At 42.5% G+C, this 60,195-nt stretch overlaps 3 protein-coding genes across 8 annotated transcripts; all 3 read left to right on the forward strand.

Annotated features, from left to right (window-relative positions):
- The first annotated feature begins 2,926 nt into the window (after positions 1–2,926).
- rmp24 (ribonuclease MRP subunit p24) lies at positions 2,927–10,504 on the forward strand. The gene is made up of 5 exons (XM_086062011.1): positions 2,927–3,174; positions 5,493–5,506; positions 5,882–6,093; positions 9,212–9,402; positions 9,480–10,504. The coding sequence occupies exons 1-5, from the start codon at positions 3,086–3,088 to the stop codon at positions 9,655–9,657; spliced, it is 684 nt and encodes a 227-aa protein (XP_085918137.1). The 5' UTR covers positions 2,927–3,085; the 3' UTR covers positions 9,658–10,504.
- A 233-nt stretch (positions 10,505–10,737) lies between these two features.
- On the forward strand, positions 10,738–18,865 carry rp9 (RP9 pre-mRNA splicing factor). Of its 2 annotated transcripts, XM_086062242.1 has the most exons (7): positions 10,738–11,011; positions 11,408–11,438; positions 11,522–11,651; positions 12,991–13,082; positions 13,376–13,437; positions 15,638–15,855; positions 18,729–18,865. In XM_086062242.1, the coding sequence occupies exons 1-6, from the start codon at positions 10,860–10,862 to the stop codon at positions 15,810–15,812; spliced, it is 642 nt and encodes a 213-aa protein (XP_085918368.1). In that variant the 5' UTR covers positions 10,738–10,859; the 3' UTR covers positions 15,813–15,855; positions 18,729–18,865. The 2 variants fall into 2 exon arrangements, with proteins under 2 accessions (XP_085918368.1, XP_085918367.1); XM_086062241.1 differs by lacking the exon at positions 18,729–18,865 and having other exon boundaries at positions 15,638–18,088.
- elmo1 (engulfment and cell motility 1 (ced-12 homolog, C. elegans)) lies at positions 18,779–59,672 on the forward strand. 5 transcript variants are annotated; one of them, XM_086062236.1, is made up of 23 exons: positions 18,779–18,918; positions 40,629–40,763; positions 42,096–42,136; positions 42,225–42,297; positions 42,367–42,417; positions 42,544–42,713; positions 44,744–44,779; positions 46,299–46,398; positions 46,482–46,633; positions 47,344–47,422; positions 47,781–47,822; positions 48,589–48,639; positions 48,705–48,827; positions 49,599–49,727; positions 49,948–50,052; positions 50,123–50,231; positions 52,565–52,701; positions 55,879–56,042; positions 56,849–56,961; positions 57,432–57,539; positions 57,613–57,695; positions 57,772–57,849; positions 58,614–59,672. In XM_086062236.1, the coding sequence occupies exons 2-23, from the start codon at positions 40,686–40,688 to the stop codon at positions 58,812–58,814; spliced, it is 2,223 nt and encodes a 740-aa protein (XP_085918362.1). In that variant the 5' UTR covers positions 18,779–18,918; positions 40,629–40,685; the 3' UTR covers positions 58,815–59,672. The 5 variants fall into 5 exon arrangements, with proteins under 5 accessions (XP_085918362.1, XP_085918364.1, XP_085918365.1 ...); XM_086062237.1 differs by lacking the exon at positions 18,779–18,918 and adding an exon at positions 35,984–36,122; XM_086062238.1 differs by lacking the exon at positions 44,744–44,779.
- Positions 59,673–60,195: the final 523 nt, after the last annotated feature.

Raw genomic sequence — 60,195 nt, forward strand, 5'->3', positions numbered from 1 at the left:
TAGAGCCAATGGCGCCCCCAACAGTCTGCTCCGTGCTATTGCAGCTCGCTAAAGTAGGTCTGACCTACATTGAGGACCAACTCAGAAGACATCAAAGGAGGTGAAGGACAAAGCAAGCAGGAGATGAATAATTATAGACCGACGAGCCAGAGGGACGCATTTAATTGAACTCCTCTGAGCTTTGTCGAATGGAAGGAAAAAAAAAAGATTGAAACATTCCCTGCTTATTCGATAGAAGATCCCGTCTGAGTCTGCTGAACAAGCCTCTCTGTTCTCCGGTGTTGTGGATGCTGTCGCCGTCGTCCTGAAGTAAACACAAAAGTACGTAAAGCGTCCTTGCGATTATTTCGGGCTGGAGCGTGCGAAGAAATCACCATTTTCAAGTTCATCCTCGGGAAAATAGTACGGTAGCAGCGGAGGAGGTGGTAGAGCTAAAAAATGGGCTCGCGTGCGCACCCCAGAATTTTGGGGAAATCGCTGAGCAACATCAAATTTGGTAAGCATGCCTACCATGTGCAAATCTACCCAAAAGAGCCATACCTGAAAAACTTCAGATTCCAAACAATTTGGCTTTACATCATTGAGTGTGACGACAAAGAAACAACAAGAAACTCCACTTTTTTTTTTTTTGAAAATTCAGCCCCCAAAGCTGATTTGATAAGCATGTAATTTGGTAGACATGTCCATCATGAGTAGACCCACAAAAATATCTGAAAAAAAACATGCCAAAAAAGACGCAGTCAGGAAGTCTGCCATTTTGGCTCCAAGCGGCCATTTTAGAATCATTTTGGCCATTTCCAGGATCCTTCATATACAAATTCATCCCTACAGAGATTTAATCTGATTGCTAGGAAGATAGATGAGGCAAATTTGCAAAGGATTTGAGTTTGTCAAAGTGTGTGGAAAAATGGCGGCAAAGTTTGATGACTTTAACACATAACTCATTTTACAAATATAATTGTACCCACATTGAATGGTAGAAGAAATACTTTGTGAAAAAAAAAATATATACCCAAAAACAGTTTAAAGGAAGTGGCACACACACACACACACAAATTCAGATCAATAACAATCTTAACTTTCAACAACTATGACCTTGAGAGATGTCCTCCATCACAACATGCACAGAATGTTCGGATTTACCTTCAAATCATTCAAACAATCTTCTCCCGGTCATGTCGTAGAACGGCCATCCTGCACAATGTTTTGCTCACTTCACTAACACCAACGTGACCTTGCCTTTCCAATTCCAATAAGGCACTTCTATAACCAAGGAAACAAACGTATCCACGACCTTCCTTGTGAATCATCGATCCACGCGGGGCGATCACCCATCCCCCCCCCCCCCCTCCCCCCTGCAGTCGTGTCAGCACGAGTGAGCTAAATGTGTCAAACCCTGCCGGGGGGATGACATCGCGCGTCTTCATCACCTCCACGCCGGTCGGTCACTGTGATTGGAAAGGAAAATAGCCCAAAATCACCCTAAAATGGCTGCTTCAAGTCAAAATGGCAGACTGCCTGTATCTTTTAGGGCATGGCTCCTTGAGACGACTCGTGACAGGCATGCATACCGGATGATGCTGGTATGTGAAAGTGGTTTCAGAGGCTGAATTTTGCACAAATTCCTTGCCACTTGTTGAGTTTCAGGAAGAAGTTGCCGCTAATGCTAATTGGACATCACGCACTATATTTCTCCCGCCATAGGATGCGATGTATGACATCATCAAAGCCATCCAAAGCAGGCGATGGCATTTTCCACACACGATTTCACACTCTGAGGGGGTAAAGCTTGTCCTCCGTGAGAATTGTGAGCCAATTTTAAGTCTTCGGGGGGAAATCTGTTTATCGGTAGACTGCGCACTGACACACACTCACAAACACACACACACACACACACACACAGAGGAAGCCTGACAGCGACTGATAACGAGATTTACTTGGCAATAAAAGTCAGGAGAGTGCTTGACTCCCATCATCATCAGTTTGTGCTGCTTGGGTGATTTAATAGAAACAAACACATTAGATACACTCACCTGCCACAATATTAGGCACACCTGTACATCTGAAGGTCCAACACTTGGAAAGCAAAATGTGCCTTCAGAATGGTTCACGCAGTCATAAAGCTATTTCGGATATTTAGGCGACCTCAACAAGAGGGTCAAAATATTAGGAATAACTGTTATTTGTTCACCGCATCAAAATACACCCCAAATAATATCAATATTATCAATAAAATGAGCATCTTTCTGGAAGTGTCAATCAAATGATTTGAATTTGTGATAGAGCTCTTGAGTTGCACTATGCAGTACCTAATATTGTGGTTATGATTGCTTGTCCAGTTATGACACCACAATGATTAACAACAACCATGCAAATATGATACAGATATATTTGTTCTTCTTTTTTTTTGAACAACGTACCTTTTGTCTGCAGATGTTCTGGAAGCGGTCAGAGTCCTTATGAAGCCAGTGGGGTATTGTCACAGCTCCAAACCAAACTCCATTCTTCAAACAGAGCTATTCTAAATTTGCAACTGTGTCTCGTCACGGTTGGTTGAACTCAGAAGCGGAGCCTTTGCGCTCGACTTGCTTGGGTTTGTGCTCAAACATCGGCAGTGTTCACCTTCCTCCTTCTCCCAAGTGCCGCCTCAAAATAGGCGATGACACATTTTTCCTCCCCGCAGTGATCCCCTGGGAGTCCACTGAGAATTTGGAGCCTTACAGCGACACCTAGAGTTGAATTCCCGCTTTACAGGGTCAAATTAAACGTATTTATTTAGACTTATAAATATGTTTTTCTCTCTAGCGAATAGTTGTTTGTGAGTAATTGTGACTACACTAAATAACTTCTTCTTTTTTTTTATCATTAAAAATGCGTTTAGAAGCGCCTGGACCCAGTTTCCCATAATACACCGCGCTCATTGAGGTCATCGCTTCGCGACCGAAAGTGCTTCTCCGGCTAGCATGTTTCCGCACGTCGACAATCACTAAGCGTGACTATTTGGCTACATAGATCACTCGTTTGGATTATAAACTCTTAATTACCAAGAAGTCTAACACGGTAATGCACCAAAAGTGTGGGGAAAATGAGTGCCAAAGAATTGTCGGGCAAGTTTATGCTAAACGCGTCCATGCTGTTTCAAGAAAGCTGTCCGGAGATGTCTCGCTTTTTCCGGTAAGAAAACAGCAATTTCTCATTATTTAACACTTCACAATGCATTCTCACAACTCTCATTGGTGTTAGTTTTGGTTAAGGATGGTGTGATGGCACCGGAGGAGTTAAGCGTGTTTGTAGCGTCCTGTAGTGGTCACATTTTGCATAGCAGCATGTTGTGACGTCAGAACAGCAAATTCGTGAAAACAACATTATCGTCTTCCAGGAAGTACATTTTGGCGTAACAATATTAGAAATGCTCCGTTTGATACATATTAGTGTGGCAAATTAAATATAATTTAATATATATATATATATTTATTTATTGTGTTTATTTATTCTGTTTATGATGATTGATTTGACGCAGCATGTGCCGTTTTTGCTGCTGGGACGATTGACACGGGGACTGCACAATGTTTGTGGCCATTCAGTCACGCATACTAAAAAAAAAAATGCTTGTGGGAAATGTGATGTTTGCAATCCCGGAAAAGGTGGACGGTACATGTCTGGGGCGACGTTCCAGCACTTTTGCTGATTGCATCTCTCCTGTTGATCGCCGCGACTAAACATGCACTTAAAAGGAGATGCGTGACAAGAATGTAAATAAGGAAGCGCTCGTTTATGACCGGCAGACTCTCACTCGAGAGATTGTGGGAAGACAAAATTCTTCAAGATCCTGGCCTGGAACCAGCAGTCCTTTCATAGATGTTACCTCCACCAAGGAAGCTTGTGTTAACTCTCAGCAGTCCAAATTTTGTCTGATTGCTGCCAAATTTGAATTTGTGGGCGGAGCACGGAGGTGAAGTTTGATGAGCTGCTTTAAAACGCAAAACGTTACAAATCCAGCAGTTCAAAATGATGCAAATTGCGTCTTCAAGTATGAATTTTTCCAATGTCATTGAAATCGAGTAAAGCGTCGGCTAAACTTTTCATTCACCCTTTTTTTTATTTCGGGCGTGAGCTCTAAATAAACTGCCAGTTTAATCCAGGACATTTTATTAAATTGGGAGCGGATCAAAGGCTGACTGGGTCTGATTTGAGAGCTGAGCGATGGAAATTAGTTTCCAATCTTCCTCTGTCCTCGTATCTCTCGTGTAATGTCTCACCTTCGGGCGAGAGCGCATCAACAAACGCCTGCTGGCAGACGCCACCAGATTAAATCCGACCCCAAACAACATCCAGGCCTGCCAAACGCACGTGCAGCCCAACTAAAAATAAAAAAAAATCCTTTCATTGATTCAAGGCCGCAGCTAATTTTAGGCAGACTAAGCGGTGGCTCACTTCATTGAGGGCACAAATATGTCATTGCAGGCGCTCCAAAAGTGGAGGCTCACAGTGGGGAGTTGAGGCTAGCGATGCATTTTGGTGGGTTGCCATGTATTGTTTGGCAAACCCCAAGTTGGCTTCCACTCATTTAAGGCACTTGTATCCAAGTGCAGCCGCTAAAACTGCTGACGGTCCTTTAATCTTTTAGCTTAAAAAGGCTGATTTATATATATATATATATATATATATATATATAGTCTAGCGAGCCGTACTTCTTTTGGGTACAATATTATCAGCTATTTTCACCACTTTTTTCTTCAAGTGGAAACTTGAACCAAACTATACCCTGCGTGTGTTCATACTTCATACTGGGGTCCATATATAAGAAAAATATCAGGGTCCCGGTTTGCTTATTGTTCACTCGGTAATCTTTGACATCAGGCCAAAAGTTGTCGAGTAAAATGTGTCACGTTGCAACAAAACTATCCAATCCACTTTATTTCCATAGCACATTTGATGAACAAGCGTTTCCAAAGTGCTGCACATTGAGATTTGCACACTACACATAAAAAATCTAGTAAAACCCACTATAAAAATAAAATACTAAAATACAGTAAGTAAAATAAAGAAATAAATGCATTAAAATTAAATAATAATAAGAATCTAATAATTTTTTGGGTGACTGTGATTAGTTAATAAAGTTCATCCACGGCCAAACTTGACTGTTAAATGTTGCTTTTCCCTTCAGTTCTTGCAGTGTTCAACAGTTGAGCTAACAAGAGGCAAACCACGACAAAAGAGGACTAATGGACCCGCCTTTTGAAGTGGTTTAAAAATAAAAAAAATAAAGTGGTCATGGTACGCTTCCTTGGTGCACACCAAAATTGCATCCACGGTGGACCCAACTTGTCAAGTGTGAACGCATTCTAAGAGTCGGTCCAGTTTTGCTTGTGTTTGTCCATCCTCCTATCTGCAAACTTCATAATAATTCGCCAAATCATTTTGGTGTGTTAAGTTGTAGTCATTATTTCTAATTGGTCTTTTTTTTCTCTCTCTCTCCATTTCCTCCACAGTGCGAAGCATTTTGGTAAGTCATCCGCTCACTCATGAAAGAGTTTTGCTCCATATATAATATCCATTTTATCGCCGGTCGCCCTGCGGCCGTCAAGAACGGACTGCGCTAGCAAACGGCGCCTCGTCAGTGTTGCTAAACGTCAGCGAACCCACCAGCTGCCTTGGCGTCTATCTAACACGCACGCTGTCAGGCTCTCGCGCCAGTTCAAATCCACAGTGCGAGCCAGCGGCGTGGCGCTCCACTGCCTCGGCCAAGCGGCTATCATGGCGGTTGCCCGAAAGGGCGGCATGCTGTTTACTGCTAATAGCTAACATGACATGACGGAATGCTTGTTTAGGAATGGCTCTCCCCATCACTTGTTACACGCTTCAATTTCCTCATTTTCAGGCGGGAAGACGCTCGAATCCGCCGTTAAGTCGTCAGTGTGCGAGTACTGCTTCCAGCGGCTTGGGCCCGACGACCGGCGGGTGCGCCTACGACCCAAACGGCGGCCGTCCACCAGGGTGCGGAGGCTCCTGCGGCGGAGAGCCGGGGGCAAAGCGCTCAGCCTGATGCAGAAACGCCTGCTGCGGCGCTTCTGGGCGTCGTCCTCAGTCCTGGTGAGACAGACGACGCGTGCCGGCTCGGGGTACAAAGTAGGGCCCGACCCATTTCAAGGCCGATTATTGGGCCAATTGTTTTCCCCTTAAAATGTTATCATAGAAGAAAATGGAAGTTTAAGACACTGTGAAAGTACCCTGAATGCACCATTTTGCTAGCGTAGCATTAGCATCTAGCGAAGTGTGTCCCATGGGTGTTGGGGGCCGCTCAGGGTACATATCAGTCGGTGCCTGTCATGTAATTCATCCTTCCTCTGTGAGGTTGCTGGTCAGATTATATGATAATAGCTCGTTAGTCAAATCGCGAGAGCGAGGGCCGAGACCATAAATGGAGAAAGAAACGTTTATTTTTCTTTTTAAGTGGTTGAAGAAAAAAAACCCGCTTCCTGGAAGGGTCGTGTGAGGCGAGGTCAACCTCCAGCAACAGTCGCTGCTTCACCACCAGCCATTTTCTCATTTCCCTCGGATTCGGTAACGATTGACCGCAGCGCGCCAGCCTCTCATTCTGCCAGCATGATTCTGATTTGCCCGCTTTTACAACTTTACGAGATCGCCTGCAGGGCTTTCGGGAATGAGGAGTCACAAGCCCCAATGATGCTTCATCTTAACACTGAGACGGAGTAAAAATCCAACACCCTTCCTTCAGATATAACATTACCGCTTTTGTCCATATGGTGCCGCCATTATCAACATAAACTGAAAGCTCCTTAGTGTTGCTTTAACAAAATAAAATGTGCTCTATTTTGGGCAGACTGACAAAAAAAAGACACCTGAGATCTGGCATTTTTGGTTCAAAGTAGCAATTTTAGGTTCGATTTGACCAATTTGCAAATGTCTTTGAATGATGATTTAGTTCGACAGATTAATTTTCTATTGCTAGCATTATTTGAAGCATGTATACAAGACAGACATTTGGTGGGCAGAGCAATGAGGTCAAATAACTTTGCTTCACAAGGCAAGAGTCAGTTTCAGTTAGCAACATGAAATTCGCTAGCTACGACCATCATGAGTCCATCTTTTAGTTCTTACCTGCCATTTGTGGGTCATTTTGACCCATTCCGTAGACAAATGACTCCTTGAGATTTTGTCTGCTACCAAATTTGTATCCCCGATGGACGGCCGTGTCAAGCTAACTTGCCGAATATTGTGTTCGCGGGCGGAGTATGCGAGCGATGGACTTTGATGACTTGCCACGAAACGCCAAACTCAAAGAAGTCACCAGCACTTGACCCAAACTCCTTGCGTGTGATGAAATGTGGTGGCACTGGTAACAGATGAAAATCTCTGGTCCGCCTATGACCCGCAGGCCGTAGGTTGGCCAGCCCTGCTTTCACGTCATCGAAAGTGCAAATATGCGTTGACTTTCTGTTGGTCCGCGTGGTTTCCCAGAACCAAAAGATGTTTACGCGTCACTGGATGAGTTTGTGCGGCGTTCTGCTCAGTGCTGGGAATGCCACCAATAAATCCAGCCCTGCTGGCCAGTCATTCTCCCCCCCCCCCCCTGTGAACAGATGGGCGGTCCGGTTAGCCAGACGGCTATAAAACCGGACGTGCTCTCCCCGGTGTAGTAAAAACTACTACGGAGCAAAGCAACGCTGTCACCTGTCGCAATATGGCTACCTTCGTGTCGGTGAGTTTTTTTTTGTTTTTGTTTTTGACCTCGTCAGCTTTCAGTTTTTGTTGGGCAGGTGGTCTGGTTGTGACCCCCTTTGACTCTGGAAGTTGCTTGTGTGTGGATTTTACTGTGTATGCAGAGGAGATGAACACTTTTTTTGCACAGTGGCAGCTGACAATGCAAAAAAAAAAGAGCAACGTTTTCTCCCGTACCCGGAGGCTCGGCTCATTACGGAGATGATGCAATTGTCTCTTAAATGATCTTCGCTTTGTCTGCTGCTGAGAGTTCATTTCAAGCGGGCGGCCGTAAAATGGGAATCTGCTGCAAATGTGTGCAAGGCCTCGCGTGGACTTGAACTAACAGATTGTTCCTGCTTCGGGTCTTCCACTGCCGTTTTTAATACCAAGCTGGTAGAGTTGATGCGGGGGGGGGGGGGGGGTAAAGTCGTCATCCACCCGTCTCACGTTTTTGCATCCATTTCCCCATATAGACACGGCGACAGCCCCTCCTCATCCTCTCATTGGCTTGAACCCAAGTCCGTCCCGTCCGTCGTCAGATTTCATAACGACACAAAAAAGCGACGAGAGAAGCTCAGCTGTTGAAATGAATCACTTCCTGGAACATTCCTCAGCAGCTCAGATGTTTGGAGGGGTCGCACGTCGCCACATGCGGGGGTGGGGGGTGGATTTTAAACCCCCCCCCCCCCCTATTGGGTTTGTTGTGTCTCAGGGGTCTGAAATGAGTCACAACAAATGCAAAAGGCATCTGAAGGCAATTTGTTTACTGCCGCTTTCATGCTGCCTTCTGACAAATTGTGTTTGCGCTTATTAGAAATATGTCCACCCACTTTCCTGTCACTTGGTCAAATTGGTGGACTTTCCAGCCCTGGAATTCACAACAAAATGACTACTTCAAATTAGAACTGTCAGAATTTGCTTTTGTCATACACTTTAATGCAAAATTCAAATGAATCAGATTAGCCAATTCATCGATTCTAAAAATGGTCAATAATGACAGCACAACTTACAAACCACAATCATTTGGATCCTTAAGATTTTTTTTCATGGATCCTGTCATGATAGACATGTTCACTAAATTTCCTGTGTTGCTCCTAAAACGTATAAATACGTTCTATTGTAAATGGATAACTGTCCCAAAGACGTACTTATACGTTTTTAAATGTTTTTTTATTTTTTATGCTAGAGCATACAGGAGGCTTGAACGGTTGAATAAATGGTGGTTATTACAAAAACGGCCTGATTTACCTACAGTTCTAAGCGGATTTGTGAATAATTAGCTATATGAGCTATATTCTAATGCTAATTGCTGCAAAACTGAAACAGATAGAAATATACTTCTTCTTTTTTCTGATGAAAGAAGAGACTAATCTTTCTTTGGTAGGTTCTGTGGGTCAAAATTCAGTAAAGCAGCCGGGAGCGAAGGGGGTTGCTTCAGTGAAAATGTCTGCCAGTGAATGAGTTGAATTATGATTTGTGTTCTCAGATGGCCACCTGCCACACCTGCAGCAAAACATCCAGACACAAAGGAATGAGCCGCGAGTTCTTGTCCACCTTCCCCGCCCCGGGCAGCAGCAGCAGCAAGCACAAGACCCCTCCGTCAGCGAAGGGATCCAATGCCAAAAACACGCCTGTGAAGACGCCCGGCAAGGACAAGACCCCCCACCGCACGCCCAGGTGAGCTCAATCCAGCTGAAGTGACCTATGACTCAACGCGAGATGGTCTTAACTCCTCTTTTGTCCCCGTTCGCCAGGTCGGCCACGTCCTCGGGCACGCCTGGCTCAATCTCCTCCTCCTCGTCCACCCCTTCCGCCAAGGCCCACCCCAAAGGGAAGAACTGGGTGGTCCGGCGTCTGAGGACCATTCTGATGTGCGAGGATAAGCCGGTCAGCAGGAAGGGCAGCTTGAAGGACTTCCTTTCCTCACTCTGAGTCGCTTCTTCTTTTGCTTTTGTGAACAAAGTACGCTGTTTACACGGAAGGAAGGGAGGCTACTTTGGCTTTCCTTTGCTGTTATAGCACCCCCTCTGGCTGGGATGTTGCAACAGCGCCGCTTCGAACCTCAATGACCTCACATGTGATGGTGGTGTTTGGAGGTTTTTGGTGTGAAAATTCCTCAAATAAGCGTTTCTGCTTCACTGCCATTGATCAACGCTACAGTGATGTCATTTGGTGTGGTTGGATATGCTGGATGTCACCTTTTCAAACTTAGCTTTGTAAGAAATTTACAAACATGATCACCTTTTGAGTTCATTTTGTTTGAGAACGTAATTATGTGAGCGGTTAAGCTTATATAGTCTCTTTTGTTGTTGCTTTTTTAAGTGAAGTCATTTGGCATATTGTACTTGGGTGTGTCTTGGCTGTATGTGCTGGCTGCATATGTATGTGAAATTTGTTTTTGCTTAATTTTACTTTAAAATTTACAACTAAGGGTTAAACTTTTTTTTTTTATACGCATCATGTATCAGTGTTATTTTTCCCCCTATGCCTTTATTTCTTGATTTACATAATAGCATAATTTGCTGTCTCTACTTTTTTTTTTTACAAATATACCTTTATATAGAAATATATATTTGCAAGTTAAATAAATGTTGTTGTATTAATAGACTGAATATTTTTCATTTTGGTTAAGTACCTATTATTATCAAGTATGTTTGGGGGGTTCTATTGCCTTTGCCACCCATTTAGCTCAGCAGTTTACTGTTTAATGCTTGAAGTTTTAATACCTCATCATTCTGTGTCACCTCTATTTGAAATAAAACCTTTTCAGCAAGTGAAACCACTGTTGTCTTTTTTTTTAGTATTTGAATAAATACAAAAAACTATTTAAAATATAAGGTTAGGACATATTACTTTTTTTTGTATTATTATTTTAAGGCAGCATATGTAGTTTTCTTTTAGATTTCTTTTTAAAACCGCACTAGGCACAAGTATTCTCTAGTGAAGTTCTGCCAGCCACCTGCTGGGGGCGCTGGACTTTGACGGAGCCGCTAAATTCGCCCACACCGGAAGTCGAGCACAACATCGCCGCAATGCTAGCGTCACATTAGCCTAGCTACGATTGCTCTCCCAGAGTAGCTTTAAACGCATTTAACCGCGACTATTATTTTGTGTTTAACGACATTCGCCACAAAATGTCGAGTAGGAAAAGGCCGAGGGAGAAAGACGAGCGACGCGAGCATAAACGACACAAATCGACGTCCAAGGAGGACGACGACGAGAAGCTTAAAAGTCAGATGAAGAGGCTTAACCAGCAAGTACAAAACCTCAAACACATCGAGACATTGTGAGTGTTAATAGTGTTTCTTGTATTTATACAAGCTTCGAACTGGGACTGGGCGATACTGCCTTAAAATGAAATTCAGTTCAAAACTAGTTGCATTTGTTTTTCGCTCCTGGGATTCCGCTTCATTTACCAGCAAGTGTTTTTCCGAGCTTCAACTGCCACAGATGTGACAAAAATGCAGGAGTTAAAATGTATGGTAGCCATGCTGTCAGTGTAAGTAGTGCATGCCAGAAGAGGTTTGGAGCTATGAAAACCCTAAATCCATTAAAAAACAAAGTCTTGACAATTAAACTGGAATTAATCAATAAAAACGTGTAATTGCCCAGCCCTACTTAAGCATGAATTGAATTTGCAAAGTAACTAAGCAGTTGATTAACATGTCTCCTCTTTCTCCAGCTATGAAAAACCTCCACCTGGATACATTAAGGTAACGTCCCAGTAATGTTTCACCGTATTTGGCCCGGTCTTGATAAGAAGTGACTTTAAAAGACCATTAACTTTGATTGACAGGAGCACGAGGAGAAACCCGAGGACTGCATTCCCGCCGAACCCGGAAATGAGAGCGCGCGCAGCTTCCTGGCCAACGCGCCCACCAGGGGCCTGTGGATGCCGCTGGGCAAGGAGGTCAAGGTGATGCAGTGTAAGTGCAGGGGATTCATATCACACGCTGTTGTTGTAAATAATTCACATTACAGAAAAATGATTTTATGTACAAGTAGAAGGCCTTCAAAGATCTTTCTCTGCTGGCGATACAAAATACACATAATAGAAATGGCTAACCTATCTGAACCAATCAGATTTTAGATTGAATAATGGGGTGTGAGATTTGCAACGCATGCCATTAGTAGGACGAATTATATATATATTTAAAAAATGAAACAGCGGTTTGTTGGCACAAAACCTTAAGGCTTCTGCTCAAATGCAAGTCAGGAAAAGCCTACTAGAACATCAGAATTTCATTTGGGGTTAATCAGATGCATTTGAACGGGTGCCAGGCGTGTGCTGAGTTTGAATGTGATTGGTTCATTCTGAACACAGACACCTTTCCACTTCTAAAAGGGTGTGCTGACTTATGCAAGCACATAGCACTGCTGCGATGTAATGGCACGTTTGGCCATCTGCGACATGGCGGCCGCCCAGGAAAGCAAAACAAAACAAACGTACAGCTGGGATCTTCATTGTTCGCCAACTGTCACGCCGAAGTGCACCAAATGTCGACGCTGACTCATTTTCGCTCGCAAGCTCATCGGAGAGCCGCCAACTTTCTACGCCTTTCGAAATTTGAGCGTTTCGAGCTGGCCTGAAAATGGAGGTCAGTGTCAATGCCTTTTTGACATTTGCGTGCTCTTTCCCTGCCAATAGTGGGGGTCCACTTCCAATTGAAAATAAAATGTATTAATATAACATATTATAATATTACAACTTATTTTATAATAATAAAACAAGTATTTAAAATAATTATAATTAGCAGACGGCATTCGGTGTCATTGATCCTCTTTGGAGTAAATGAAAGATCAATTCATAGATAGGTTTGTATTTTAATAATAATTTGGTGTAATGAACCAGGGTTATGATGGAGTTCTACTTATTTTTATTCGTTTATTAATTCGTTGTAACTTTTATTGTTTTAATTTAGCTTCTTTATTTTGTTTTCTTTTTTCTTTTTTTTTACTTCTTACAAACTTCTGTTTGGATGTACAGCAATAATGAAATAAATTGATTAAAAAAATTAGACATTTTGTTAACATACTTTTTTTTTCCAATTTTACTTTATTTCATTAGTTTTGGTGAACTGTAATAAGTTGTTCTGAGCTCCTGTTTCCAATCTTGTAGCGAGTAGAATGATTATTCATATTCCATTTTTAAAAAATGTGCCACTTTTAAAAACCACTCTGAAAAGATGTGATTAATCAATCAATTGACAAACTGATTCGTCGTCGCTGATGGTTTATTTATGTATTTTTTTCCCCGTGCGGCAGGCTGGAGGTGCAAACGCTACGGCCATCGCACAGGAGATCGCGAGTGTCCGTTTTTCATCAAAGGCAACCAGAAACTGGAGCAGTTCCGCGTGGTAAGTGCACGTGTGCTAAAAAAAAAAAAAAAAAAAACCGCATGTCGGCTTCTCTTGTCTAATGTAACCTAATGGGACAATGGAGCACTCACCCCCTACAGTCATTACCATAAATGCAACTCGTCCCCTTTTTTTTTATTTTTTTACTCCAAACGGAAAACCGCTGAGTGGCGGCAAAAAGAAAAAAAGAGCAAAAATGGTGGTAAAAGCGTCCGTCTTAAGAGGCCATTTCCCGACTGCTGTCTGTGGTCTCCGGGAGCGTCCATTTTGACAGCTTCCTGTTTGTCCGACAGGCCCACGAAGACCCCATGTACGACCTGATTCGGGAAAACGAAAGGAACGAGAAAGAAAGCAGGTACGTAAATGAGCGGCCATTCCGCGATTCGGTGGTCGCGGCATCAGCACACAGATGTGAGTTTGAATAAATTACAAAAAAGGTCATTGAAAGGTCACCTTTTTGAAGCCTCTTGTGTGTTGGCGCCAAGTCCAAGTCTCCTTTTGAAGTAGTCATTAACCTCATTTGTGGAAATGAAAAAGGCGCCCCTTGCTTTTTAATTGCTTCGGAGCAGGATTAGCCACATTTTTCCATAAATTGATTTTGTGGTGCTTATTCAATTGAGTCAACATGCTGAATTATTGCCGTCAGTGGAAAATGCACACATATTAATGATCACTCTGTTAAAACGTGTTTTCTGGTGACGGTTTTCTACTCGTATGGTTACATAATTCCCGCTGAGTGATTCTTTTTTTTTTACACGGTGTCAGCGGATCTTGGATTTTTTTTTAATTAAGGCCTTCATTATCTTCAAAATGACTCGCAGCCCGTAAAACTGCCATTGCACATAATAAACGTTGCTATGTTTACTTTGGAAAGGCTGTAAATAATTAGTACTTTTTCCATCTTGCTTTTGAGTGTATCAAAAACAATATGCCTCGATATTAAAATATTGTGATATATTAGTGAGGTAAAACTCTCGTGGTCGCATGAATTGCATTTAGCACAAGCAACACAGTCGACACCCTTCTTCTTTTTTTCCTGCCTGTCATTTTTCTTGGCCTGTTGGTCTTGTGCCACACTCCCTCGACTTTGGGGTAAATGCAAAGTACAGCTTCAGTTGCCATGACGAAGCGACAGACTATAGATTTTCCTTTAAGACCTTGTAAAGCGAATTCAGGAATACATATTTGAAGGTAACTGCACATTAGTGGAGCTACATTGAATTGTTTTTCACTATTTCAGTTTTCTTAATTTTTTTCCTTTTTTTTGCTTGAGCGCCTTTATTTGCATAAGCAGTTGCAACATGCAGTTAATTATCTTAGCTTAGCTAGTAGCTATGCTTCCACCCTAAAAATGAAACTTCAGCTGTGCGGCCACCTTAGAGTGCCTCGTTGTCAGCCGTAAGTGCGCGCACATTACAGAGAGAAGGCATAAACGGCAAGTGAAAAAAAATTTTGGGCCGGCCAGCCAGTGTTTACACAGGCTTTGTGCTGGCGTGAGAGCTTTAGAGTGCCTCGTTGTCACGACCGGATGCTTTTGCAGATATCTTCCAGACTCCAAATATGTAGTCATGTGTTAGCATAAAAAAGTAGCGTCTATGCAAGACAAAGCATCATTCTTAATTAATTTTTTAATCCAAATTTGGCAGGGTTGTCAAGTCATTCAAACCCCAAAATGTATAATTAAGTTTTTTTTTATATTTTGTCCTGCACTCCCAAAATTGTATTTATATTTTTGTTATGTTTTTTTTTATGCTAGAGCATAAAAAAGGCATTGATACAGCTTCTGACATGAAGAGGTGGCTTAAAGTTATTACAAAGTTGGCCAGCAGGTGGCAGCAGAGTATAAGAGATCAACCAGGACCGTGTCGCAAAAAGCTCTTTACAGATACAAACGTACTTTTTTTTCTTGATGAAAGAAGAGACTCTAGTCTTTCTTTTTGTAGTTTCCATGTTTTTATAGCTATAGAACAGAATATTCTGTGGGCCTTGCAAAATCGGTCAAAATCCTCTCAAACAGCCGGGAGCGAAGGGGGTTGCTTCAGTCAAAATGGCTGCCAGTGAATGAGTTAACAACTGTTCTATGTGGTGTGCCAAAATTACGAGACATACAGTATTTTTTCACCGAGGCTTATAATTAGCTAACACACTAGCCTAAAACATTAGCACAAGAAATTTATTTTCAATGTGGACATACTTTTGTTTCGTTGCTTTTGTGGCCTGAATGTTGTCCCCTATTCTCGTCGTCGTTGTTCCAGTAAAACCGTTTCCTCGAACACATTTTGCCACCTTTTATTTTGCAAGTTAAGCAGTCTCGAGGTTATGTTGACACTAGCACGCTAGCCACAAGACAGCCAATAAAACGCAAGAGATTCCATCTCTGATTTGTGTTCATCTTCCACTTAGCGGTTGGAAGGCGTCTCATGCTCATAAATCAGCACGCGTCCGCGAGACCCAAACTTTTTTTCAAGAGCGAGCGAGCGAGTGGCGTCCACAGCTGCTGCTCGGACAAAGGAAGTGTCGCCGATGTTGATTGTCTGACCCGGCCTCCTCTCCAGGATCCAGCAGCTGCAGCAGCTTCTGCGGGACACCACGTCATCCTCCTCGTCCTCCGACTCGGACGGCGGGAAGAAGAGGAAGAAAAAGAAGAAGGAGAAAAAGAAGAAGAAGAAGAAGCAGCGGAAGAAGAAGCAGCAGAAGCACGAGTCGTCGTCGTCCTCCGAGTCGGATTGATTGGCGTCAAGAAATGCAAGCTTAAGTCATCTCCCTCCTGCAGGTGATGACTCTCCCTTCTGTTGGGCAAGATGACTTTTTTTTTTTTTTTTTTTTTTTTTTTTCTTCTCCGATGTTTACGTCGTTTTTTGTATCCATGCCATCTTTGGTTTCTGTGAAAACACTCTGTTGACTGCGGAGTGCGCAACGGAAACCGCGCTTCGTAAGTCAACCCTCAGCACGCCAATGCGCAGCATACTTGGGATGGTTTGAGGTTTGGGGGTTGTTTGCTCTCGGAAAAAAAAATAATAATCCACTCGGCGGGTGAGAAATGTCCTGAGAATAAAGACAACTTTTTTTTTTCCCCCACGCCGTGCTTGAACTCCCAACTCCTAAAGAAGTGATGAAGAACTTGCTGTGGTTTGAACCCACTTTTCATACTTGGAGTGTTGTGTTTGCCATCGTGTCATCATCTGTCATCGAGTAGTCATTTGGAGCCATTTTTTCATTTCAAATGATCCAAATCGTCTGATTTCAGCGTATCAGCAGATTTATGTCATCCTTCTTGAAAGAAGACCGCTAATCTTCTGTTTTATCAAAATAAGACATTTTCAAACACCTGTTTTTACTTTGTAAAGCAATCACCGAACCGGTAACATCATCCCCCCCCCCCTTTTTTTAAATCACTCTGCGAATACGAAATAAACACCAATCACTAGTAAAAAAAAAAAAAGCTTTTGTAATACACTTAAATGCACAATTAAAATTAATCCGATTAGTCGATTACCCCATTCACTGGCAGCCATTTTGACTGAAGCAACCCCCTTCGCTCCCGGCTGTTGGACTGATTTTGCAAGGCCCACACAATATTGAGTATTTTCTTTCATCAGAAAAAAAAAATATTTCTATCTGTTTGTTTTGCAGCAATTAGCATTAGAATATAGCTAAGTTTCATCATTATTCACAAATCTGTTAAAAACACTGGGGAAATGAGCTTGTTGCAACATGGCTGATCTCTTATACTCTGCTGCCACCTGCTGGTCGTTTTTTGTAATAACTACCATTGGTTTAAGCAATGGTCAGAGGCTGCATCAAAGCCAAAAAACAAAACATAAAAAACATATAAATACGTTTTTGGGAGCAAATGAGTTAATTGATTCTAAAAATATTCGACAGTGAGAGCACTAATCAGGACATTTTTTACCGAAGCGTTCGGTCTTCTTCAGTCAGATGGAGACCAAACGGCATGTAGACGTTAATCTAGCTCTTGACTGCGTGGAAAAATGGACGTCACCTTGGCGACGGGAAGCGTCCGGATCCGAGTGAAGGATTTCCACGCACTGGAACTAATAAAGCTGCCGTCTTGTTCCCTCGCAGCTGTGTTGGGCGTAGCGATTCGCTGCCTTTGACATAAATTCAAATGCGGCCCGGATAGAAGGATTACTGTTGCCGGCGCTGGCCTCCAGTCAGAAAACATAGCCGCCATTTATAAGCGCCGACACCTCTGACGGAAGACGCGCTTTAGCACTGATTAGCTTCCATTGCTATGATATTGCTTGAAGCGCTCTATAACGTTTCCTAAGTCTTAAACCTTCCCGCTGGCAAACGCCATCGACGTAATCCAGTGTTTTTCCGTCTGATGCTTTGATATGAACATTTAGCAAACTACTGTACACAAATTCGATAAAACCTCCAGAGGACGCTGCTCAAGATCTGAATTGTCTTAATAAGTTCACCAGGCTTGTCATAAAGACACATAAAAATGTCAGCTTGCATTATCGATCAGATCGTTTTTTTTGTTTTTGTTCCCCGCTGAGTAATGTTGCACGTTAATGCCATCATTTGAGAAAGCCAAAAAGTTCCACACAATTGATTTAATGATGAAATCTCTGCCTGGGCGCCACCTGCTGGATCTGGTGGGGCACTGCCCCACTCGCCCCGTCACAGAATCAGTAAAACAAATACGTTTGTTCATGAATTCAAAATGCGTCATTTACCAAAGAGATCAAATGCGATGATCGCATGCAACGTGAGAATCGCGCGGGAGACGCCAGAGAGCGTTCAATGGCGATGAATTATTAAAAACATGGCTCCCGGCCCACCCACAACGCTCCAAGCTTTTCTTTGGCGTTGGCCCTCACTTCATTTGCCGTATCGTCTCCCTCGCTATACAATATATAATAGAATACAAATATCTTTTGATTGAATGCACGTTCGAGATGTTGCAAAAAATGTCATGGAACTGCTCTCAGCATGACAAAACAATGGTAATAAAGTTTTTTTTGTGTTAAAATGTTTTCTTTGAATCTGTGAATTTTTATGAGCAAAATTCTGGCACATGCAGGAGGTGAGTATCACAAATGGATACATGACTTTGTTGACATGGCTACAATTTTGATGTAATGCAATTTAATATAAAATAATACAATTTAAAAAACACACAGCTGTAGAGTCTCGTTTATTATCATGACGTGTAGATATTCGATTTACAATTACATGATACCATGTAATAAAATTAATAATTATTTGAATATTATTCAAATGTTTTTAAAGTATTGATAGTCATGCAATTAAAATGTCATTAATGTAAATGTTTAAATGAATATTGATTTTTGATCATGCCATGAAATAAACTAGCTAAACAAATAATTGAAATGTTTAAACATTTGAGTAAATATATATATATATTTTTTGAGTACTTCAGTGAGGATGCGCTGCAGTAAAAAAAAAAAAAAAAAAGATAGTGTAATGCAGTCAAATCCTACATGACTGCAATGTCTCCAAATGTATAAGATTTCACATGAAATGAGCATAAAATAGTGAGTCTGCTTCCAAATGAAAACCCATATTGTTAGCACTTCACAATAGACACCTGTGACGTTTTCACACCAACCATAATTGCAACAACAGCTTTGCTGCATGTGCTTGTCTTGTCAGGGCTTCTGCTTCGCGCTTGCCGTGACGGCGGCGACCTGCAGGGGGCGGAAGAGACGAGGAAGTGCCCGCATCCACACGCACACACACGCACACACACAGGAAGAGAGCAAAAGAGAGAGAGAGTGACACACACGCAGGCAGTCGGTCGCACACAGCAACTCCAGTTGGTGAAGTGTCGTCGCTGCAGCAGGTACGTCAAGGCTTTTTCTCTTTCGTCTCAGCGTTTCGCGTGTGAAAGTGTCTTCCTTTGTCGCCGAACGTCGTTGCGCAATGGCGAGTTTTGCGCGTGCACGTGCATTGCAGATTCCCAGCGCTTTCGTGGACGCGCGTCGACGCGTGCGTTTTTGTGTGCGACTTTTCCGCGTGACGTTCGAACGAAATGCTCCGTGGAAGTTGCGTGTTTGTGTTCGTGCGTGAATGCTGCAGTGTGTGTGTTGGCGATTGCCTCTGCGCAAATGAAAGAGATGCGTAATGGTGTGTGGACACATACACACACCCCCCCCCCCAAGCAAACCCATACACACCACCGTGCTCGTCATGCCGCGTGGACTTTCTCGTCATCTTGTTACTACGATTTTTTTTTTCTAATAATTTATCCACCTTTTTAAAATGAGGGTATGCCCACGTGGATATGTGTCATATGATACGAATGAGAGGTGAACTCAAAGTTTGTAATGCGTCAGAGTTACTCAAAAATGGTGACCCCCCCCCCCCCCTTCGAAAAAAGAAGAAAAAAAACAGACACGCAGGTGTTTGAGTGGAATCAAACGCATCCATTTGGAACTTTAAGCAAAAGGAAGCAGAATGTGTCACTTGCTGTTAAATTAAGAATATTCACTCCCACGATGTGTTTTGCAACGCTGAAGACGTTAACAAATATTTTTTCAACGATATTTGAACATGTAATTAAACATTTATAGGCCGTCAAGTGCCGCCGCTGTAGGTGGCGGTATACACCGTTGAGATGTGATACACCAGTAATTAAAAAAAAGAAAGAAGAAGAGCAGGAAGCAACTGCGCCATGCGATGACGTGGTATGAGTTTGCTTTTGGAATTGTTGATCAACCGCAGCGTTTCTTTGCTATTTTCCATCTAAAATAGCATTTATATTAGCTTCTTTTAATTGCCCCCCCAAACATTTCTTACTTTATTGTCCGACGTTGCTCTGGGACTACAAACATACGTGTGACGTTATATCCGGTCATTCGGTTTCCATAGCCTAAATTAGCATTTTCCTGTTTTCGATTTGCTTCAAAATTCATCCCTTCCAAGCGTAAAAACTTTGTTTCCGAATTTTGGGCCCTTTTTCGAATTTCTGGCATTTCCATTCAGTTTTATTTTCGCATTTCTTGAAAAGTCGGATAAAAATGGGTGGATGGTAACCCAACTATTAAGGCAATTGTAGCCAATCAGAAGATTCAAGAAAGTCACGTTCTGAAAGCGTCTTAAACCCCCCCCCCCCCCAAACCACCCAAATTCTGTGTCAAAAATCAGCTCTGCTATTAGGCTAGCGTTGCGCGGAATGTTCACTGTGGAATTTTCACATTCTTCTCTGAGAAACCGCGGCAGCATCTGGTGTTGGCTCATTCAAAGTTGTCCTGTTGTGGTCCTTGAACGCGCTGTTGATTATCGTGGTTTTGGGAGTCGAACGGCGTCACATTCCGGCTAAATCAAGAGATGTAAGCGCCCGACGGCAGCGGCGAGCGGCTTTGAAGCCGAGGGGCTCGCATGTTTGCACGGAGTCTGCGGCGGAGCGCGACGCCACTTTTTGCCTGCAGAGCCGACGTCTGGCCGTAAAGGCCGAGAAACATCCATTTCGCACTCTTTGGTGAAATCCAAGCGCGCCTGTGTGCGCGCGTGTGTGGATTTAGCCGGTAGCCCGCCGTTTGAGCCAGAAGAAACATCCTCACTCCCCTGTTCTGCTCAGGGGAGCTGTACGTCAAAAGGGATGCACGCAGATTTATTAGCTGCACTGGAGTTCAATATTTTATTTGTTGGCCCTCCCAAGTAAACATTTGGGCTTACGGTTACACCGCAGTGAGCTAATAAAAACTGTAATGACTGAACTGGAGCAGCGCAGTAATGTGCATTCCAGGCCAGGTGATGGCAGTGTCACTTTGGAAAATGGTCTTTTTGATCGTTTCCCTTTCACGTTTAAAATCGATGTCGTGGTGTGGTTTTTGATTTGCCCAAAAACATTTTGGAGTTGAACATTTGTTCATCCAAAGCCGAATTAGGTTTTTGTTTTTAAACTGGGAAACTGTCTTCTTATCCACGTTTGAAATCTAAAAACAGTCTCTCTTTTTTATTGACAGTGTGAAGAATTGCTCTTATGTGACTTTTTGTCAGTGGTGCAGTTTCACTGTAACAAAGCACATCAAATCTGATTTGTTGTCTTGGCTACGGGCCACTTGGATGTCCTGAATCCAGTTACCGACTTGATTTACAAAAATAAGCGGGGGCGGGGGATGTGCCCCAATTTGAGACCTGTTTTCAAATGTTAGCATTGCAGCATTTTCAAGAGCAGCTTGAAGAGTGTCTTGTTTTGATTTTTGAAAAAAAAAAGGCTGCTGTTTTCATCTTTTAGACGAAACCCTATTAGAATCAAAACCTTAGAGGCCCATTTTCAAATGCTAGCATTTTTTGTTAGCATATATTTTAGCTGTTTGTTATGTAAACAAACGCAACACCGGATGCAAAAATTCACAGACTCATTTTAATGATAATCAATTTGAGATCCGTTTGAACATTTTAAGCATTTTCAATTCATTCACTGGCAGCGATTTCCACCGAAGCAACCCCCTTCGCTCCCGGCTGTTGTACTGGATTTTGACTGATTTCGCAAGGCCCACAGAATATTGAGTCTCTTGTTTCATCAGAAAAAAAAGTATATTTCTATCAGTTTCCGTTTTGCAGCAATTAGCATGAGAATATAGCTAAGTTTCATCATTATTCACAAATCTGTTTAAAACAGGAACATATCTTTTTTACAACATGGCCCTGGTTGGTCTCTTATACTCTGCTGCTACCTTCTGGCCGTTTTTGTAATAACTACCATTGCTTCAACCGTTCTTTGCAATCGAGCCTTCCGTATGCTCTCGCATAAAAAAAAAAACCCCCACATAAAATACGTCTTTGGGACACTTAAAACATTTAAAACAGAACGTTTTTGGGAGCAAACGTCTAACAAGAAATTCTTCCTTGCAAGCACTTGGTGCTACACTGCAGCCGTTTGACATATCGTGAATCATCATGTGTGCCAGAATGACAGAAGGGTCTTTGTTAAAACGTGACTTTCATTGACATTTCATGTATCATAAGTGCTATTCGCATTGTGACTTGGTGTCAAGAGTGGATACTCGTCGTACTGGTATCGCTCTTAAAATAAGTGGTATCGACCATCCCTACTTGCAGTCAGAGTAAATGAACAGTTGAGATGCCGTCTGCCACTTGAACATTTTCAAACGGCAATCGCAAATGCTGAAAACAACACGCTTCCTCAAAAACACTTGAAGCTAAAATGCTGCCGAATTGCCCCCCCCCCCCCCCGCCCTTCGCCCGTCTCCCCTCTCAGCTTGTTATCTTTTCTCATTAACTTCCTCTCTCACAATATCTGACTGTCATTCACTTTTTCGCCCCCCCCCCCCCCCTCCTTCTCTGGAGCAGCAGCCGCATCCCTCCGGTGTGTGTCAGCTTCCTCGCTCTGCGCGGCTTCCCGGCGGCGGCGGCGGCTACAGTATGTAAATTGTTTCCCCCTTGATGTCAGGCCAGCCTGCTATCTGTCCATCTTAATGAACCGCTTTCCCTCCCTCCCTCCCTCCCTCCCACCTCGCCGTCCTCCATCTCGCCCCGTGACTTTCAAGCAACAACTTTTGACAACATGCAAAACAAACAAAAAAAAAAAACTACAGTTTTGAACATAGCTGGCAGTTTGAGGTTGCGTTCATTTGCAGGCCGGCTTAATTGCTCCCAGTGGCGGCAAATGGAGCGACTATATGGGGCCGGGGGCGGGGCCCTAGGTAGGTCATCATGACAACTGATGCAAATTGGTGAGCTCGGATTTCAGGGAACAAAATGCATTAAGCGCGCTGTTTGCTAATGATCTGCGATAATGGAGTAGATGCACCATGGGAAAACATTTGCACAAAAAAAACAAAAAACACACCGACCCCCCAAAGACCACTCCCCTCGTAAGGATAAGCCAGCGTCGACGTCATCGGGGGCCCGGAATGACCCCAAAAAGTGATACGTCTCGCTGCGTTCCAGCTGTGCCGCTGCAGTGCTGGAAATGGGTAATGGGGGGGGGGGGGGGTGTTGATGGTGCTGGTGTCGCTCCCACTTCACGCCTGTTTGTGGTATTCAGCGTCACCCCGCTGAGACCTTTTTAGTGCTCTACTTGACTCGTGTAGTCATGCAGTGCAGTGGAGGGGTGGAGCAAGTTATGCAAAACGCAGACGCAGCTCAGATCATGAAAACGTCGACAGAAACTCATTTGATGCTGCAAACAAACATTAAAACTGCATTTTTTTTCAATTGGTTTTTGTTGAATATCTCTTGGTTTTCGTCTTCTTTTTTTTTTACAATTTTTTTCCTCAAATATTTACAAATTTTGTTTGATTTGCCATTGTGTTGTCTGATTGATTATAAATTGTAATTTTTCATATATTTTGTGTGTGTAATAGTTTTGTAATTATTTGTTTTTTTAATCCCCTTTTTTTCTTAAATCAATTTTTCATCTCATATTTTAGTCTATATATTATTTCATAATTGCTTTTGGCTCTGTTTTCCCGCTCCTCTTAGCTTATTCCACTGCCGCGCTTGATTATAAATTGTAATTTTTCATATATTTTGTGTGTGTAATAGTTTTGTAATTATTTGTTTTTTTAATCCCCTTTTTTTCTTAAATCAATTTTTCATCTCATATTTTAGTCTATATATTATTTCATAATTGCTTTTGGCTCTGTTTTCCCGCTCCTCTTAGCTTATTCCACTGCCGCGCTTGATTATAAATTGTAATTTTTCATATATTTTGTGTGTGTAATAGTTTTGTAATTATTTGTTTTTTTAATCCCCTTTTTTTCTTAAATCTATTTTTCATCTCATATTTTAGTCTATATATTATTTCATAATTGCTTTTGGCTCTGTTTTCCCGCTCCTCTTAGCTTATTCCACTGCCGCGCTTGATTATAAATTGTAATTTTTCATATATTTTGTGTGTGTAATAGTTTTGTAATTATTTGTTTTTTTAATCCCCTTTTTTTCTTAAATTAATTTTTCATCTCATATTTTAGTCTACATATTATTTCATAATTGCTTTTGGCTCTGTTTTCCCGCTCCTCTTAGCTTATTCCACTGCCGCGCTTGATTATAAATTGTAATTTTTCATATATTTTGTGTGTGTAATAGTTTTGTAATTATTTGTTTTTTTAGTCCCCTTTTTTTCTTGAATCAATTTTTCATCTCATATTTTAGTCTATATATTATTTCATAATTGCTTTTGGCTCTGTTTTCCCGCTCCTCTTAGCTTATTCCACTGCCGCGCTTGATTATAAATTGTAATTTTTCATATATTTTGTGTGTGTAATATTTTTGTAAGTATTTGTTTTTTAATCCCCCTTTTTTTCTTAAATCTATTTTTCATCTCATATTTTAGTCTACATATTATTTCATAATTGCTTTTGGCTCTGTTTTCCCGCTCCTCTTAGCTTATTCCACTGCCGCGCTTGATTATAAATTGTAATTTTTCATATATTTTGTGTGTGTAATAGTTTTGTAATTATTTGTTTTTTTAATCCCCCTTTTTTCTTAAATCTATTTTTCATCTCATATTTTAGTCTATATATTATTTCATAATTGCTTTTGGCTCTGTTTTCCCGCTCCTCTTAGCTTATTCCACTGCCGCGCTTGATTATAAATTGTAATTTTTCATATATTTTGTGTGTGTAATAGTTTTGTAATTATTTGTTTTTTAGTCCCCTTTTTTTCTTAAATCAATTTTTCATCTCATATTTTAGTCTATATATTATTTCATAATTGCTTTTGGCTCTGTTTTCCCGCTCCTCTTAGCTTATTCCACTGCCGCGCTTGTTTTGGCAAAATGGTTGGAATAGTGGCACCGTGCTCCTTTTGCTCGATGCTTTTTCGACGTGTATATTTATCATCACCGCGGTCTGCTTTTAGCCGCTGGCCCTTGTCACGGTAATAACGTGTTTAGTTGCTCCTCCATTATGTTGTCTTGGAGTGTGTGTCATAACTGCATGACTGCATGAGGAAGTGTTAAACGCATCTTTTTTTGATCGAGACTCCTCAGCAATTATGTATACCTGATCTAGTATTTCACCTAACGCCCCAAATAAACGTCTGCGTCACGTTCGGCTCGTGGGCTCAAAGTGATTTTATTAAATGTTCTCAAAGATGCCTTTACGTGAAAAGAGCGAGAAGCCGACAACGTTGCGCGTCAGGCCGAGCGGAGGCCACGCGTGAAGGTGATCCGTCAAGGTCGCCGGCGAGCCAGCGGGGGAAACCTCGGATTGAACGGCTTAATGGAGCCTCGGCCTTTTCACTGTCGGAATCAATCAACGGCACACAAGGACACCTTCGTAGACACGTCGTCGCTTTCTGAAATGATATTAGAAGTCAAGATCATTATTTTTTTTATTTCTACCCAGAAGGTTGTGCACCATTTGCACAGAAATGATAACGATGTTGTTTTCAAATGTTCTGAATCTTTGTTCTGGATGAAGTAACAAAATATAACACTACCTACAAATGTTAGCGTTTTCAGGCCAAAGGTACCGTAATGCCTTCCTGACGTCATTTCACAAAAAAAATTTTTTTTTCCCGTTGACTGTTGTCTGCTCGGTGTTTGTCATGTTTGTAAAAAAGTGAAGTGAAATCACGAGGAACGTCACATGCTGGTCACGTCTGTTGCCGGCCGGCCGGCCGTGGCGTGTTTTTTCCCCGATGTTCCCTCACTTTTTAACGCAAAGCCGCGCATCCCGTTTTCTATTTGCGGGGCCGAGCGCATCTGCGCAGCACCTGGTTCAGCCCCGCGTGTGAGAGCGCCAGGCTAGCGTAGCGTTAGCGTCGCCGTCGGCCCGCCTCTGTTGTTGTTTTGCTGTCCGCAGGGAAAGATGCACAGCTGCATGCCTCCCTCCCCGTGTGTTTTGAATTTTTGCATATGAGTCACGTCTCAATTTAGTGCTTGCATCCCAGAAGCGCAGGAAGTGCACAGGGGGCAGTTTCACATCGCCACCAAAAAAAAAAAAAATCAAGAAGTGAAATGGGGTGAAGGTTCCTCCCAGACATTTCATTAAGTACGGTACACATAATCAGATACAAGGCAAGGTTCGGAAGCGTCAGATTAACAGGTCTTGGGAAAATGCAACCAAATCAGTAACACAGCATTAAAAAAAATTTAATGTAACAATTCTGAAGCAAAAAATAAACAACATAAACATTGTTTGTTTAGATTTTTTTTTTTATGTGTTTAAAATAGTTTGAACTCAAATAAACAATGTCATAAATATTTTCCAAAAATACTTATGAATGTAGAAACACTATTTTACCATTTTCTAAATATTTATATAATCATTTATTTACAAAGGAACAAATAAAAAATGTAATAAAATATTGAAAAATCAATAACACTAAAAAGTATATTTTTTAAATGTGTAAAAAAAGAAGAAGTTCTAGTTAAAATAAACCAAGTCAACAACTACAAACTTAAATTCAAAATTATATTTTTTTATTTATGACAAAATGTAAACCAAAATACAGTAAATAACTAAGTGTGTTGATTTATTAATTTCAGTAGGGTGTGTCTACCCTAAAAAGGGGCGTGGTCTTTGCGGGAAGTGTCTTGAAGTTGCCACTGTTCTTAAATTAGCGCACACACGACAAGAATTGTAATTTAAAGATGCCACAAATTGTACGCTTTGGGGGGAGCGGCCGCGTTCCCACCGGCGCTGTCGTAAGCTCCCTAAATTGTCCCGGAACGCTTTTTGCCTGTCGGTGCGCAGCCATTGGCTGGCGACCGAAACAGGGCGTATCCCACCTCCGGTCGGCCCCAGCTCAACTTTGACCTTTGTGAAGATGTCACGGGCATGTCCGTGCGTGTGCAGTTGGTACGTGGCGTGCTGGGGTGTATGACATCATCGGCATGACATCATACACACAGCAACCAAAGACGCCTTAAGGAATCGCTTCCTTTATTATGAGTGTCTAAATGTGTGTGTGTGTGTGTGTGTGTGTGTGTGTCTCTCTGTCTTTGCGCGTGTGCGTGTGCATCCAGTTAACCCACAAAGAGACGAAAAAGAACTCCTCGGAGTCCCACGCTCCGTAAATAGTCTTCCCCATTTGAGCACTAGCCCACACCCACTTTTTCCCTTCTATTTATTTTTTAGCCCAGCACACTTTTAGTGGTGCCAGGGCGGGGAAGCCAAGCTGGCACGCTCGCTGGCGGCGTCCCTCATGGAGCGTATGTTGAAACGTGCGGCCGGGGGGGGCAGAGATCAATAAATAAATAATAGGGCAAGCAGTCTAAAGTTGGGATGTGTGGCTCTGGCTAATTGACGGGTGGCTCGGCCCACAGAAAGGGCGTGGATGCCAAGTGTGTGTGTGTGTGTGTATGGGAGTGTGTGTGGGCAATTGTTAGCATGTTAGCATTTTAGCCCCTCTCAATAGGAAACAATATCCAACACCGGGGCATGTTGTCAAATACATGCTGATTTGCCATGACATCTTTTGTACACTTTGAATATGTTACCCTAGCAACTGTTTGGTCAATTACCATTTAACATACCCAACTCCATTTTCAAGATATATATATTACTCATCAATCAGCTTTAGCGCGTTATGTTGATGTTTTGCTATATTAGCATATTAGCATGCTACCCTTCAGGTGCCTCCTTTCCTGGAAACAATGAAGATGTGCAGAAGTGGAAAAGAAAAGGGAGGGCCGTTTGGCTCTTGTCTGTGGGAGGAGAAGGGTGATGGGGGGGGCAGACAGCTGGCCGGGCAAGTGTGTGTAATGTGTGTGTATGGTGTGTAATGTGTGCGTACCCGTGTCAGCCACACTGACTCCTTTGTTCCCGTTCACTTGCGACTGTCACCATAGCTGTTGCTTTTTTTTCCCTCAGGAGACCAAAATCACGGCAAGTACGACCATACGCGGCTTTTACTGTCCAAGTGGCTTTGACAAATTCTCCACCCAAAGCCAGTTTGATTTATGCTAAATTTGGTTAGCATGAGGAGACCCACAAAAACATTTAAGAAGCCATGTCCTAAAAGACGGAGCATGTCAGCCATTTTGGTTTGAAGGAACCATTTTGGCTTGATAAGCTAGCCCTGTTACTATGAAAAAATCGATATATATTAAAATCAGCCCACAAAGCTGGTTTCACTTCGTAACGTGAAATTTGGTGTCTTTGTCCATCTTGAGTAAACCCACAAAAAAGTCCCAAGAAGCAAGTGCTTAAAAGACACAGGAAGTCAGCCATTTTGGTTTGAGGGAGCATCTTCGAGACTGTTTTTTTTTTTTAAATTCCAGCCCCCGAAGCCGCTCTCACTCAGCACATGAAATTTGGTGGTGATGAGTAAACCCACAAAAAAAAAGTCTCAACGAGCCATGACCCAAAAGACACACATTGCAAGTTTTTGCTTCAACTTGACCGTTTGAAGATTTATTTTTTCCCCGATTGCTACCAAATTTGAACCCCATATTTTATATAGAGATGGTCGACACTAAATGGAAAGAAAGTGAAGTTTCGGTCATTGGGTGTGGGCGGAGCACGGCGGCGAAGCTTGATGACTGGCCATAAAGTAGGTCACACGCTTTTGCTAACGACTTGGCTGCTTGCGGGCCCGCCCGCTCGTCTGAGTTATGGTTTTTAATAAGCCGAGTAATTGTCTGCTCTGGTCAAGAGTGTGCAGTAAAGCGAGCTCGTCACGGTCAGCCGGGAAATGGAACGATTCTGCTTACCTTTTATGAAACTTTCTCCCGTTGTGCTCGGGTGTTCACGTGGGCTTTTATCGCCATTGTTCACTTCATGCCTTACCCTTCCAGTGATGTCTAATTAAGATTTAGGCCTTTGATTGATGAATGAATTTGCTGGACTTTCGTCGCCTGATGTTCAATTTTTGGTCAGCGACTGTAGCCGACTTGTTCCTGGTGTGCGTCTGAACCCTTCGGTTCAAGTAGGACGGGTAAAAATAGCCACAAATCAATCCCCAACGTTCCCTCCCCTGCTCTTTTGCATCTCGGCATAGGCGAGCGCGCAAAGTCGGCGGGGGAAAAGCTCGGCCACAATGACTGGCAGAAGACTGGCACTTGGCAGCAAGATTCTTTTCGGAAAACAGACCGGCGGCACCCTCACCCTGTTTCCGAGCCTCGGCACGCTTTGCTATTAAAGAGGCAGTTGTGGTGGTGATGATGGTGATGATGATGATGATGATGATATGACCTTTGGGTTATTATCTGCTTCAGTGGGCATGATAATCCTCTGAGCTGCGGAATTTAGCTAAATGAAGAGCAAGGTTCCAATGAGAGACACACGCCAAGTGAAGCTCGTACCCCTTTCAACACCCACTGCATAGTCGGCATACGTTTCCGGCGCACCTTCCTGTTTTGGACTCAAGCTAATGCAGCCATGTTTTCAGACTGTTATGCATGAGAAAATAACCCACTTGTCGTTTTGTAGCTGCATTGCGTCATTGTTACGGTGACACATGTATAAATATATCATTTTTAGAGGGCGGGGGGGGGCAATATTCCAAGAAAAAACTCTATAAAGTGGCAACTTTATAAAGTGGCAGATTTGCGAGAAAAAACCCTGAGAAACTTTCAAGGATTCGTTGGTGGTTAATGGGACACACCGTTTAGAAAATGGAAAGAGACAGAATGGAGACGGATTCATTGTTCATTTAAACTTTACTCGGCATACACGGCAGCTAGAGCCACAAGACTTCCTGATCAGCTGACTAACACTGACCAATCAGAGGCTAGCATACTTTAGGTCAATGCAAGTGAATGACGGAGAGCAGCAGATTCGACACATCAACTTAGTTACTTGTGCAAAAAAAAAAAAATACAAAAATGTATGAATGTGTAAATAATAATTTTGGAAACAGAAATGTACAAGTAAATATTTATTTTAACAAATTGACTTAAATGCTTGATCCTCTTGGGTGTGGACCTTCGCAAAGTGAGGCGTCTTTGTCTCTGGCCGCAAATTTGCACGTTTTTTTCTCGGAATATTGCCCCCGCCCTCTAAAAAAAAAAATTCTACGTGGCCCCAATACGTGGTACATTGTCTCTTGGTTGAGAAGCGTAGTCACTTTGCTAATGCTAATGCGGCGCATTTGTCAGTGCCTCGTTGCGACTCTTCCTCGTTCTTCTGGATTTGCCGTTTTCAAAAACTTGACCAAATTGGCTTGACCTAAATTTAAATGTTTTTGTTTGACTGCCTCACTCTCAAGCACTAAATGTTCTTCACTACATTTATTCACGACACACATTGATAGCGCGCGTCGTTAGCGCTGTTGAAGCTGCGGGCCATATAAGCCCTTTTAAGTTTACTAGCCATCGATTCCAAGGACGCCAGACGTTGAAAACCCTTCGCCGCAGTTCACATCTGCGTGCGACCTATCCCGTCGGCTTTTGCACCGGAAATTCCCTGACCCGAGATGACCGATGGTTCACGTCCCATTTAACACCACGGCGCGCATGCCAGCTTGCCACAAGCATGTGCCGTTAAGCGCTTGATGTTTACAAAAAAACACACACACTAGAAAAGCTTTCGAGTCACGAATCTTTTTAGCTTAAAAGCGGCTAATGATGCTCTGCAAATGAAGGAAATTGTCGCTTGATTTTAACCAACGATTAATAATTCACTGGTCGTCATTTATATAGAAATGTTCAAATTAATAGTTAATAGAGTATGTTTTAGCTGTCCTCGGATTATATATACTTACGTTATGGTACTTTAGAATTTTTATGACCCTAAATTTAGACTCGCTACACTGCGACTGACGTTTCTATCTCCAAAAAGTCAAAACCGCAAAATCCGACCATTTCGGATTGAAAATGATTATTCTTATTATTACACTTGATGTGTTGCACGCGTGCATGGCGCATTAGCAAAAGGACGGCGCCTAACGAGGTGCGGGCGAGTGGCGCCACGGGCCTGCAAATGTTCCGTTTATGAAAGCAGCCAAACGTAGCCTTTAGCAACGCGCTGGTGTTCTCGCATGAAGGCAGCGGCAGGCGTTTCTATTCCGGGAGATGCACGCCACCTCTTCGTGGTGATGGAGACGCTTCTTCTCATCGCACCTGTCAGCAGCCGCCAACGCCACTTAATTAGTACGTACGCCCGGCCATCATTATGCGTCCTTTCGGAATGTGATTATCTGGTTAGAGCGACGTCATCTGTTGGTGCGTTTCTATTGGCTGCTGCTAGATGACGTCACTTCTGTGTGACAAACGTCTTGATTCCGGTTAATATCCAAAGAAATATACTTAAAATCCTCCCCATCCCTTTTTGGAAATTTATTTTTTCTTTTTTTCATTAACTAAAAAGAAAAACGTTTCCGTAGTAGTTAGAAGTGAACATTTCAAATCCAACCAGAACTTTTTTGCTGCCATCAATATGATTATGAAAATGGGGATTTCGGGTGCCAGTCTGCATTGCTCGTAGTCTGTTTTTTATCAACTAAAAAAATCTTCTGAATTCTTCGTTCAAACCTGGTGATAAAAAGGAATCCACGAATCTTTGATTCATAGTTTTTACAGTGCGAAGCAAGCTAGCAGACAGGATGCTCCGTTGGCGAGGAGCTTCCATTAATTTTGCCCGACACGGGTAGGATTTGAATGGTTACACAATGTGGAAACTAGAGCGAGTCATAATGACCCGTTTCCCTTTTTGTTTTGTTCCCCCCCCCCCCCCCCCCCGCTCTTCAATGAAGGCCTCGTTTTCACCGGAGCGTTTTTGGCTTATTTTTCTAAGCGCTAAAGTTAGCTTTCGCGTGGTTGTCGGCCTCCACTCACAGTGATGGCGGGGGTGTGAGAGGATGCTGCTTTATGATGGGGGTGTTGTTTCCTCTTTTTGTTGTCCTTCTGTTGTGAATGAAGACTGCAGCGTGCGCGCACACACACACGCACACACACACACACACACACATTCAGACAATGGAACTATAGACCTGTTTCCATGACTTCCTCCTCCACCCAACCAAAAAGAACCATTCATCCCCGCCTTGATCACGTGACCTGGCTGGACACACACACACACACACGCGTGTGCGCACACACACACACACACACACACACACACACACACAGGTTTGTTTTACTATCTTTGGGGGCCATCTCATTGTTATAATGCATTTCCTAGCACCTCCCCCTAACCCCAATCTTCAAAAAATATTGCCTACCCCTATTCCTTACCCTAACCTCAACCATAACCCAATTCAAACCTAAACTCTAAAACCAAGTCTTGACCCTCAAAAAGATTTCTAAACTTGTGGGGCCCCAGCAAAATGGCCCCCCATGGACGGGTGGGCCCCAGAACTCTGTGAAATCCCGAAATGTTGGCCCCACTATGTAACAAAAACAAGACCACACACACACACACACACACACGATTCAAACTTTTTCAGGGTGGCAGGCGCATCCCTTGAAGCATGGCCTCCATCTTTGTTGTTTTGATGATGAGTGGAAGTTGTGGAGGAAGGGGGTGGGGGGGGGGTAAATCTGAGGGGATGTGGGAGGTATATGAAGTGTATAGAATGGCGGGGGTGCTACAGTGTGGCACCCCACTGGGCAAACCATAATTAGATTCTTCACCACTACCAAAATGTCACATTATTTATATGGGTTTATATTATTTTTTTTCCTGGTAATGATTTTTTTTTGTTAGTAAATTTACTTGACTGAGTGATTTAAAAAATGAATAAAATTGTGCTTAATCAATGCGTTGCTGTTTTCTGTGTTGCATAAACAGACAGGCAACAAGAATGAATTTTTGCCTTTCATTCTTCATATTAAAATGACTAATTGGCAAAATATTTAATTAATTAGCATTTTTTTTCCTCCCCTGTTTTCTCAATGTGTGTGTTTCATAGACAGGCAACAGGCCGTTCTCTTAATTTATAATTCATAAGCTTTGATTCTGCTGCTCCAGATGACACATTGTCGCCTGCCAGACGGCACGGGCGGGACTTCATCGACACCCCCCCCCCCCCCCAAACCTCCTTTACAGCACCCAGCACCACCCTCGTATTACAAGTACGTATGACTCCACTCGGGAAACCAAGAATAACCTGAAAATGACAGTCTGTCAAAGACCACGCTGGCTCACGGGTGCCCCTTGAGGAGCAAAGTGGCATTACAGGACCGTGTGTGACTCTTTTGTCCCCCTCCTCGTACTCCCACAGCCCCCCCCCCCCCCCCCCCCACCGCAACGTCTCTTATGTCATATATTTATAGTGGCCCAAGGGGAGCACCTTAACAGAGGAGGCTTAAAGTAATTAATGGGGTCACGACCCAGGCAGGCAGGATGTAATCAGCTCTGTCACCCGTCGCTTAATGGCCGCTCCTCACTTCTTACTCGCAATTATCGACTTCTTTGGATTTGGTCAAAGATCAAATCAGGTCATGCTGGCGGTAATGTAGGCTAATGTTTTTGTTTCAGATTGATAGATGAGGCGTGAGGGTACATTTCAATGACGCGTCGGCTATTTGGTCAGCCTGCTAAATATGCTAATAGACGTTAATGTGTGTCATTTGATTGTCTGAGCGATTGGTTATGGATTTGAACGACGTATTCTTAAGCAAAGCTCGGAATGTGGATGGAATAATGTTGCACATGATGGAATTTTGTGATGCCTTTGCATTTGTGAATATTGAATTAGACGCTTGGTTTAGCATCGTAACAAAGCGATTAGCTTCATTAGCAAGCAATTAGCTGCGATGAAGTGTTATCGGACAGTTCTTGATTTAGTTTTGGCTACTTTGGATGACAGAAAATCTACACGAAAACTTTGTTAGCAAGCACGTTAGTATTTTTTTTTATATAGTATTGTGATAGCAAGTTAAAAATGACTTAGGCTAACGATATGTAGCCGCTCACTGTAAGCCGTAAAGCAGCACAGAATTTGTTTTAATGCGATCATGTTTTAGGAAGAATTTTGAGGTTGTACAATCTTTTCGGGATCTCACTGCTTGCATGTTTTGACCTCAGCTGAGGCGCAGAAGCTCGCACCATCGCAGGCTTACGCAGCCTCCAGGCTAACACCACCAACAATGGCTCCGAAAGCCTTGCAGCGCAAACACCTAATTGTTACGTTGTTTCCCTGTTTTTGCACCGCTGACCTTGATGCCGACCGATACGCGCTCGCGCAAAGGCGGCAGGGCGCCATGTTATTTTTGAACGTGAACAGGAGGCAAAACCAAAACATGGTCATGGTCACCTTATGTAACACTCCTGAAATGCTGAAGGAGTTTGGAGCGATATTGTCACATACCTGCGTTACATTTGTCAGCATATTCATTAGGAATATAGCATGAGATAAATCGCAGTCTAATAATAATTAAGCAAGACTATTTTCCCACAGTCATAAATCTTACAAAATGAGTCAACAATTTTCCGAGATAAAAAAAAGTGGTCAAAAGCGTGTTTATTGGATTTGCTTTGTGTTCCGAATTTAGCGCTCATTTTGTTTTTCAGTCTAACTTCCCGCTCCTTTTTCAACGCGAGAACCACCAGACCACTGAATGATTTGATTTGATTGCTGAATGGAGACCTTGTACTGTAACTGCACATGATAATTATTGATGTTATCCGCTGTCGATGTAAACGTACGACGCGCTGGCGGCAGAAACCGCATGATACGGTTCGGCGTTTGCGTCCATGTGGATTGACGCTTGGCAGGCCCGATGGATCCGGCGCAAGGACGCGCACGCCAGTGATGCGATAAGACGCACGCGTTAATCCGAGGCAGGCTTCCTGCTCTGGCTTTGGGTCGCTTCCTGCGCTGCGTGGCTTCACGGTCACGTGCGTTTTTTTATGAAAGGAGCTTGATGGAGGGACATTGTGCTTTTGCAAATGGCTGAATTTTCATGGCGGGATCATCATCGGCGCCTTTAAGGATTCACAAGTAAAGTGGATTATTCCTCTTTGTGGATGGCGTCGTTGAATAATAAATGTTCCCACGAGGCGCTCTGGGAAAATTCTACCTTCCCTGCGACTCGGATAGCATCTCGCAAATGAGCCTTTTTGGTTGGCTGTTTTTTTTTTATTCCAGTAAACACATTTTTAGGAGAGTAGCCATCATTTAGTCAACAAAAAATATTAATTTAATATAACATAAAGGCAAATTATGAGATGTCATACCCATGCATATAAAATGTTCATAACTGTACAAGAAAAAAAACCTTCAGTTTTGCAAATTGGAAGGCTAAGATCAAGTTTGTAAATCAGTGGTGTCAAACATATGGCTCGGGGGCCAGAACTGGCCCATCGGAGGTCCAGTCTGGCCGGTGAGGACAGAACACAAACTGCAGGTTTTCGATCTAAAGTAACTGTTGCTAATTTTGACCACCAGAATAGTCATGCTTTGAAAAAAACGTTTTTGATTTTATGAAAAGTCAATTTTATAAGTATCATGACAAAACATGTACTTTTTAAAAGAACACTTTTAAAAGTGACATTTTTGAGTCACTTTTGCACAAAAAGCTACCATTTTTACAAGAAATAAAATCTTAATATTCCAAGTATTTAGTTTTGAAAGACGTTGAGTAGGAAAAGTCTGCATTATATAAGAAGCCGTACTCGTATGAGTAGGCAGGGCCAGTTGTCATGTGCATAGTGCTTTCGCTTAGCTAGGGGGTGCTGTTTCCAGGCAGCCCACTGCCCAGGACCGGTCCCAGGACTTAAATGTCAAAATTGTACAAATAACGAACGCCTTCAATGCGGCTTGTAACCGCTGATGCTTTTGACAGAGAAGTGAAGCCTGTTGCGCCGGATGTTGGGGCAGCCGACACTTTTTTTCTTCTTCTTCTTTTTTTTTGCAAGTCCATGTCATGATAACGTTCGTGCTGAAACAGTCCTCAGTTCCTCCACTGCAGCCAACATATTTGCTCAATGAGCTCAATGAATGAGTCATTAATTGACATTTTTTGGAACGACGTCACGCTTCCTCTTGGTTCTCTCGCTCGCCCGCGCTGACTCTTTTCCTCTTTTCTCAACAAACGCCTACTTCCCCCTCATGCTCCTCTGCGGCGGCCGCCGCTAACGGCTCGCATTTTGCTAGCATGTCCACGCCAAAAGATTCACACTTTTTTTCCCGGATGATAGCTGTAGCAGGTTGGAAACAAACGAGCATGGGTCAAGTGAGGTGAGTCCACCTGCAAGGCAAGATTTTGGAACAATAGGGATCATATTAGGTCTTCATTTTACAGTTAAACATTATAAATTTTTACAGGCCACATGAATGAGAAAAACCTAATAGTCCAAATTTTACAAGATTTTTTTTTTTAATTTATAGCATAATATTGCATGAATTGTTAAAATATTGTTTGAAAAAAATGACTGCAATTTAAGTCAACAACTTTTAAAAGAAAAAAAATCTTACTGGTAATTTTACAAGATCACAATTTATGAGAAATTTGAAATTTGCAAAAAAATTTGAATTTTACGAGTTAGTGAAAATTGAAAAAAACAACCCATAATTTTACCAGAAAAGTCCTGTAAGTCACAATTTAAAAAAAATAATGATTTGACAAGAAACAAATCCTAATTTTAATTTGGCATTTTATGATAATAATCATAAATCTTTGACCGAAATTCTTAATTTTAAAAGAAACTATTCTACAAGAAAGTCATCATTTTTATGTTATGTTATTTTCCAAGTTCACATTTTAATGAATGAAAAAAAAATCCAAATTTGACAACTGTTGTCGTTTTTGTAGCCAAGTGACTTCATGGCGTTGCGCTGCTATCATGTCGGACGTGCGAGGCGAGCGCAATGGCGGCGCTGAGACGTCGCCCGTCCGGAGCACGCGTGCTCGCCGCGCAGAGTGTTGCGGAAAGGCGCTGTCAGGGCGGGGCCGAGTCACAAGAGGAAAGTATCTTTGCGGTTAAGTCTGGGCCGTCCGAGTCTTGTAACTCGTCTCCCGTCCCCTTGCGACTATTGTTCCCTTCGGCCAGCTGGAACGCTCGCCCGCCCGCTCGCCGGCTACATTTCTTATCGTGTTTGCGGTTTGGAGGCACTCGCAAGCTTCCCCTGTTTGTGTGTGGGTGTGTGTGTGTGTGTGTGTGTGTGTGTGTGTGTGTGTGTGTGTGTTTTCTTGACAGGATATCCTGCTTGCAGCATTGTAGCGAGGCCCTTGTGAAACCACGCTCCTTAGAATGCACCATGACAAAATCACACTACATGTATAGCAGGGGTGCTCAAGTTGGGTCCTGGAGAGCCCCTATCCAGCCTGTTTTCCATGTTTCCCTCTTGCGGCACAGCTGAATCTCATGATCAGCTCATCAGCAAGCGTTGCAGAAGCCTGATAACGATCGTGATCATGAATCAGGTGTGTTAGTGGAGAAAACATGGAAAACAGGCTGGATAGGAGCTCTCCAGGACCCAACTCGAGCACCCCTGATGTATCTGTTGTTACTATTCTGACAAGTGCTTCACACCTGTGTTGCATTTCCCTTGACAAACTGCAACTGAAAAGGTTTGGCTTTCCTTTGAGTCCCTCGTGTGATGCCGAGTCATTCATATGCAGCATTGTTTTATTTGCATAATCCTCTCTTTCTTACTTGACAGTCGCGCCATGTTTTTGTGGTTCAATAAATACATAAAATTATACTGCAGAATGTGAATTTCCAATGGAATTTTTTTAAAGTAGAAAATAAAAGTCTGAGAAGTTGTAGGGGGGGGAAAGAGAATTTGACCAGAAACCAGTATTTTCCAGTATTTTCCCACACGTGCACACTCGTGTGATGAAGATTGACGCGCTGTCATGAAAAGTTTCCACCACGTCAATGTGAGCGAACATCGCGCCGCTTTGATGATCAAACTTGATTGTTTTCTTGTTGTTTTTCCTTTTTGTGTTTTTGGGTGCATTGTTTCCTGGCAGCTCTTGTTCGTCCGCTCGACAATATTTCTTTCGTTGCCTTTTGTCTTGTTTCCCTTTCACGCCTCAGCCTTTTGTCCCGCTCCTTTTCCTGGGGCTTTTTTTTTTTTTTTTTTTTTTTTTTTAAATCTTCTCCGTTTGGAAAGCTTCTCCTCTGTACTTTTTTTTGCGTGTTTTGATGCGTGACACGCCTGTGCTGGAGGGGGTAACGCGATCGTCTTGTGGCCAAAACGCCAAAGCGGACGCAGGGGCCGCTTTGGCATCTTTTGTCTGCCGCGGCTTTTCAAAGTTGCACATGAAGAGCGGAGCGGGCGGGAGGGCGGGATTGGGCGGTTAGGCCTTCCTTGCTTTTTTTTTTTTTTTTTTATGCTGCCGTGCTAAAGTTAAGAGTCTTGCCTTTTGTTGTGGTCTTTTAATGAGATAAAAACATCTGAATGTATTTTATTTATTTGTTTTTTGTGAAGTGGCTTTGATGTTGGATTGTGGTTTGAGGCGGCCCCCGCAAACCCAATCGTCGGTCGTGTTCATGTCAAGCGACAATCCAAATGCCATCCAGACCTTGTCAATGGCAGCGGTCAAAGTGTCAAACATTTAACACTCATTTAATACTCATTAATATTTTTAACATAAAAATCTACGTTTTTAGCCAAATATATTCTAATTTTATATGAATAGGCTAAATTTATCAAAAAAAGTAATTATTCTGGGCTATTTTTTGACTTTACAATATTATATAATAACTTTTTTTTAGGAGAATAAAGTCGTAGTGATGAGAAATGTTTTAATTTTTACCAAATGAATAATTTTTACCCTACAAGAAAAAAAAAGACATGTTTATTTGCCAAAAATTATTTTTACTATAAATTTTACCTGACAAAAAAGTGCATTTTTATGATGCAACATGAAAATTCTTAGTTGTGTAAGAAAAAATATTATCTAAAATTATAATTATATAATTACCCCCCAAAAATATTTATTTAATTATAAAGAAGGAGAAGATTTGGGAAAAAAATCCAATTTTAATCATCTAAATTTTATGCAAATAAAGGTAACATTTCATGAAAAAGGCATAATTTTTTGCTAGATTAACGTCAATTTTACAAGACCATAGTTTTACAAGGAAACAAAAAAATGCTAAAAAAAAAAAAAAGACAAGCATGTTGACATTTTTACGCTATTAGTCAGTATTTTGAGGAAATCGTTTTTTTTGTGCTAAGTATTAGAAGGAAACGTAAACAAAATTGAACAACAGCTTTTTTTGTATTTTTACAAGTCTTAAGTTTTTGTTTTGTTTGGAAGGGGATTGTTTAATTCTCCGTGTCAATGTAATAACCCCGCTAACAATGATTTCGATTTGAGTGCATCTCAAATTGCAAGCGTTGCAGCCAGGAGGTGAAAGGTCGTGCTTGGCGAACGACGCCTCGTCTCCAGTTTCCGTTTTGATTTGAACCGTGCGCCGGGCTGCGCCGGCAACCTGAGACCGGCACACTTTGTTGTTGTGGACCCCTCTGTGTGATCACATGACAGCTCTCAAGTCACCCCTCCCAGGATTTGCACCCTTGGCTATCTGGTTCACTTAGCATTAGCATTATTAGCATTGGCATAGTGAGTTCTTTGTCGAGATGGGACATTTCCACATTGCGTTTTAGCTAGCCAGGGTTATTTGTTTGAAATTGAAAAGTAGGGGCTCAAGTTATAAAGCCTGAGTCAGGTTTTCAAAACGGAGATTAGGATTTTAAGACAAGGTTTCAAATCAGGGTAAAGTCTGGATTAGGGTTTTGAATAGGGCTTGAAGCCTCCCATTTGGTTTCAAAGTAGGGTCTCAAGTTAGGGTTTGAAGGCAAATGCTTGTTGCAGCCTGAGGAAAAGATGACGAATGAATCGAAGGAAGGGAGTCAACACACTCAACAGTGAAGTGAATGGATTGGTCACTGAGGTCACTCCATCATTCTTTCTTTCCGTGGGGTAGGGCATCCAGTTGCCCGGTGTTGGTCAATGAATGCAAATGTGAATGATGAAGGTGGGGAGAGAAGGTGGGGGGAGGGGCCAGAGAGTGAGTCACTTAATTTGGAGTGGTTGGGGGGGGGGGGGGGGTGACAAAGCGTCAGGCCTCGGAAAGAAAGATGCATGCTCGCTATTGATGCGGCCGCTGCCATGGCGACCGCTCGCGGGAAGAAAGCTGCTGTGGATTATTATGGGCTGACTCACTCCTAACGCCGCCGCTCGGGTTGGAAGATCACGCACGCAGGTTCCAAGTAGGCTTGTGAGACAGAGGGTTGCGAGTCACGGGCAGGGTTTTGCGTTCGGGATCCAAAGTGGCAAAAGACACAGTTCATGTTGCGAGGCTTAGGATTTAGCATTCGGGTTTCAAGTCACGGTTAGGGTTTCAAATGAGTGTTTGACGAAGATGATCGTGACGAAGATCACAGCCATCGTCATGGTGATGACGATGATGGTCACCGTGATGGCGATCTCATGACGATGAAGGCGATTGCCATGATGATAACGGTCACGATAATGACATGATCATCCTCATCATCATCATCATCATCATCCTCATGATGAAGATCATCATGAGGATGATGATGTTGATGCTGATTGCGACAATCGTCATGAAGATCACAACGATCGTTATGAGGTGTTTTTTTGTTTGTTTTTTACGTTTGTCTACTCATGTTGTAATTTGTTTTTCTTTCAGTGCATTTGACTGAACTTTGCGCTCGTGAGTGCGTGTGTCGGAAGTGACTCGGGTGCGTTTGTTGTCTTTGCAGGTGTGGATGATCGTCCCGTAGCTTTAGCCAAAGAGGCGCGAGAGCTCCCAGGCCGCCATGCCGCCGCCCGCCGACACCCTCAAGGTGGCCATCGAGTGGCCGGGGGCCTTCCCCAAGCTCATGGAGATTGACCAGGTAACACACACACGCGCACACGCACACGCACACACACAGCTGACTGGAAGATGCCATTATGTGGCCTGTTATGTTATCGTGTGTGCATGAGTCACGCATGCACCACCGTTAGTAAAAGTTTGGCGTCACCACGGCAACGGGCGCCGCGCTAGGCCTCGGCGCGCCAACCTCTGCAGATGTTGCCGTCCTCCTGCCTCCGAGGTGTTGCGATGCGGCTGCGATGCGGCTGCGTTGCGGCGTGCTCTTCCTCCTTTGTCGCCTCTTGTCGATGTCAACACACGCACGCACGCACGCACCTCAGGTCCACCTTCCTCATCCCTCCTCATCCGCACACAAAGGGCCCGTGGCGGCATATGGCGGCGTGAGTCATGCCATGCCAGCGCCCTCTTCAACCAAACCATTGTGTCTGAGTGTTTGTGTACGCGTATGCGTGTGCGCACATCTGCACTATACACAATTTCTCAGTTTTTGTTGGTAATAAATGAGGGTATTGAACCCTTTCCCCTGGGAAAAGTGTGGGTGTCGAAACACCCCCATGGCATGTGGGTGGGATAAAGTGTGTGTGTATAAACCACCATTGCAATATTGAGGTAAAAACTATTTAAATAATTTTGTTGAGGGTTTGAAATTCAATTTTTTTTATTCAATTTTGAATTTTTTTATTTTTGTTTTAAAGTTCAATTATGAAAAAAATGGGGATTTTTTTAAAATTAATTTAAAAAACATTTTTTATTCAGTTCTGGAGATTTTTTTTTCTTTTTTATCATTTAAAATTCAATTGAAAAAATTTATTTTGAAAATGTTATTATAATTTTTTTTTTTTTTGTATTACATTTTTGGGGGGAAAATGTGTATGTTTAAAAAATCATTGGAAAAAATAAAAATGAATTTGGTGATTTTTTTTCAATTTAAAAAAAATCAAGCAATTTTCGGAACTATGAAATTCCACAGTTTTTTTGTTTTGTTGTTGTTCTTTGTTTGTTTTGTTGTTATAGTTTTACAAAATTGTTTGCCCCGAATATGTAATGTAGAGCTACCAAAATTCTGTCTGTTTGGTTAAAAAATTTGCTGCCGCTCGCCTCTTAACTGTAATTCATAAGCATGCGCTTACATACATATTCCAGTTCAATTTAAGGTCGTTTTTAACTGTTAAATTATTTGAAATTATCTTCAGTTGTCTTGTTTTATATCAGATGCGTATTTGAGTACGAGGCAGCGGTTGCTTTTTTTTTACACAAGTGCGATGATTCGACCACCGCGCTGGCTCCAACTTTTTCTTTCTAGACATCAAACTCTCGACTAACCATCTTTTTGGTCTCTTTCTTCTCGCAGAAAAAGCCGCTCTCCGCCATCATCAAAGAAGTGTGCGAAGGGTTAGTCGACAAAAAAGTCGCGTTTCCCAACAAATTTGGGTCACGGTCAAAACCGTCCACATAAATGAATGAAATGTTTTTGTTGCAGTTGGTCTCTTGGGAATCATGAAAATTTTGCGCTGCAGATCGCCGACGCCACCAATTTCTACATCACAGAAAAGGTAGAAATATCATATTTAAAAAATACTTGAATGTTATCTAAAAAATATATATATTTTTGTTTTTGTCAGAATCGCAACGACATCAAGAACGGCTCCATCCTGCGCTTGACCACCTCTCCCGTAAGTGGCGCTGCATTTCTTCATTATCCTGTCATAAAGAGAAGCAGAGCTACAGTGTTGTTGGATGCCACAGATTCGATTGTGCAGGTAACAGCCGTAAAAGTGACCCGTAGCGTCTTTTGTCAGTACCAAACGGCGCTGCAGCTGCACGAGCGCATCCAGTCGTCCAGCATGGACGCCAAGCTGGAGGCCCTGAAGGACCTGGCCAGCGCGTCGCGGGACGTCACCTTCGCCTTGGACTTCATCAACATGGACGGCATCTCGCTGCTCACGCAGATGGTGGAGAGCGGCACCGAGTAAGTCGCGTCGCCCGCCTCCATCTTTGGGGGATTGGGCGCAAAATGCCGTTCGGGAAAGAGGGCACGAGCCTTGGGACAGCAGCGGCAGCAAAAATCTGCAAATTGTCATTGTGTGTAGATGCCACAAGATGGCGGCAAATCGCTTGCAACGGAACGGAACATAAAAGAACAACGGCGTGCTTTAAACATGTACACGATCATGAAGTTCATTAATAACGAAATGAACTCCATTATTCAAAAGAAGCAAAACACCTTCACGTGAGGCTCGGCATTAGCTTGGATGCTAATCTATCCTTGAAAATCTATTTTTCTTTCATATTCATATACTTGTCTATAAAATTCTGACAATTTTTCTTCAATAAGAAAAATTATGACTCAGAAAATGGTTTTATATTTTGTCTACTCCTGTACAATTATTTAAGTAAGTAAAATAAAAATAAAATTAATGACATAATTCTCAGAATAAGATGATTTGTTCTTGTAAATTAGGATTTTATTTGGGGAGGATCGAAAAAAAAAAATAGCATATTGTAAATGTGACTTCAATTTTTGTTAATTTAGCGTCTCAGTGTTTATTGTATGTCAAATTTGAACAGTATTACAATATAGTGTTATTTTGTTATTTGCCTTTGAGTCCTGTTAAATTTTCTGTCTCCGTGTTTTTCTGCAGTCTTTTGTCTAAATGTCCGTTCCTTCATTATTGATGCTAACAGATTGAATGCTTAAATGCGGTTTGTTGTGTCCCAATACTTTTGCCCTCCTCAGTGGCCGTCTAAACTGAAGGTTGATAAAAGTCACGGCAGTTTTTGCTGAGCTGGACTTTTTCATCCGCGATGGGGAGTTTGTGTGTGTGTGTGTGTGTGCGCAGTTTTACGTGAACACACGCACGCACGCACACAAGTGCAAACACACTGGGCAGTGTGTTTTTGCCAAGTTGTGTGGCAAATAAAGGTTTGCACGTTCAAACAGAGCCGTTTGCCTGCAGCCTTCGCAGAAGCACTCATGTTGACACCTCATTAAATCGCCTTTTATGCTAATCATATCTTGTGTGTGCGTGCGTGCGTGCGTGCGTGTGCAGTGCATTGCACAAGTGAAAGGCAGAGGGCGCCCTCTACTGGCACGAGCAAGCAGCTGATTGTTAAAAGCATCATTTTGTAATTGTAGAAATCTAAAGGTTGTTTTTAATTATTATTCCAATGTCACAAAAATATAGCAACTTTTTAAAAATACTTTAGAATTCGCACATTTATAGTTGCAAGAAATTTGTTTTGTTTACATCATTTATTTTGTGCTTGTTTTTATTACTTTATGTATATGATCAATTCATATTTATTTTCTATTTTTTTTTTTAATTAAATGTAGTTATCATTTTTTTTTACTTGTTTTATTTCTTCATTCACTTATTACATTTGTATTTAACAATTTTTTACCTATTCTAACTGACCTTTTTCTATTTGATTTCTATTTTTATTTTATTTTTGTTTCATATATTTTTATGTACTTATGTGGTTAAATTTTTATTGACTTATTTTCAATGTTTTTTTTTATTTTATTTCGCTTATTTTTACTTTAAAGCTGCAATATGGATGTTTTTTTCTCAAAAATATCCTTACAGTAGCCTTTTTATTTGACCATTTATGACATAAATGTCTTCTAATTAGTAGATTAACACCTCAGCTGTTGACAATGGGTCCTCCTGCAAGCCGATAGTTTTCAAGCTGAATTCGGGTTCGGATTTCCCGTCCTCGACGTCATGTCGCCGATGTGAAGAAGTGTACGTGCAGTTTCGTTTTTTTGTCAGCAGGTGGCAATAGCGATTCCAAATGGAATATTCTACATTCACTAGCTTTTAGTTACTCTTTCTCTATTTTATTTTCTCAACTCATTTTTCTTTTATTGCATAGCTATGCATGTATACAGCACATTTCGGCTGTTTTGTTTTTTGCCATTCCATTTCATGTGATGAATCGCGGCTGTCAGTTTTCTTTTGCCGTCATTTGACAGCAAAGTTTGTGAAATGTTTGCAGGCGTTATCAGAAACTCCAGAAGATTATGAAGCCCTGGTAAGACCCCCAAATGACCCCCGCCCGCCCGCCCGCCCGCGCAGTTCTGCGCTCTTCTGCTTCTCACATGCTGCCGCTCGAGTCCGCATGATTGCGAGCGGCGCCGCAATGCCTTCTGGGAAATCGCAAACTCATTCGAGGCTTCCGTTTTTGTGTTGCATGTCGTCTTTTTTTTTCTTTTTTCACATTATTTATTCAGGTCATTGTTTTACTCTTCATGCAAAGGACGGCCAAGATTTAGTTCTCCATTAGCAGCATGTTTTATTGATCATTTGCCAATTGGTTGATGAATTGAATCTTGGTGGTCCTGTCATGGCGGTTGATGGTGACGGTGGGGTTCGCTTTGTGATCAATTTTACGATATTGTGCTTCTTTCTGTCATCATGTTTTTCATCTTTCTGTTGCTTCTTCATCACAATTTAAACAATTTAACCATTTTCACTGAACATCGTTGGTGCCATTTTTTGTAATCAATAATATTTTGTTTTTACTCAAAACAGCCTTGATCTCTTGAAAGACTTATTTAAATGTAAAGCTGTCAGATTAAAGGGTAAAAAGGATACTAACGCTCATTAAATGATACAAATGTCTGTTTTTATGAGGAAAAAGTCAGGATAATAGCTTTTTTTTTCTCTGTACTACAAGACAAATATGTGAGTTTTACATACAGAGGTCCTAATTTTTTTTTATATCATTCATTAATTTAAGGGGGGGGGGTCAGTTTACAGGTAATAAAATCTTAATTTTGATTCTTAAATTCTTCTAAATTCAAATGACTCTACGTGCATTGTTGTCATTTGAACACCAGGGGTCACCATTGTAAAGGATGTGCGGGATCCTGAGTTTGACCTTCATTTATGAAGTCAACCAAGTACAATTTGGATTGTTTTTGATGTCCCCAAAAGTCACTACACACTTGAGATTCTCTAAGTCAATTGCGAGGACAATCATGTGACAACAAATGAGCATCTATTAAGCACGCTCAACAGGCGATCCAACGAGCCGCAGCGTCTTGCAAAAACGTGTAACCTCCTGCAGGGAAAACTTCTGTGGGTTCCGAATTGAAGGGCAGCCCTCCAAATGTGTACGCTTCCTGGCTTTGCGCGAATGCCTGCTCGAGGAGTTCAACGTGTTGCTCAGTGGTGGTCGTCGCAGGCCTTCAGATGCGTAGCTTCTCAAGAACCCATTTTGTTTTTGTTTTTTCCCACGAGTAGTGTAAATGACCCGTCGGGATGAAACGTGAACCCGAAATGGAAAAGCGGAAGTGTCCGGTGACTTTGGGGACATCCCTTCCTGTTTTTTTCCTCCTTTTGCATGACTCGGCTTCCGGTCTTTCACCCGCCTCGCTCCCGCGTTTCCGTGTCTCTCCTCCAACAAGCTGCTGCTTCTTCCTCGTCCGCCGCCGCTGTTGGCCGCCCGCCCGCCCACTCGCTCCTCTTCCTCGTTTCCCAAAGCGTCGTCTGGACTGCACCAGAGCATCAAACGTCTTACTTCCATTTTTCCTTCATGCGCGTTGTAGCTTTGGTGACCTGCTGTCGTTCACGCTGACGGCCTTCGTGGAGCTGATGGACCACGGAATCGTCTCCTGGGACACGTTCTCCGTGGCCTTCATCAAGAAGGTCAGGCCGGCCCGCAACTGAAACGGACACGAGGTTGTCGAGCCTGCGGAGCGTGAAGGCGGCCGTCCTCATTTGCGTTGCAGATCGCCGGCTACGTCAACAAGGCGGCCATGGACACGGCCGTGCTGCAGCGCTCGCTGGCCATCCTGGAGTCCATGGTGCTCAACAGTCAGGACCTCTACCACAAGGTGGCGCAAGAGATCACCATCGGGCAGCTCATACCGCACCTGCAGGGGTGAGCGTACAAATATGAGAAAATGACATATTCAGAGGGGGGAAAAAATGCATTATGAGGAGCTTTGAGAGTATTTTATTTATTTATTTTTTATTATAAAAGCGGCAGCACGGGAATTTTTTTTTTCCCTTTCTAAACCCTTTTTTTTTTTTTTTTCAAATAACACTGATAAACATTCACTTTCAAATGAGGAAACAAATCCTGGAAAAAACATGCAAACAAACAAAAAACAATATAAAAAAATATTTCAAAAATAAATAAATACTTTTTTGATTGATTTAGATTTTTGCGTCCTGAACTGCGAGTACGTCGGTTGACTGTAATCTGAAAAATGTATTACAAAAAATTTTTTTCAAGGAAATATAAATCATCACCCTTTTTTTTTTTTTGCCTTAATCATCTCTTCATGATGCAAATGTTTGAATTTGTTTGTGTTTCCCGAAAAATCTGACAAAAGGACTGAGTGAATTATTTTAAGAAACCGTCAAAATATGGTTTCAAGATACACCGTGAATCCCTCCAATCGGCAGGAGATTGGGACCCTGCCACCGACCGAATAGCTTCCGCGAATAAATGCGGCCTTATCCCCTAAATTTGTACAAGCCTGCATTCACCTGAGGATTCACTTATAATAATTATTTATTTTTTCCTCCCGCACAAAACAAATTCCAGCAGGTTGGCCGATGAATTGTGAACTTTTGTGCTTACAGGACGGATCAAGACATCCAGACGTACACCGTCGCCGTCATCAACGCGCTCTTCCTCAAAGCTCCCGAGGAAAGGAGACAAGTAAGCAAAGTTGACTTCTTCCTCCCTCCTCGCCCGCATTTGCCTGCAATTCCAAACTTCCTCCTTGCCTCAGCGCCGTCCAGTCAGCTGTGCCCTTTAATAATGAATGAACACCGCACCCTCCAACACCCCCCCCCCCCCGCCCCTTCCTCCCATCCACACATGCCGGAATGCCGCATTGCAATGACATCACACTATAAAAAATCAAAACAATATTTTTTTGTCAGTAATGGTGCACCCAAGCTTGCCTTCTTTTTTGTTCTTCTTCATCGTTGCCGCCGTCACTCTCGCTCACCTTGTGGTGTTTGTCTTTTTTTCTGACTTTGTTTCCTCGCGGCGCACGACAACAACGCGCTAGTTCGATGAGCACATTGTGGACATCCTAAATTGTCCCCTGACAGTAAGTGCACCGCTACACTACGCTGTAGTTGCTCTTGTAGTAGCATAAGTAGAATATAATTCCCAATTCACAGACAACCTCCCCCTCCCCTTCCCCCTCCCCCCTCCCCCTCCCCCTCCCCCTCCCCTTCCGCAAGCCACTTGGCCGACTTCACTCATTGGCTGCCATTGGTGGCCCGAGATGGCAAAGATTCCTTTGAATTCAATGAGTTCATATTTTGTCCTTTTTGGAGGCTTCCCATTTTGTAATTGCAATTTTACCAGAAAAAAAAATCCCTTATAAAATGCCAATCTTGATAAAAGAATGATTTTTCTTTCTCATTTCCTCATCTTGTAATACTTTTTTTTTTTCATCGATTTTTTTCTCCTAATAGAGTTTGAGTTGTTCATGCACTATAAAAAATATTGTATTTTATTTTTGTTTTTTTAATTTTATTGTACACCCTCAAAAATTTTTATTTCCACATAAATACATCTATCCTCATAAAATTCGAATATTTTCCTTGAAAACTAATATTTTCTTATTTTTTAAATCAGATTTTTTTTTCCCCCCTCGTTTGTTTGTTTTTGTTTAGTATTTTTTAATTATAACAAATGCTGTTAACTGTGCCACACTGTAAAGGGAATAAATATACCTGATATGGACTGTACACCCTCTATCTTGTCTTTCCTTTACTGCCATTCATTGTCATTATTTTGATAACATGATGATCGTCGTTTCAAATGTTTGAATTTTTGTATGATTATGACCTCTTTGTGTTTTGCAGGAGATGGCGCACATCTTGGCCCAGAAGCAACTGCGCTCCATTATCCTCAGCGTAAGCCCCGACTCTGCTCGGCTCGTTTGTTTTTTTGACTACTTTATCTTTTTTGCGTTTGGCAGAACGTGATCCGGAGCCCGACGCCGATCAACGACGAGATGGCGCACCAACTGTACGTTCTGCAGGTTCTCACCTTCAACCTGCTGGAGGACCGCATGATGACCAAGATGGACCCCCAAGACCAGGTCAGCGTTTGTATAAAATATTACAATGAACACTTCAGACCAACAAAAAAAATCATAACTTTGAGGAAAAATTTTATTTTATGGGGGGGAAATAAATAAATTAATTTAAAAAAACTACATTAAAGCTCAGTGAGGGATGTTTCCTTTTTCTTTTTTTTCTTTTTTTTTTTCATATTAAATATATGAAAAAATATTCTCATTTTCTGAGAATATAATCTATCTGCAATGGTTGTTAAATTGCTGCTGAAATAAAGTTGAGTTGAATTTCTTTTACGAAAATCTTAATTTTATGAGGGGGAGAAAACTTTAAAAAAAAATCTGATTAAACGGTTGTAATTAAGTGAGGGGGGGGAATCAGATTATAAAAAATGTATACATTAATTTACAAGGAAAATATTTGAATTTTATGAAGATAGATGTATTTATGTGGAAATAAAATCATTTTTCTGAGGGTGTACAATCTAATTTAAAAATAACACTTGGAAAAATAAAATGTTAATACTACAATATTTTTTATAATGCATGAACAACTCACACTAGCATTTCATGAGGGATTTTTTTTTTCTGGTAAAATTGCAATTACAAAATGAGAAGCCTACAAAAAGAGAAAATATTAATATTAGAGGAAAACAAAAAAAGGCAACATTTCATGAGGGTAAAAATGTTACAAAAATATTTTTAGGAGAGAAAATCCAACTTAATATAACTTCCAGGATTTAAATGGTGAACTTTGCCCAGAGTAAAGCAAATGTGAATGTTTGAAATGTTTAGGCTCAGCGGGACATCATCTTCGAGCTGCGTCGGATCGCCTTCGACGTGGACTGCGAGCCCAACAACGGCGGCAGCATGGAAAAGCGCAAATCCATGTACACGCGCGACTACAAGAAACTCGGATTCATCGTAAGCCTCGAACAGACAGATTTTTATTTTCATTTTTTGGGGTCTTGACTTGCAAGCAAAAATGTGCACTTTGAGCGCTCGACATTAACGTTGTCATCCAAAACGTCTGCAAGCTCACCGCTAATGCAAAACGCCATCGACAAGCTAGCAAAACTAGCATCAATGGTGGGTGCTGTCGTTCTTTTAAGTTCTTTTTGTTTTTTTCCATGTTCCATCACAGAACCACGTGAACCCGGCAGTGGATTTCACCCAGATTCCTCCCGGGATGTTGGCACTGGACAACATGCTCTACTTTGCCAGGCACCACCAGGACGCCTACATCAGGGTGAGTCCACAATCATGGCAGCCATCTTGGTGCAAAAATGACAACCGCATCGTTTTCCCCGGCGCGTCAGATCGTTCTGGAGAACAGCAGTCGGGAGGACAAGCACGAGTGTCCGTTCGGACGCAGCAGCGTGGAACTCACAAAGATGCTCTGCGAGATTCTCAAAGTGGGCGAGCTGCGTAAGTCACATACACGCACACAAAAATCAACGTACAGTCGTTTTGATTGTATTCTGAGCCATATTGTCAAAGTTTCTTCTTTGTTAATAAGTTCAAGTTGGACTCTGTTGACAGCATGTTTCTTTTTTTGCTTGCTGGCGCGTCGCCATCTCTGCCTCCGCTTTATTATTTATTGATATATTTATTTATTTTTGTATCCTTTCTCCATCTGCCGGCCCGCTCCCGGCGCTCCATCTGCTGCGCTGGCTGGCTGACGCGGCGACGCTCTCGCAAAACTCGCAAAACGGATCTGCGGCTCTCGCACGCTTCGTCCGTTCGGACTCGCCGTCGAGATCCGAGTCGCGTTTCAGTGATGAAAGTGTCACATGACAATGAGTTGACTTTGATTTCATGTCAAAAGAAAGCGGAACGGTAGTGGCGGCGTTGTCGCTGAAGTGAAGGAGCAGCGACTCGCCCGCGAGGCTCCCGCCGCCGCAATTAGCTGCTAAGCTCATTAGAGACGATTAGCGCAGATGTTCCCACGGTGCTTCGGCGTCACATGGCAACGTCAACTTACGTTGGCCTTTTCGCTTCTACTTTCAAGATGGCTCATTAAGAAAAAAGGGGCGGAGCATAGGTATCAACCATGCATTTATCAACCTTTACAATTTAGTCTTGTACCAAAAGTGGACTTAATTCTGATTGTGTGCTAATGCTAATAATGTTAGCGCTATAATTGTAATTGTAATTTAATTTTGATATTATTCAAATCATTTTATCGGATTGATTGTGCTTTATGTATTTTATAAATGGAATAAGTTTAAAATTAATTGAATTTACATGACTAATTCCATTTATTTTTCTTACTATATTTTATTTCGTATACATTTAAATTTTTCTTTTTTGTTTTATTCATTCAGTTGTTTGATTTTTTTTTTTTTATTGTATTTAATGTTTGGCTTGTTTTTAGCTTATTTTAATCTGTTTTACGTAGTATTGTTTCTTTTTTTCTTTTTCTTTTTTTTTACTAAATTTAGTTTATTTTAACGTTTTTAAGTTTATTGGGTTTTTTTTAAAATCTTTTTTAATTTACTACATTTAGTTTATTTTAATCAGTTTTCCGTTGTATCGATTGATTTAATTTTAATTTACAACATTTGTCCTTGTCTTGGAGCGAGCGCATGAGATGACATGTTTGTTTCCTGTAGCCGACCTACTTTACGCACACACATACGCACACACGTACACGCTGGACTGTAAAATGGTGCTGACATTGCTCGCTGGACACGCACACACTTTTGTCTTGTGACAGCGGGGCATGAGGCTGGCAATTAGAGCGAGGATGACATCTTTCACTGTGCATTCGTCATGTGGCTTTGCGACAAGGTGACTCTCTTTTACACGCACGCACACAAAATCAGTGGATGTTGGCAGATGTCAGGCTTGGCGCTGTGCCCGCTAAAGTCGCCCCCCCCCGCTCCCGCCCCACCACCCTGCAGGCCTCATTTGCATGGTGTCCAGTCCACTAACGAGCTGACGTCACACATTTGTGAGCCCTGGAACAACACACACACGCACAGGCACCAAAATAGACTTCCACTCGGATGACAGCAGGGCCCTGCTGACCTCAGCCAAGGCACGCACGTCCCATGACGAACTGTTGATGTCAGTGGGTTGTAGCGCTGTACCTTTTTTTTTTTTTTTAGGAAGGGGGGGGGGGGGGGTTAGTTTCTGTTAATAGAGAAGAGCAATGCAGAAATTTTGTGTGAAAGGAGCTTCAGGGGTGTCCACACCCTGTTAGCTTAATGCTAACACATAATGCAAAATGTAATAGACAGGCTGCAAAATAGCATCCATGTAACGTTTAGAATTGGATATTTGAACACCTACATTGGAGTAACTTATGTGGAAAGATTTGTTTTTGAATGTTATGAGGATAGATGATGTATTTGTGTGGAAAAAAATCAATTATTTCATGGAAATATTTTTCTGAGGGTGTACAATTCAATAAAAAAAATATATATTCAGAAATAAAATGTTAATACTACAGCAATTTTTTATAGTGCATGAAAAAAACTATATTAAGAAAAAAATGAAAAATTACAGAATGAGGAAATGAATTAATTAATTTCATGAGGGATTTTTTTTCAGGTCAAATTACAATGAAAGAAAATATTAATATTACAAGAAAACAAGCAAAAATCTCATGAGGGTACGGATTAATGACATTTGCATTCATTTCAATAGGCAAAGATGATTTGATGTGCGATTGCTTTGAATCCTGAGATTGCGTGCAGTTGTTTGCAGGTGAGCGTGACCCCGCGTGTTTTTCCGTGTGCTTTTTGGTCCCGCAGCCGGCGAGAACTGCCACGACTTCCACCCGATGTTCTTCACGCACGACCGCTCCTTCGAGGAGTTCTTCTGCATTTGCATCCAGTTGCTCAACAAGACCTGGAAGGAGATGCGGGCCACCAGCGAAGACTTCAACAAGGTCAGGCCTCCATTTTGAAAACTCACAAACCAAAAGAGCGTTTCCTTCAGAAACTGGCAATTTGGTAGAAAAGAGTAGACCCAGAAAAAAGCCTCAAGAAGCCATGCCCGAAAAGACACAGGAAGTCGGCCATTTTGGTTTGACGCAACCGTTCTGTCTCGGTAGCATCCTCAAAAAAACAAAACAAAAGCAAAACACGATTTAATAATCCACTGGATTGTCTCCGTCGTGCATTTCAACAGCGGCAAGGATGCTAACAGCGCTGACTGCTAGGCAACCGTTACCCGTTGCCATAGCAACCGTCCTCCAATTACGTGCCGTTGCGAGACGCTGTTTGGGCCGGCGCGCTGCCTTGTATTGTCACCATGTTTGTGTGAGCGTCTTCATCTTCCCTCCCTCCATCTCCTCTCTGATGTAGTGACTCCCCCCCCCCTCCCCCTCCCCACACACGCACATCATGTGATCCTCTGGCCGTGTCACAATTGGCGTGTGCGGCGGTGGCGCACGTCCAATCAGAGCGCTTCAAACCGTAGATCAACATAAGACTGAGAGAGAGAGAGAACGAGGGGAAGGGAAGACGAAGAAGGCAGGTGCAATTTTCCCATCAAGGGGAATACTTCGCAAAGGAATACGCTGGGAGAGACAAAACGACAAGACGAGCTGCCTGCGCCGCGGTGACTCGCGCTCGCCGTCGGCCGCCATCAGCTCGACGGCCATCTGCCTCACCCCCACCTCGCGCTCCCTCCTCATCCTCATCCTCATCCTCCTCTTCCTCTCGGTCCACCCGAGCTGCAGAGGATTCGGGAATCAGTCGCGCGCACGCTCGCAGCCATGGAGCTGACATGTAAGTAGGAAGTGTGTGCGTGAGGAAAAGGGGGAGGGGAGGGGGAGGGGGTCAATCAAGAAGCGGGCTCATTGGGGGAGGATGAGAAAGGGAGTGTTTGCTACCTGGAGGAGGAGGAAGATGGAGGATGGTCATGCTGACGACCCAAAATTGCTAAATAATCTACTGGATTATAAACAGCACTGTGTGTGTGTGTGTGTGTGTGCCCGGGGTGGGTGGGGGGGGGGGGGGGGGGGGGGGTGGGTTTAAAGCTTTGTTATGAATGGGATTAAGCCACACACACACACACAGGCACACGTTTGTGACCTCAAGAATCGCTTGGTGCTTCATCCGCTGATGTTTTTATCCGTGGGGGGGTTATTGGGGGTCAACATGGGATTAGCGCAATCCCGGAATGCAGACTCAATCATTTCCATTTCCCTGCGTTGCTTTCCATCTAATCCAAATTCTCAACATGGTTTTCTCTTTAATGATGGGTACTATTAGAATTTGGGATTATTCTCAAATATTCCTAGATTAGCACAATCCTGGATTAGCACATTCTTGGAACATTGACTCGGGATTATTCTGATCCAGTCGCCAGTCTTTTAAATAATGGTTAAAACAAATATGCAATAAATATAAATATATAAAATACTACATAATGTGGATTTGTGATTATTCCCCACAATTCCAATTTGGGATTGACACAATCCCGGAACGCCGAGTTCGGAATGTGATCATGTAAGAGTGTCAGAGTTGAAATTGAAAATGGGTTTTGATTGAAAAGATGTGAGTGCATCAAATGAAACTGAATCAAATGGACCCGCTTTAAAATGTATCAAATTGTTTTTATTGGCGATTCATTTATCTGCTAATCTCTCAAATTGAATCCTACTCCATCAAATTGAATTGTAATCCCACTGAATGCAACCAAATGGAATCTCACCACTTGAAGCCATCCTTCACTTTTGTGACGCCGCGTGTACGGGGATGTTTATGGAATGTTTATGGAATGGTCTTTTATGGGCGAGATGCACACGCTTACGCAACATCCTCATTTGTGAGCTTTCAAAACTCTAAACTGGGATTAGCGCTTGAAACATTTTCCCCACGAAACGCAAGATTTGCAAGATCTTGGATAAGCAACGTCAAGCCAATACTTTCTCCTCCTTTCCTGATTTGCTTTCACTCCAATCCCGAGTCCTAAAATGTGTGTTTTAAGATCCCTCAACGTAGGATTACGCTTGTGTGACGCTGACTCAGCATTTATTTACATGCTGTGGTTTTGATTCTGATCCAATCTCCAAACCATTTCCGCTTGATTATGGAATATTATTCTGATGCATGACTAGCGCCAACTCCAGATGTTTTTCTTTCCCTTTTAATGTTGTGTCTCCCTAGCTAGCACCCACGGTGCTTGTTTACCTGCTAAGTAGCTAGCTAAGGGCTAAAGGCAAACTGTGGCAGGGTTTTTTTCTTTCTGGACCTGGATTTTGCCACCTCTGACGCCGACTCAATCGTAATCCAATAGTTTGATTTCTCCCACTGATTGAAGAATATTCTTGAGTCTTCACAAATATCCCTCAAGTCGAGATTGTTTTCAAAAAAGGCCTCCCTGGATGAGCAGAAGCTCTTTTGGCTGGAGTGGCTCGTTAGCACGTTTGTAGTAGCGCAACTCGCACCGCTGTGATCTTTCCTTTCTTGTGACTGGCTCTTTTGTTTCTCCGACTCTCCCTCCTTTGGGCTGTGGACGCCCCCCCGCCCCCCATCCCACAGCGCCACTTGCTCCCCCCTTTTGTTGCGTTCAGACGCGCTATTTTTATCATCCTGCTTCACCTCCCACTCCCTCGGCGAGCTTCTCTCGAGCTACTCGCCTTGTCTTTTTTTTTTCTACACGGACAGAAGCGGAGAGGCTTGCCGAACGCCTCGGGGGGGTTTTTTTTCCCTCCAAAAATCTCTTTTTTTGAAAGCCCTTGTGTGTTCATTAGGTGCAAGTGGACGCGGCCTGCGCTAATATTGAAGCACGCTCGACTGACCCGAGATCATCACCCATTAGCATGACAACTATTGCTCTTGATTCTATTTGCATGCATCAGCGCTCTCCAGTCTTGTTGCTGATGCATGCTGGGAAACAACTGGCTCTTGTCATTCATTTGAACGACGCGCCTCGTGTTGTGTATTGAACGTGACACGCTTGATGGAGCTCGTCCGGGACGGGCAGCATCGTACCGTGTTTCTTCACGCGCGAGGAATTGAAGAGTGAAAGAAAATCATCCACATCGGACCTCACCTTTTTTTGAAGCTTGACTTCCTGTGGCTGACTCCGCCCCCCTTTTCCTTTTTTTGCGCAGGTCATGCAGGTGGTGCGGGAGCAGATCATGCGAGCGCTGACGCTGAAGCCTAACTCGCTGGACCAGTTGAAGAGCCGCCTGCAGAACCTGAGCTACACGGAGATCCTCAAGATACGACAGTCGGAGAGGATGAATCAGGAGGACTTCCAGTCCCGCCCCATCCTGTGAGTGGGACGATCACAAAATAGAAAAAGAGTTAACTGGGGAGGACCAAAACTGACAACATGAACAATAAATACATGTGAAAATAAAAAAATTAAATACAAAAAATATATATAAATGGAAATAAAAACAACAATATATATACATACCATAAATAAAAGTCTAAATAAATAAATAAATGGTTGTGGTGACATTGGCCAAAAGTGGACAAGCGCTCCGTGCATGCCCGCAAGACTTCCTTGTTGGCCAAGCCACTCACTCGACCAATAAAAGGCAGCTTGCAACGCCGGAGTACAACCCAAGACACGCTTAGGACCGCCCCCTCATTTCAATAACAAATAACATTTCATCCCAATAGAGCGTCTGCAGCAGGAAATAAATAAACCTGAGAGCAGAGCCTTTTTATTTATTGATTTATTGTATTTATTTCCACAATTATTTTATTTACTTTTTTATATATATATATTTAAAAAAAATAATATATATATATTTCTACTTTTATTTATTTAGAGATATATACATTAATATAGTTTTTTTTATTTCCATTTATATTTATTTTTTTAATTCAATTTTTGAATTATATTTTTTTATATCCGTTTTTATTTTCACGTTTAATCCTTTATGTATTTTTTTTTAAATTTTGCCAGTTTTTGGTCCTCCACAGTAACTCATCATCCATGAATACATCACAGCCTCATCATCCTCAGCCTTTTGGGGAACCAAGATGACATTTGTGTGTTTGACAGGATGCTAACGTATTCCGCTGTGCATGCGTGCGTGCGTGCGTGCGTGCGTGTTGTTGGTGCAGGGAGCTGAGGGAGAAGATCCAGCCGGAGATTATGGAGCTGATCAAACAGCAGCGGCTCAATCGACTGTGTGAGGGAACGTGCTTCAGGAAGATCAGCAGTCGCAGGAGACAAGGTGACGCGCGGGCCTTAGCTGCTAGCAGATAGCATTAGCTTAGCGTAACGGAAGCTAGTTAGCTAGTTCTTGATAGCAACTCGTGGAGACTGAAAGACGCTATGGTGGCCCGCTAACGAGAAAAGCGACTGCGGGGCGGCTTTTGGAAGCGGCGAAAAGCTTATGAGAAGCTACGAGCGGCTAATAAGCATGTAGCATTGCGAGTCGTCATATGGACTTGTGTCCGCACACAAACACGCAGTTGCTAACGTCCTCCACACCACCCACAAGTCCATCTGCTCCACGTGGACCCGAGCCACCAAAAGTGTCTTTTCCGGTGCCCGAGCGCAGGCCAGCATCCAAGAAGGCCAACCTGCCGACTCCTTAGCCTCGCGCGAAACAAACTCCATCCATTTCAGGTCACTCGTTTGCTGTGAATGTCTAAAATGACTCATCTCTGTCCGTCCCATTACTTTTTGTCCTGCTTCTAGACAAGTTCTGGTACTGCCGGCTGTCCCCCAACCACAAGGTCCTGCACTACGGGGACCTTGAGGAAAGCCCCCAAGGGGAAGTACCCCACGACTCTCTGCAGGACAAACGTGAGTGCCGCCATCTTGTCCACATGACCAGTTTGACGCTATGTTGACGTGGACCGGCGCGTTTCCCGCGCAGTGCCCGTGGCGGACATCAAGGCCGTCGTCACGGGAAAAGATTGTCCTCACATGAAGGAGAAGGGCGCTCTCAAGCAGAACAAGGTGCGCTAATGCTAACAAAAAGCGCTAACGGCGCTGTCGTTGACGAGCAAATAATCATTCTGCCCCCCCCCTGCAGGAGGTGCTGGAGTTAGCCTTCTCCATCCTCTATGAGTCGGACGAGTACTTAAACTTTATCGCTCCGGACAAACATGAGGTGAGACGAGCTCAGTGTCGGCTAACGTTTCAACAACACTTAGTTTTGATGGCAGCTAATGAGATGCTACTGTTAGATGCTACATGTTAGCAGTGGCGTATTTGGCCAACTCGGTTTCAGCAGAGTAACAAGATGGTGTCTATAAGTCATGTGACCAGCAGTCGACCAATCTCTAGCGTGGAAGTCAGAACATCCTAAAGGCAGCTCACAGTGGCTACTTTTTTTTCTTCTTTCTTTCTTTCTTTCTTTAAAGTTTTTATGTATTTTGCGTTGTTTTAGGAGATTTCTAAGCTTGTCTGTTACCTTTTCTATATAATGTTCAACAATATGTTCTGTACATTTGAAGTTAAACGAATAATAAACATTTTTAATAGGAAGCTAACAGTGGCTACGTGACAGGAAGTTAAAAGTGCAGCTGGTCGTAGCTGCTGAAAGCGAGCGTTAGCCACCCGTTATCTGCAATTGGGAGCAGTTGGAAGCTAAAAAAGAAGCAGAAAAAGCTCAATAGCAGCTCCTGGCAGCAGCTTACGGAGAATGGAAAATAGAGGATGCTAATTGTGTACAATGGCTAATGGCAGCTGTCATCCTCAACTGCAGTGATTCTTAACCATTGTGCCACGGCGCCATCTAGTGGGCTGCAAAGTCATTTCAATTGAGCTGCTCGTTGTATTGGCATGTATTTTGCAATATTGTCCTCTTTTGTTTCTCAGTTGACATCATGTTGGTCGTCAGTTGTTGACTCTTTGTCCTTGAACCCGTCACAGTATTGCGTGTGGACGGACGGTCTGAACGCGCTCCTCGGCAAGGAGATGACCAGCGACTACACCAAATCCGACATGGACACGCTGCTCTCCATGGAGATGAAGCTCCGCCTACTGGACCTGGAGAACATCCAGATCCCCGAAGCGCCGCCCCCCATTCCCAAAGAGCCTAGCAACTATGACTTTGTTTACGATTGTAACTAGCTTAGCTTAGTTTAGCCCTGCTGTACTCACTGGACCTTTTTTTTTTTTTTTTTTTTTTTTCCTGCTTCTTTTTTCTCCTTCCTTTAAAACTGGACGATTTCAAGAACTGTGATAGTTTGTTTTGTTTGTTTGGTCATCCTTGTTGCTATGGAGACCACAAGGAACCAGGAAGTGTTCCCTTGAGAATCAAGAATTTTTATTTTTATGATTTGTCCTCAGGGCTTCTGCGCAGGGAGGGACGGCCATGTTAGTTGTAGTCCACTTGTTTATTTCCTTTCACATGACACGAGTTTCACCATATTCGTGGCAGCTAAATGTTCCCCCCCCCCCACACCACGAGAAGTACTTAAAAAAAAAAAAATGCTTGTCTGCTCAAGACTGTTACAACTTTTTTTTTTGTCACAAAAATCCCTGAACGACTGCTGTACACCACATTCCTGAGCAATATTTACTTGATCATTTAATGTTTATTTCTTTAATTGTGAAGCTGTTATAAAAAGTTTTTGGGGTGGAAAAGGGACGCCATTGTGTTGACAAAAATTTGAAAGTTTATGTATTTTTAATTTAAAAACATCATGGTTGTGATTTCTAGTATGATTTTATATATATATATATATATATATATATATATATATATATATATATATATATATATATATATATATATATATATATATATATATATATATATATATATATATATATATGTGTGTGTGTGTGTATAAAATACAGTATTTACAAGCCCCAACACACGCCTCCTCATGCCCTCCTATTTAAACCCATCACGTTTTGTCTGTCCAATTTTTCAAAGCCCCACAAAACTGCTGTTTACAATTAAAGGTTGAAAGATGTAAAGTGTTTGCAGGGGCCACGTCGTACCTTTGGCGCTTTCTTCCTGTTTTGGATTGTGTGTGCATGTGTGATGTGCACGCGCTCATTTGACGAGCACGGTGATTGGCCGTGTCACCAGTGGGCGTGGTCTTGCTTATGAGCGAGCGGGGTGCGTGTGAGGAAGACTTGGTTTGGAAATAGAGAATATTTCAAATGTGACGTTTATGTGAAGACACGCAACGGGTTTTACATGCTTTGGTGCATGAGAGGAGATTTGTTTGCATTCTGGAACTTTTTGTCCGTTTGACTTGTATGAAAGAATCAGTGACACGGTGAGAAGGATTTCTTCTTTCTTGGTCTCAAGCCGTCCAATCGCAGCAATGGATTTCTGTCACATGTACTGAAAGCTGGTTTTGCTTCCTGATCCTCCCGAACGGTGGTTGTCAAACTTTTGACACCAAGTCGCATCCAAAGAAATTCGAGCAACATTCAAATGCAGTCGTGTTCATGGATGATGAATGACAAACATGCAAAATAACGTGCACTTTTT

The sequence above is a fragment of the Leptonotus elevatus genome, chromosome 19 (assembly GCF_054856555.1).
Source record: "Leptonotus elevatus isolate MCC_2025b chromosome 19, RoL_Lele_1.0, whole genome shotgun sequence".
Taxonomy (NCBI): Eukaryota; Metazoa; Chordata; class Actinopteri; order Syngnathiformes; family Syngnathidae; genus Leptonotus; species Leptonotus elevatus.

Bases quoted from the DNA above. Each gene is read 5' to 3' on its own strand.
- rmp24 (XM_086062011.1), top strand. From the start codon at position 3,086: ATGAGTGCCAAAGAATTGTCGGGCAAGTTTATGCTAAACGCGTCCATG. The intron at 6,094-9,211 runs GTGAGACAGACG...TTGTGTTCTCAG, and splicing joins GGGCGTCGTCCTCAGTCCTG to ATGGCCACCTGCCACACCTG. The intron at 9,403-9,479 runs GTGAGCTCAATC...CCCGTTCGCCAG, and splicing joins ACCCCCCACCGCACGCCCAG to GTCGGCCACGTCCTCGGGCA.
- rp9 (XM_086062242.1), top strand. From the start codon at position 10,860: ATGTCGAGTAGGAAAAGGCCGAGGGAGAAAGACGAGCGACGCGAGCAT. The intron at 11,652-12,990 runs GTAAGTGCAGGG...CCCGTGCGGCAG, and splicing joins GGAGGTCAAGGTGATGCAGT to GCTGGAGGTGCAAACGCTAC. The intron at 13,083-13,375 runs GTAAGTGCACGT...TTTGTCCGACAG, and splicing joins AACTGGAGCAGTTCCGCGTG to GCCCACGAAGACCCCATGTA.
- elmo1 (XM_086062236.1), top strand. From the start codon at position 40,686: ATGCCGCCGCCCGCCGACACCCTCAAGGTGGCCATCGAGTGGCCGGGG. The intron at 42,298-42,366 runs GTAGAAATATCA...TGTTTTTGTCAG, and splicing joins ATTTCTACATCACAGAAAAG to AATCGCAACGACATCAAGAA. The intron at 56,962-57,431 runs GTGACGCGCGGG...TCCTGCTTCTAG, and splicing joins CAGCAGTCGCAGGAGACAAG to ACAAGTTCTGGTACTGCCGG.